General features: G+C 39.5%; 3 protein-coding genes across 3 annotated transcripts; all 3 read left to right on the forward strand.

Moving 5' to 3' along the window:
- Positions 1-13,404: 13,404 nt before the first annotated feature.
- Positions 13,405-24,954, forward strand: hint3 (histidine triad nucleotide binding protein 3). The gene is made up of 6 exons (XM_030783136.1): positions 13,405-13,466; positions 22,486-22,711; positions 22,855-22,972; positions 23,193-23,262; positions 23,385-23,511; positions 24,303-24,954. Exons 1-6 carry the CDS (start codon positions 13,405-13,407, stop codon positions 24,339-24,341), a joined length of 642 nt encoding a protein of 213 aa, XP_030638996.1. The 3' UTR covers positions 24,342-24,954.
- Positions 24,955-26,974: 2,020 nt separating this feature from the next.
- trmt11 (tRNA methyltransferase 11) lies at positions 26,975-38,528 on the forward strand. Its single transcript, XM_030782599.1, has 13 exons — positions 26,975-27,052; positions 27,303-27,368; positions 27,478-27,551; positions 27,694-27,775; positions 27,882-27,974; positions 28,411-28,545; positions 28,760-28,916; positions 30,138-30,218; positions 30,390-30,554; positions 31,195-31,267; positions 31,586-31,720; positions 36,328-36,448; positions 38,385-38,528. Exons 1-13 carry the CDS (start codon positions 26,975-26,977, stop codon positions 38,526-38,528), a joined length of 1,404 nt encoding a protein of 467 aa, XP_030638459.1.
- Positions 38,529-60,895: 22,367 nt separating this feature from the next.
- On the forward strand, positions 60,896-67,777 carry cenpw (centromere protein W). The gene is made up of 3 exons (XM_030783339.1): positions 60,896-61,036; positions 65,942-66,055; positions 67,751-67,777. The coding sequence occupies exons 1-3, from the start codon at positions 60,950-60,952 to the stop codon at positions 67,775-67,777; spliced, it is 228 nt and encodes a 75-aa protein (XP_030639199.1). The 5' UTR covers positions 60,896-60,949.
- Positions 67,778-72,089: the final 4,312 nt, after the last annotated feature.

Below are 72,089 nucleotides of genomic sequence, written 5' to 3' on the forward strand. Positions count from 1 at the left end.
AAATCTGCTGCCATACTCTCCCGCTCCAGAGGATTACTTCCTGCTCTATATACAAAACTGCTCAAAAAAAAAAAAATCCTCAGCTCTTTTTTTTTTTTTTTTTTTTGGTGATGTAGCCCAGACAGCAGGGTATCTATGTCAGAAGGGGGGGGGGATGGGGTAGAGCCTGAAATGAACCCTCCAGATGGTTGTTAGGAACAAAACTAATTTACTCCAATCACAGCATTGTCTGAGGACACCCCATACACTGTTGCTCTCACTGATATCTCCACTGCAGCCTCCTAGCGCACAGAACAATTTGAGTCTGATTTGTCAGCACGAGGTCTCAGCTGTGTCTCTTTTCTGTGTCTCTACAAAGTCTCAGCACGATCAACACTACTCTCAACAACACTGTTTTAAATTATATCCTCACCAGGCTTGTACGATAGAACGCATCCTACATTTTCCGCTAGAAAGTTATAACTGTAGCCACAGGAAAAATGTTGTTCCTTGCACGTTGTAGAAGAGGTTTTTGGTTTGGTTTGTTTTTTAGGCCCACACTCTGAATCTAACTTTTGGCATTAGCCATTAATAAATGTCAAGCATTTCAGATTTATGAATGACTTTCATCTGACTAAAGCTGGACCCCCATTATGCATTATAGGAAAATGTCACCTTGGTTTGAGATGGTTCTTCAAAATGAACAAGTGGTTCCTCTGTAAAGGTGTGAGAAAAATGAATCATCAGAAAGGCACAGAGGACAGACTTTACTCATTTCTGTGCACTGACACTGACATACAATAAAAGACAAGGATGCAGACAGAGGATTTGCCTCAAGAAAACCCATTCCTGCATGAGGTACACATCAGTGACAAGAAATGGGTGTCTATAGAAAGTTGTATTCTGAATTGCTCTTTGACAAATGCTTAAATATATTAAAATATAATTCAGACCACATCACAAAAAATTTTCCGATCCATGTAAGGTTTACAAACTACAGTTGAAAATGGATTGAAATCACTCTAAGACATAATTGGCACCTCTACTTTATTTATCATTTTAATTCTAAAACAAGTAGCAACACTCGTTATCCGAGAGATGACAGAAATCTTACTCTAGTGATGTAGAGCACCAGCCTGACAATGCAGTGCCTTTGTCTGAAAATTTCATTCTTTTTCTTTCTTTTTATTTTTTTCTTTTCTTTTTTTTTTTTTTTTTGCGCATTGCGCAAGAATGCTGAATAGAGCCATTTTTTGAGGCAGAATTAATCATATGAAGGACTTAATAAAATTCTTGTTTGCTGAAATGCATCAAATTCGTGTTTATGGAATGGTTATTGGAATGCTCTCTAGGGCTTTTCATTATTGGTGCAGAAGACTTAAAATATTACATGTAGACTCAATGAGGAACTGAGCCTTGTATATCAGACCATGCACTGTTTGCTAGCTGGATCATACATTCATCGATTTACTGTGATATTTTTTAATATTTGGATTCTCCACAGTGCATTCCTAGATGATATTTCAAAAGAAAGCAGCCTGCCACTCAGGATAAATCCTACAGAGGGCTTTGTGTCATTTGTTTTATTTCTTAGTGTAATTGCATGGCCTTGAGCTCTTCAATAGTCTCTCTATTTGTTTATTTAAGCTGACACCTCAGCTTCCGCAATCGTTTATGTTTATCTTATTTAAATCGCTATTAAACTGCCCACGACGGTTTAGTGACAACAAAGACTGGTGCACACTTTCTCTAAAACACAAATACACACACATACTAACACAAACACACACTGAACATACACACTTACACATGCTCACATGTACGCACATATGTGCACCCACACACACACGCCGCATGCACACGCGTACGTGCACGTGCACACACACACACACACATTCTCTCTCGATCTCTCTGTCTTTCTCTCTCTTTTTCTTTCTCTTCACAAACACACATCTGTGTTAACCTCAAGAGACCCCACCCCCCTTCAACACCCATTAAATGTCAGTAGTCACCCGATTTAAAGATAATTCTTGTTAACATCCCAGTGACAGTAAAACTGAGGCAGTACTGTGCCAGAAGGCTGGGTGAATTCTCACATAAAAATGCAAATGCAGCAATTTATCCCTGCAATCCCAGGCTCTGATCTTCACCTGCAGAGATGCAGAACCACCAAGTTTCCATACTGATTAGAATTGGTCTCATTTTACTGTCTGTATCTAATCCTTATTTCTTAATAGCTAAAAATTGTGCTTTCCCCCATGCTACTCCAGATAGCTTAGAGGGAAAAAGTTCAGTTGGAATATACAGGGTGGCTTTAGCCTAAGGCTCCCCTCAGAATAACCATATTCTACCTACAGCCATGGGCTACCTCCTCTCTCATAGCTCTTCATTAAAGAACAGCAGGGCCCATGGCTGAATCACATAACAGCGCCCAATGCCAAGAGGTGCCCCTAAGACAATTGATTTGTGCTGTAATATAACATTGTGGCTCCTCTAACTGGGAGAAAGGGTGATAGCTTTGTGAAAAAAACAAACAACCAAAAAAAAAACCCCATGAAAAGTGCCTTTAAGTGCACTTGGTGTTAAAACATCAATTAGACTAATAAACATATTACTCCTATGTTTACTTCCCAGTTTCTCAAATGTATGCCATGAGCAAAAATGTTAGCTATTTAAGTGGACAGTCATGATAGGCGAATGAAGATATCCCTAAATGAAGATTCAAGTCCAGTCCTTTTGTGATGCTTCAGCGTATTATCTTGCTGGAAGGGACATTTTGTCTTTCATTTGTGTGGGGTAGACTTTCAACCATATTGTCTAACACAAACAATAAAGCTTTCTTTTTCAAATGCGTTGAGCGATGAAACAGCCTACCCAGACAAGAGAGTCAGGTAACCTGAAGGGTTTTTCCCCTTGTAAACTTGACAACTAAGGGAAATTCCTTCGGCAAAACAGTCCATTCTAATTTATCTGTTTAATGAATTTCCCAACCACGTTTACCTCCAGACAGATCTGGCTCGCTAAGGCTTATTATGATGACGTACTCCTTCTTCTTTTCTTTTTTAACTAAAATTTCTTTTATTCATCAGAACAGCAAAACCAATTTAACATTGGTCTTTGTGGCATTCCCTTGATATAAGCAGTAATCTTATTTTATAAATATCTATCGACTCAACATCTAGTGTATACCTGTCATTTCAAAAGTCAACATTTATAACTGCAGTTATTTTTAGCTTAAGATGAAGAATTCGTTTTACATGTTTATAGATCGATTCAAAACTAAGATCAAAACTAGCCAAAACTTAAGAATCAGTAATGAAGTCATTACAGAGGCAAATGAGGAGGAAGTAGTGGGGAACAGGATTATTTGGCTATAAAGTGCCAATACTAGCCTGTGTGCAAACATACATGCTGTTTCACACAATTTCTTATGTGGAGTAAATCCCCTTTCAAGCCTATATAAAGCTTAAAAATTCTGGCAGGAAATATCAACAGTGAGTCACTCTTTTATGCTGACACCTCTTAAAACCAATGACCTTGCCATTTTATAATGTTAAGAACTGTAATAAAGAGTAGAACAGGCAGTGAATCTAAATAAATAAATAAATCAGGACGCAAACAAGACTCAACAAGTTCATGGGAGGCATGTGATGGCTTTGAGAGCTTTGTTGTACATTTAGTCAGATGGCACATTCTCACCTTCCCCACATCCAGTAAGACTGGTAAATATTTGTCGCGATTCAACTTGCCCTGAAGCTACACCGTGTTATTCACCAATACCAAAACATGACACGCTTTCTTTTCACCCTTTTGATTTGAACTGATATTAGATTCGCTACAATGTTTTGGATTGTTTTCAGAATCATCGTACCATATCCAGTGGAGTTGAAAAAAGCCAAGACTCTAACATTTTGAGGGGCCTTATCCCAATAATCAGCTTTTTCTGTGTGTGTGTGTGTGTGTGTGTGTGTGTGTGTGTGCGTGTGTGTGTGCATTTGCGTGTTTATAAGTGCATTACAGTGAGCTCTTCATTGAGTGCGTTTCAAAGACTTTATTCACTACATATACCCTTTGTATTATGGGTCTCATAACTGTCTTCAGAATATTTTTACTTGTTTTCAGGACATGTAACTTTGAGGAACTTTGCTTTCTGAGTTTCCCTAAAGGCCAGTTATACCTTAAATGTAGTCCTGGTACCATAACACTGTGGTGATTAGATATAAAAAGGTAATTTTGGACCACAGCTGTAATGTCTGGTTGGTTGTGCATTAAACCTAATGATGATTGTATTTGCAGTATGGTTGGTTAAGCTCATAGTGGGTTGCTTATGCTGAGGTATGGCTGGTTATACAGCAGATTTCAGGTGAGCAGAGTGTTTGCTGTCAGGTCCAAGCAGCTGCACCCAGCTGAGCCACTGCACCAAGTGACGGCTGCTTTAATGAGCGCTGATACATGATGAATGTGACCATATGGTCAAACAGCATGTCCAAGCCAGGAGCACACTTATCTTTTAGCATTTGCCCAGGTAAGGGAATGATAAACCTCCAGCAGCAGGCAGATGATATGACCTTCAGCAAGGCTGTGAAGGTTCATAGTCACAGTCTCAGTTTAACTAGGTGTAGTTTAGAGAGGTTTTAATGTTTAGGAAGATCTCTCAGTAAACTTTGTTCAGCATATTAAAGGGTCATTGTTTTAACCAACATGTAAAACAGATAATGGGACTATCTTGTGTTTGTTAGATATTAGACAGCACATCTTAAAACAAACAATTGCAGGCTTAACTACACTGCGGATCAATATTACCATATTCTCAAAATCTCACAGGTCGTATATGCTCCTGAAATTCGAAAATCCTAAAACTGTATGGAGTCATTCACAATAATTCAAAGTTAAGTTCATTAGTACCAGGTTCATTTTGCTTCCTGGAACCTTTCTGCCTCTACACAGGATGTTAACAGCCTGGAACGGATGCATTTTCATTTAGAGACCAATTTGCTCACTCAGGCATGGGTGAGCGTACCAGCATACTGATAGTGGCACTACAGCCAAGGGTTTACCTTTTTCATTTGTTTTGTGATTGATTAGCAAATTACTGACCTGATGAAATTGCCCACCCAACTGTACACATTAAATGGCCCTGTGCACCAACAGATGGATAGTATAGACATCACCAGCAGTAATTGGTGAGCACGGTACTCTTTACCCAGCCAAGGTAAAACTTTTTGTCTTCAGCAACAAGCCTAGATATCAACTCTGTCCACTGAAGGCTGATACTTTTGTCTCCTCTTCTAATTGTTCCGCGTCTCTACTGTACAACAATTAGGGTGAGCTGAGCGGCTAAACGTCAGACTTGTTAAAGAGACATAATGATGGTTTTCTGGAGAATCTACTCCACTGGTTATTGTTTGGATTTAATTTATGAGCCAGTGAATATGTTGTGCATCATATTTTGTTTCTTCAAAAACTCCATGCGTCAGTGCTCAGAAATATAGATGAAATAGCATTCGGATCGGATGGCAGCTATCCCTTAATCATCCCTCTCTGCTTTTCTCAGATGTCTGATCATGTTATGTCAGACAGCGCCTCATCTCTGTGAAACTATCTGTGTGCATCTGTTTGTGCGTGTGTGGGTGTGTGTGTGTGTGTGTACGTGTGCGCGTGTGTGTGTGTGTGTGTACGTGTGCATGTGTGTGTGCATGCATGTGTGTGTGCGTGCATGAGTGTGTGTGTGAGAGAGAGAGAGAAAGAGAGAGAGAGACAGAGAGAGAGAGAGAGAGAGAGAGAGAGAGAGAGAGAGAAAGTCATTCAGCTGCATCAGAGCAGCTTAGGCCATATGCTATCGCTGCTCATGTTTCTCTGCGTGCCTGTTCTAGCCCTTCTCTAAATCAGAGGGAAACACACACTCTAGGGATGCCAGTGGAGCCGCATTGTCCTCTCATAACAGATGTTATCTCACTCACTAATTGGCTCAGCAAAAATAAAGGAAGTGGCTAGAATGCCCCTTCCCATAGCAAAAACTGCACAAGTCTGCACTCCAAGACTCCCAGGCACAGTGGAAATCCTGGTGAGATCCTCTTCCACAGTTCACAGTTCACTGAGTCTTCACCGTAACCATGTCATCCACATCCCCTGCCATCTCTGCAATCCAGCAGGCCTTCCGCTCCGCAGTGCTGTCTGCCTTGGCAGGCTGGAGCAGAGTAATGGTTTAAACGAGTACAGACACTGACAGACCTTTAAGACCCCGGAGACAGTAGAACTTTACACCGAGAGAGAGAGAAAGAGAGAGAGAGAGAGAGAGAGAGAGAGATCGAGAAAGAGAGAGAGAGAAAATTTGAGTTGCTCTTTTTTTTTTAATTACCTCTGGGATGGAGTGGACAGCCATGATTAACATGTGACTGAGTATGGATTCCCAATGGTCATAACACTTCTTGTTATTGTAACAATTACATCCTGGCCAGACAGGGCTGCTATGGTCATTGGTAGAATTTATAAAACACAGAAAAAAAAAATGAAAAAGAAAAGTCTCCACTAAAACAATGTCACATTTATTTCAAAAGCAAACACTGGAACAGACAATTCCAGCACTACTAGAGTATCTCTTAACTTCCCCCTCTTGTTTTGCATTTTAAAGATAATTAATAAAACAGAAGTCCCAGGAAAGAGAGGATATTGGGTTCACTCGTTCTGGTCTAACATGGACTTTAAATTCAGACTTGTGGAGGCCCCTTGTTGTGTATTAAATATGACTACAGCGATTCCTTTACAGTGAATAGTACGAGATGGTTAATGTGTATGCTTTTGGTCTGGCAATGGTATGTAAAGGTGTACTTACCGTGACTATAGGGCCAACCTTGGCAACACAGTTATTTTTCCTTGTGATAAGCTAGGAAGAGTTCTTTTACATGTTACTCATCAAGCCTTCAGAGGAGTATAGATTTTGTGCGGGTGCGTGCATGTGCATGTGCATGCGCACACGTGTGTGTGTGTGTGTGTGTGTTTGTTTTCTGTGTTTGAGTATGTATGTTTGAAACTGCTGAAAAATAATGGAAGCCATTTCCACTATTTGTGTGCATCCGTTTGTGTGTGTGTGTGTGTGGGTGTGAGCAGACTTTCCACCACATAATTGTGTGGCAGTCTGGCTTTCTTTGTGTTGAACAGCCTAAAGAAGCACCCCCAAGGACATACCAAAATTTAGTGAGTAACCTGTTCAGAAATAAATAAATTTCAAGTTAGTTAAACACTTACTGAACTTGCTTTACGACACAAAGTACAGCTCGCTCCCTTGTGCTTCAGGTAGGACTTTCTGTTCTCGGTTTTATAATCTACTGCTCTAGTGTAATCAGTTGAAAGACTGTCCCCATCTTAAGCCCAAAATACTGCTTTAACTTTACACCAAAACAAACTCTCTCCTCTTGTTTCTTGATTTTGATGGTCATGTTATTACCACATATTTAAGGTGGTGGTTTCATGAGTTGACATGAGAGAGCGGAGTCAGAAGCCAATGATCATTCCTTTCTTCACTCTTAAAACGGGTGGCAACGAAGTCACAAAGCATGGCAGCTGTGTCTGACTGTTAACATTAAATGTGAAAATGGATCATAGAGTAGTAAGACCATCTATAAACACAGCTGCTTGAAACTGCTCTGATTTGTGACTACAATAAAAAATGGAGCTGCATGAGTGAGCCAAAGGGAGAGAGAGGGAAAAAAAAAAAAAAACCTGGCCAATGAGGGTGCCTTCTCCCACTCAGTTCAACTTTGATAAATTACAACACATACATGGATCTGTATATACAAATGCTTTAAGCCAGAGACAAAATAAGCAGTAGTACTCTTTGATGCAGTGAGAGACAGAGACAGAGAGAGAGAGAGAGAGAGAGAGAGAGAGAGAGAGAGAGAGTGAGAGATTAGGGAATGACATCTGCTATGGACGTGCTAAGTTCAGCTTCTCTCTCTCTGGTACAACTAAACTGTCTTGGGCGTTTGGAATCATTAAAATCTTTGTAAATCATATATTAGTGTCTGTAGTAACAGTCAGACAAACTATCATCTTCAATCTATTATACATTAACTCATAATAATAAACAAAACAGTGCTATACTTGATACAAATATTGCACACTTCTACAGATATACACAGGCTTACACATTGCTGATGATGGTTACCAGTTGGTGAGTACAGTGGAAAACAGGACCAGTACTTGTATATATCACTACTGTACATACTGCAGTTATTTTCGACTCCAATCCTGCAGACCCAAATGAGAGCACGTTTTTGCTCTAGCCCAAATGCTACAGTACCTAATTCAGCTTAAATACTGATTACAGTGCTATGCATTCATTAAAATGTATGGTCTAGGGAGTCCCCTGGACTGGAGCTGAGAAACAGTGGCATATTATCCATGGCCAACTGCATGCTGAGTTTGTAACACTTAGAAAATACTGCCTCCCGGAGGCAGAATTCAGAAGTGCTGAATTATCTTTTGACATCACTTTTTGTCATCTGAAATAACTTACTTAAATAGCTAACTAACACTTACTCAAGTTTGGGCTGAGCTTGTGGACAGAACAAGAGATAGACTAACAGTATCTGAGAACCTCTGAAACAAATGGATCCAGGGGTTCTGGATGAGGACTGAGGCTAAGAACAGTGGGAGGCATGGATTGCTGTCTGTCTCAGACAATCAATGACACGTATTTGTCCAAAAAGATGAAGAAAAACAAGACAGAGTTGTCAGATTAGATTGGAATGGAGCTAAGGCTATACAAATCATATTCACACAAATCTAGTGACAGACATAAGGAAAAACAACCGTTTAAGTATGACTTTGACCTGAGCTATAGATTGTACATGCAATGTGGTGATTGGAATGGTTGACTTTCTAAGGTTTCTAAAGGACTTTAAAGTCCAAGGAATCATTCACGGGCAGACCAGTGTGGTCCTCTCAGTAAAATTCTTGAGCTTGTGGATTGTTGATAAAGATAGGAAACAAACAAACAAACAAACAAACAAAACACTGGTCCCAAGAAATGATAAAAATGGCAATGCATGCCACAAGCATTAACTCAACTGCAGTGTAAAAATGACAAGACATTTTTCTCCTGTCCTTACAGGAGGTCATTCCTCCTTCATCATCTCTCAGTCTCTCTTTACAGTAACATAACAAGTATACCTAAGTATTTATCAGGAACCTGATGCTCTGTTGAAAAAAAAAAAAAACGAAAGAAAGAAAAAAAAAAAGTAAAGGTAGAGTTAAGTAGGAGAGAAAATGACTGCAGAAACTTCTTAGATGCCTTACATACCCTCCCCTACAGACATAAACATTTTTTGATTTTTTTTATATTTCCTTTTAGATCCCTTAGTTTTACTCAACATACCTGATTTACAAGACATTTGCCTCATGAATTATTCTACAACTTTCCTCAGGACAAAAACATCAAAATTCATAAGAACCATTTTCCTGTTTTTCATTAAACTTGCCCGAGGTTCTCAAGTCCCATTTACTAATTAATGCCCAGTACATAAACCCTAACCATAACAATAAGTGCTAGCACTACATTAGGAGGCAGAATTGTATGCAAAGGAGAGAACTATTGGCAGAACAGTTTTGGCTGTTCTACACTGTGCCTGCTGATTGTTGATAGGCATGTAAATTATTTTTTATTCACCGCTTAAATACCAAAAGGATGTACATAGGAAATAAATTGACGTTGTGAGTTGTTATTGTTTTTGTAATTTGTAGTAATGACTCTCAGGATTGTTCTGAGAGACAGTGGTGCAAATGAGCTCTTAATTTAGAGACTAAACATGAATGTGCATATTAATGACAATATTTGCATATATTATGTCACATTATGTAGGCCCAAACTAATTGGGAAGCCAAAGGAACACAATTGAGCAGAGAGTATTACAATACTGACACTCATCCTTTTTGTCTCTCTTGATTAGTCACCTATGGCCCTTCGTGCTACTGGTCTGTCCTCAGCCCATTTTTAAATTAAAATTCTGTTTAGTTTATGTGCTTTGTATCATGTAAAGGGCCACAGATCCTCAAAACACCTTAGGTGTAAACTACATCCAGCCAGAAGATCTTGTCTTGAGGAAAAAAGTACTATTTTTTACATCACTCTACAATCCTTTGAGCGTTCCTTGAGCTCTACTGGCAGTTCTCAGCTGATGTCATGTCGTTTCTTATGGCATTTCATAATCTTTATTTTTATCATTAATGAACTTTCCAAAGTGTTGGTTTAGGCAATACATGCAGTACATGCACACAATATGTGTCTCATTTTCAGAGCAGGGCTTAAAAAAAAAACAAAAAAAAAACATTCCCAGCTGAGATCAGTTTATGTGATTTAACAGTCAATAGCACACTGCAGTGTTTTCAAATGCCAGTTCTAAGAGAATGGCAACATCTTATACAAGTCGCTCACAAACAACCTGCAGAACAATGCCTCTTTCTTTACATGCACAGCTCATAGACACAGAACAGTCTTCCACCTGTTTCTTCCAGCCTCATGCTCTAATAGAGAAAGAAGGGTTTAGGTAATTAATGATGTGATGGAGAAACACTAATGAGGACCAACTGCCTGACGCCATAAATATGACAGGTTACACATGGCTTTAATTAAACGCTGAAAAATTTGCATAGCTAAGTAGCAGATACTGTACATGCATACTGGGGGAACATTTTAGCGTATTTCTTGAGGAAAAGCATGAAAAAGACATCTTGAAAACTCTAATTAAAAATCTTGAAAGTGGCGGCTGGTGAGCTGGAAACAGAGGAGGAAGAAGCCTCCCCTTTAAATCTATCATTAGTTTCAACCTGCACGTTAATCCGCCTTGATTAACAGTTAAACTAACGATTCACAAAATTAATTGACACCAATCGCGTAAACAATCGAGTAACTGATTACCAATATCATTTCGTGATGGTATTATTTCTCTTTACTGAACTGTGTTACAATTGTTATACCCACATGTTCTTGAACTTTGTGGATACTTGTACTTTTCGCGCTCTACCGGAATGCAGGGAGTATTAATGTCAAATGCGCTCGTCTGAGTTGCAAGAATTCTGCAGTTTAAATGCTCGTGAAACACCGTGGATTGTCTGAAGCTTGTGTGCTAGAAAGCTACGGCGTGAAATTGTTTAACAAGGATGGCAATTATCTGAATACATATAGGAAAACTAACCCCGTAATATGTTTTACATAGTGGCTTTGTCGTGTTACGAATAGAGTACATGCATTGAGTAAATAGTGTACATGATTATCGATTGATCGTTAGTTTCATTGCTCTATTTAGGCGACTGGTGTAAATCATCCTGCGAATGTTAGTTTCATTGCTAATTAATGGTAAAAGGTTGAAATCAATGAGATTTAAAGGGGAAGTTTGTTCCTCTCTTCCAGCTCACGAGGCGCCACTGGTATATATGTATGTATGCAGACATACGATATATGATATGTGTGTGTGTATAAGGATGTCAAATGAAAATAAAACAAAATACAGAATATATCGTATGTAGGCTATACGTGATGTGTGTGTATACATATAGCCTAGGTCTATATATAGGCTATATGTAGACATACATATGTATGTGTTTTTATGAGGATGTCAGATGGAAAGAAAAAACACTGAGACACATATTTTAATGGAGAAAAATATATTTTATTTAAATATATTTCGACTCTATCTCCTCCCCTCGGCTGCGGTCTGGAGTATGTCCTCGAACACTTGTTCGACAAGCACAGCTACCAGTTCCTTGACTGAGTCGGCGACGTTGTCCGGCAACCCGGGCAAGCGCCGATCAATCTGACAGCCCGGAGTAATGTTCCTTGAGGGGGATTGAACGTTCTCTTCCGGTGGGGTTGATACCTCCATCACTGAAGACTCAAGCCCTGGAAGATCACAAGAGGAGGGACTCGAGACCATGATTTCCTCAGGGCAAGGTGATACCTTAGCCCTGCAGAACCACTTTCTAGCCTTCCTTGCCAATATGGTAAGGAGGCCCCCGGCCCTCTTTTTCTCCTTCTTCACACTGACCACTTGACCCATAGTAGCACTCCGTCCAAAGAATGAACAGCAATGCGTGACAAGCGAGGAGCCGCTCCTTTTATAGGCGCGACAGCAGTGACGTCATTGAGCACTTGCATGACGTCATCCCGCCTGTGTGTGACGTCATGCGCATTGAACCAAGGGTTGTCGGGGATAGGCTTACGGGAACCCTGTTCTAATTGCCTGCCATGGACGCGTGATAAACAAGCTGATAGCCCGCCTCTGATGAGAGCGATGCCATCGGTAAAAGCAGCAAATGGGAAATCCAGTGAAACTCAGTCTTTAACAAGCGGGCGCGTTTTCGAACAACTAGCATACTAGTCCACTGCTTTAAAACCGTCTAAACCGTTTAAAACCGCACTCATCTTTGGAACACAACGGTAGCATAAACGCAGTTACATACAGAGTTTACAATGATCTGAACGCTAAACTGAGTGTCTGAAGTGTGTCTAACATAATTAAGATCTTTGTATGTATTTGTATCTGTAAGTGAGTGAGAGAGAGACTTTAATACAAATGTGTGTGTGCAGAATGAGGACGAGACTGTGTGTGTTCATGTGGCGGACCTAAAATAGTGTGGCCACATTTATGGGGTGAGGAAAACGTTTTTGTTTCAGGTAGCATTGAGGCGGAACTTTTGTGTTCGTGTTAGTTGCTTCGGGGTATCGGTGAGAGAGTGTCCGTTTCCATGGTTTCCTCCGAAGCAATCTGGGACGACTTGGACACACCGTGTCCACATTGCTCTTGTTTATTCCTGCTTAATACAGGTTGGTAAACTGTAAATAAATCATAAAGATCTACTTCATAAGGTCAGACTTTATTAACGGGACTGTCTGCTAAAAGTTACGAGTGTTGTAACGAATCTGATATGTATATAAGTTCGAAACCAAGTAAGTCCATCCTGTCGAAGATTCCTGAGGCGACGCCGTTTTGGGTTACTAGGAAACTTACAAGTTCAGTTAACGGTGATAGTGTTTCTAAAGGCTCCTGCACACTGTTAATGTTAAGATATTTATTGTTTCACATATTTATTGTTTCAGCTATTTATTGTTTCACATATTTAATGTTAGATATTCATTGCTCACCGATATGCTTATAATTAACGCATGACGCACTTTGTGAAAGTTAACGGTTGAGGGAAGTAAATTGAATAAAAGTTGTTAGTTACACTTAAGTCTGTTTTGCTAAATATATCGTTCAAACATGTAATAGAAAAATGTTCTAGTTAAAACATTTCAGTGGCCTGTACAGAAGCTTAACGTAAAGTTTGGTATATATAAAGAGACACTGTAAACTTCTTTAGAATTACACTAGATGTGAATATTAGTGTGTCAACCGGTTGCATACCAACCCAAGCAAACACGTGGAGAACATGCAAAGTCCACACAGAAAGGATCTGGGACTGCGGGGGTTCGAACCCAGGGCCTTCTTGCCGTGAGGCAACAGTGTTAACCAACCAACCAAAGCCCATGTACATGTACAATAGTTTTTGTGTGACCTGTAAAGCTGTAAGTGCGGCAGATGTTCCATCCGCATAATCACAGAGCATCAGAAACTTAATGCAACTCTTTAACTGCATCAGGCATAAATTAAATCCAATAAAAAGCCACCTTTCGGATATAATAAAATAGGACAGAATGTAACTTATTTTATACCCCCAGTAGGCCAGAAGCATTTGCTCAAGGAAATTCATAAAATAATTACATACAAAATTGAAAAATATGTAGATCGGCCCATCCCTGAGACCTCTCAAAGGAGGAAACTGAATGTGCAATTCACAATAATTGATCCCACAAATGCTCCAAGTGCATTTAAGAAGGCAAATTCAAAATGTATCGAGGGGTAACAAAGCAAACAGTGTATTGTAATTTCCATAGATTTAGTGTGCATGTTCAGACAAAAGTATTTTATGAGTTTAATTAAATTGGACTCAGTGTGGTTAATGCGTTTTCATTACTGTAGTGGATAATTATTCCAGCAGTAACGCTTTTCCAAAGCAAAGCACCACAGTCCAATTTTTCCACAAAGTACCACAATCATGCTAAATTAAGAGATAATCAGCTTCCTGCATTTGCAGGTCAAAAATCTGTCAGAGCCAAAAACGTCCACAACAGATCACGAAAAATGAATCCATGCTATAAATGACAGCAACTGACAGCAGGATTTATTAAGTGCACCGGCTGTGTTGTGGTGGCTGGGAGAGGGACTGTGATATGCCTCATCCAATATTCAAAACGTTAACTTAGGTAACTTAATAGCCTGCTTCACAAAAGCCGACATAGCAAGTTCCAAAGTTACATAGTAAAATCCTCAAGTAAATATGTTGGGGAAACTAATTGACAAGCCAAGAGAACAGAGTTGATGATACAATATTACAGTGTTGACACTCTCTGCTTCTCTTGATTAATCAGTTGATGGTCTTTCGTGTTACTGGTCTGTACGTAGATGAAATATACAACCAGCATGGACTGCAAGCCATATGTTTTGCACAATGCTAAATTAAAATTGTATTTAGCTCATATGCTTTGTATCATTCTAAGGGACCACAGGTTCTTAAACATCACGGGCGTAAACTATGTCTAGTCAGAACATCTTGCCTTGAAGAAAAAAAGCACTATTTCTACATCACTATACAGTCTTCCTTAAGCTCCACTGTCAGTCTTCAGCTGACATCATGTTATTTCTCACAGTATTATCACATCTACACAGTGGCAACCAGTGGTGGAAAATCTGACTGTAGAGGTCTCTAATTACCTGCATGGTAAGTCAGGAAGTACAAAGTGCTGACAGCTGATTAGCAGTGCACTGACTGTGGAGTTAATTGTATGTCTAAAATATCGAGCAAAATGATACTATAGCACGCAAAATGTTTACAAATTGAAACATTTAACATCAAATCCAAAGCACCAATGTCCAAGGGGAAAATGAATAAATAAATAAATAAAGTTAAACTGATTTAGCCTTAATTCTCCTCTTTACTACTGTGTTTTTGCCTCTGATATCCTTGCACTGGTCCCAGATAATAAGTAATCTCTAGCACAGCCTCCCAGGTTTATTGTAGTGTAAGGCATCATTTTTTATATTAAGCACCACAATGTTACAGTTTGAAAATACTTTGCCATGACATTGCCAGCTGAAAAAGTCAGCACTTTTGGAAATGACAGCAGGAACTGTACATTGTACTGTTTCTGCACCCAGAGACTATTTGTAAAGTATTCACAAATGGTAGAGTGAATACTTACTATGTGATCTAGAATCCAGAAAGAGGCAGGAGTACAACACTATGTAATAGAGTTGTGTGCTTTAATTAACACCCATCATATCCAACAACTGATACGTCTTTATACAATATCTACAACTTTACAAATTGGCAACCCTGAATCTGTATGGCACTGTTCAGTTGAGCTTGCTTAGCCAGCTTTTCTTAGTTTACTCTGGGGAACTTGTTATTCTGAACGCCTTGTGCCGAGGAGTAGCTGAAGGAGAGGAGAGGGGCTCTGTAACTCCACTGCTTGGGAATGGAAAGGTAGAGAATCTTCTATACCCTGCTGGAAACAGGTGAGACTATATGCATCTGGCATATATGCACTGAATTAGCCTTTCACTCTTAGATTCATCCCTATTCAATGTGGTGGTGGAATGAAGCATCTGCAATGAGCTACAGTTAACTATATTAATTAAAAGAGAGAATTTGTGTGTCTGTGTGTGTCTGTGTGTGTGTGTGCAAGAGAGAGATGGAGAGAGAGGGGCTGGGTAGAGGGGGGAACTTACTATTCCACAATTGGCATTTCAAAACTGATATTTGTTTCAAGGTCTGTTTAATTTCATTTGGTAATTACAACCGCTTTATCAGTAATTCATTAGGGACTGTAAATCTGAGATGGGGTCAAACTTTGAGTGATTAAACTGAAAAGGCCAGAGAGATAACAAATAAAAGAATCCTAGAGGACAAGAAAAGAACACCAGAGGAAGAACAAAAATTTGAGGAAGAAAAAATTTGCTTGGGGCTCTCACTTCCCCCCTCTGATGGCCATATAGTGTTCAGTTTTCACTGTTTTAACCTGTGCCCTGTTTCCTTTGGTGCAGTCAGTTAATACTTCAAGCACTGGTTCCACCTATTTCTGTTCGGTTAAGCCTAGTTTCACCTATTTTCTGTTCACCAAAGCCTAGTTTCCTGATGCTATGAATACTCCAATCTTTTCAGTTTTTCTTGGCCAAGTCTTTGCTAAGCACAATACTTGTTACTCTGAGTCTTGTTTAAGTCTTATTTTTCAGTTCTGACCTGTATCCTGGTCTACCTCCATAAGAAAGCTCCTGGTTTTGTGCAGAATCATCCAGTCTCTCTAACCATTTCTAACATTTTCACAGCTCCTGGGACTGCTCTGGGGCTGAACAACAGTTTGTAATTACCGCATCAATCATCCCCTGAATCTTATTTTTATTAATAAATTAAAAACATTTTAGGGTTTTTGCTTCTTTCCAGATTTATATTACTAAGCTAATATTATAATGGTTTTGATAGTTGTTGTGTATAATACATGTTCTCTCTTTGAAATTAATCTTCGTATATTTGAATTTGAATCACTGCAGCAAATGGCACCTGAAAGTTACAGCATAAAAACTGTACAAAAAATCACTGCTCAGCTAATATTTTACTGCAAAAGTACCACATAACTGCTACAGAACTACCACAGGAATACTGTAAAACTTCTGTAGACATACCACAAATGGATATATGGATGATATTATGAACCTTGAAGTATGTTGATGTTTCACACAACCCAGTCGCCAGCACTTCTTTGTGCATTTTTCTTCACATTGAATAAGTCTATATGCATATTTCTTTCAGAAATAAACTTGAATACCTCTTCAGTTTTCAGTTGTGAATTGGTTCCCTTTAAGAGGTCCAGAAGCAGAATATAAGTGATCAGATATTACACCATCCTTAATGTATGTGTCTTTGAATTACCACAGTACATAGCATGTGCTCTGAAGACTAAGATAATTACACCTACCTGACTTAGCATTCTGACATTGAGGTGAAGAATTATTTAGTCTAAGGCTAAGGCTACTGAAACTTCAGTACAAATTTCATCTTCTAAAATCTCAGGTCACAAAAAATATTTTGTTATTTTTAGTGGCTTTGCTTGACCTAGCCAAGAACCTTGACCCTTTGTACCACTCCAACAGTTGTACATCCTATTTGCATATCCACCTTTTTGTCAGTACATCTGCCAGGATTGGGGAATCTGGCCATCCTGCTGGCCATCCTGTGTATTGTCGAGTTGTGCTTTTGTTTGTTTTGGTTTTGCCATGTGCTTCTGTTTGTCCCTGTGTACTCCTGTCCCCGCCCCCCACCTGATCCCTATTATTACCTGGTTTGTCTCCTCCAATAGTCTGTCTGCTGTTTATTGTTCTGTGCATTTAAGTCCTGTGTTTGTACCTGTTCTTTGTCAGGTTGTGACCTTTTGTTCTCTCTGCCAGTCTGTGTGGTTTGTCTTCCGTGATCTGTAATTTTGACTGTGTTTACCTGGACCTGTTTTTGCTTTACGTTTTGGATTTGGTTGCCCTGTGGATCTCTGGCTCTGACCTTGTTTGTATCCTGTTTTGACCATTCTTTTGCCTTTGGATTTGTTTGCCCTCTGGATTTCTGGATTTGACCTTGGACTGGACACTGTTTGAGATTGGATTCTGATTTTTGTTTTGAATAAATCTTATTTTACTCAGTGCATCTGCGATTGGGTCTTGGTCTGTCAAATCCTCACACTTTTTGCAGATATGTTGTTATATTGTCCTGTCAGCTTCTACTGGTTTTGATCTCTCATTGTTGCGTGTACATTACTATATCACAAACGCACTGTCACATCAATCAACTGCAACAAGACAAAACCACAACTCTATAAACATCTTCCACCAACAGTCACAGCATTCCAGATTAGCAACAAGCATTCACAACAATCTAACTTTACATCCAAGGGAAGCCCCAAAGACATTCACTAATCATCTATGAAATTTGAGGGGTTCCATACAAAATATCTCTACCCACACCCCATCCCTACATGAGAACATACTATACCTCTAGTTGCTAGAAAGTGATGTCACAAAGAGGAAAACTCAGCGAGAGTGGGAACAAAATGCAAAGCTTACCAAAATGGGTCTGAACTGTACCACACTGTCCATCAAGGAGGACTCAATGATATGGTTCCTGAGCCAGTTTTACCAAGATATTGAGATCAAGAACTTTTAAAGTTGTTAAATAACCATGTATTGAGACACCAATGATGTACACCAGTTATCAAACAAACAAACAAACAAAAAAACATAAATATTTAACTTCTATACATGTCACTTGTACGCATTGTACTCGGACTGCAATGTATGCCACTTATGACCACTTTGACTTGAACAACCGTCCCATTAACCATGTTATGTTATTTTCAAGTAGTGATGTATGTATGGTCACTCAAATGTGCTGACAAACAAACATAACTGCTCTGATCTGCACATCACAACATGTGTCCCTGAGGAACATAGACATGCAGGACAGACAGACAGGGCTGTACAGACTTCAGTACATTCTACACCTTTCTGTCATAAATAATGTATCCCAACTGCTACCCATACTGCATTGCTGGTAAAGACAGGATGTGCCATTTTCACCACCTTTGTCCCTTCTTAATCTGTTCTTCAACTCTTGCATAACTTTTCATCAGAAGAGGTGCTTGCCCAGCCATCCACCTTAACCTCCCCCACGTCTTTAACAGCACAGAAGGAGATGTGGACAGAAGATCAGTGACAGAATGATGATCAGAACATCAGCGACTAACAAAGACAATGTAAACACAATATAGCAAAAGTTAACATGGTACTGCTACTGTACATGCAACATACTACGGTGGTACTTTATGAGGCACCATGGTCTAATGTCAGTATATTCTGCCATTATTGTGGTATTTACAATTGTACAATGGATTATTTACAGTACTCTACAAAATACAGTTACCTAATGATGGTACATTTTTCCACTACCACAGTATTTGTCATGGGCTATGGTGTTTTCCTGGATTAAGACCAAGTATCTCAGTAATTTATGTACAACTGTATTATGATTGATGGACTGGCGACCTGTCCAGGGTGTTTCTCCGCCTTTCGCCCTATGTGCGCTGGGATAGGCTCCAGCACCCCCGCGACCCTAATCAGGACAAGCGGTTTAGATAATGAATGAATGAATGAATGAATGAATGTATTATGATTGTGCATATAGCCGCTCACAGTACCACTCAGTCATACTATGTTCCTAAAGACAATCACCCATTTAAACAACTGTGGTGTTATGTTAGTTAAAAAAAAAAAAAAGCTTTCAGTTTGCCAGCTGAAAACCTACTTTTAACATTCTGTTTAAATCAGAGGGAAGCATGTGCAATCTGTAGGTATAACATCAAACCATAGCTGAAGTTTGTGTAAGGTACAATCCTTCAAACATTGCTTAAATTCCTGAATATTTTCGCACATTTTCAGACAATCACCCCAAACAAGTTTATTTCAGCAAATATCAGCTGAACATTAAAAATACATTTCGGCTATAAACTGAATATTCACTATTATCATTTTTATGGATCATTTACTGACTTTGCATAAGTGAGTCATTTCACCCCTAAGGCCTTTGTGTAAACTCTGTAGATCTTTTAAGTGTACACAATTATACTACAGTTTTCTTCTGCCTCTTATTTATTTATTTTAATTCTAACTCCCTAGTTGTATGTCTTTTCTGAGGCAGACTAAGGTACCTTTCAGCCGTCAAAACGAACTCAGAGCATTTAGTCAGCTTTTTTGCACATATGTGAACACTCCAAACAAACTCAGAGCCTTTTGAAATGAACCGAACTAAGACCACCCCAAGAGGTGGTCTCAGCTTGGTTTGCTTCGATTCTGTGTTGCGGTTCGCTTAACCTGTGCATTGTGAACACAAAGCGCTCCAAGTTCACTTTGCCTTTTGCCATTGTATTTTAGCCCTCTAGGCTGGCTGTGGACAGATCATATGCTATTGCACTGGGACACTCGGAAAAAAAACAAATAGACAGAACCCTGGCCATTGGTAATATAAAGGAGTATTAGGGTGACATTGAAGAAGAAAAAAAATCTGAGATTTTGAGAATAAAGTTGTAATATTACGAGAATAAAGTCATAAGAAGAAAGTCGTACTTTAACGAGAGAAAAGTCATGATGTTACTGAAACAAAATCGTAATTTAACAAGAAAAAAGTCATATTACAAGACTAAAGTCTAAATTTTAGGTTACATGTTATTTTAGAGGGGAAATATCAGAAGAGCAGCCTGCCACCTGCATTAAAATGAGGAACATGGAGCATCTTGTGAAGTTACACTTTAATATAGGTGTAATGTTTCAATAATCCCTGATAGTGCTTATTAATTCAACCTTTTTATTATTCTCCATATCTTCTTTTTCAACATGGCACATACTCCCCCTGCCTCCTGTTCCCCTCCATGCTTCTCATCTTGTCTTTTCCCCTAATGTCCGTTTCTGTATTTACAGTGTAACAAGGGTAAATCAATAGGTTTCACAAATAATGAAATACCTAATCTTTTGGCACATCAGCACCACATTATCATAACTATCAGGACCTCTCGCCTGTTTTGTTGGTTGCTGGTAATATATTTTCTTAAAAATGTTTTTTTCTCTTGAAATCTTACAGAAATGTATTCTCGTAATAATATGATTTTTTTTCTCGCAGAATTATGACTTTATTCTCATAATACAATTTTTTCTCGTTAAATTACGACTTTATGCTTGTAATACGTGACTGCACACATGATTTAGGGGCACATTCACAAAATTTCCATTTTTGTTTTATCACAAGATACTAAAGCACAGGATCAGAGCTACAAAATGAGGTATCACTTGCCAAGATTAACCAAACACTTTGGCTTTAATCCTCAGCAGAAAATTATGATTTTGCAAATGGCCGTTCTGAGAAATCAGTCTTTTTTTGCATACGTTCTCAGCACAAAGTCTATTTTTAGAAAAGGAATTGACGCTTTAAATGGTTAGATTTGGATAGTGTTTTACTCTATCAGTAAGTTAACTTTGAATGTGCGGTGTTGAAATAAAAATCCATTAAATGTATATAAAATATTGTAAAAAGTCCAAGATAAAGCACTGAATTTAGTGGTAAATTGTGATTTTTTTTTTATTCTTCTCATTCTCTGCATATCTTTGTATGTCCCTTCATCATTCTGTGACTTCAACACATTAACAGATGTTCTCCCTATTGTTTTATATCAAAGGGTATTTATTTGCATTTGAATAGTTGGAGGACTACCTGGGAGGACTACATGGAGTTGGGCAGTTGTTTCATCCACAATTATTGTTTAGGTTCAGCATTGCATTACTACACCACAAAAAAAGAAAAGCAATCAAAAGTGCCACCACAGAAGCACATTCCTTCCTGTTTCAGTCAAAAATCCAGGATTACTTAAATTAGGTTTTTAACAAAAGTGCTTTGTATTGCAAGTTGACATCACAGCAAACGTGAGAGGGTGATCTTGAACTGCATGAGTGTATCAAAACATGGATGCATACAATTTGCGAGTGCTTGGTTCAATAATGCAGCATAACAGGAAATTGATGATGTTTTCTCCCCTATCAGTTCTCAGGGGACGAACTTTTTTATATATATATTTACAAATCACTTTCAGTTTCAAAAAGAAGGCACATGATAGATAAACACTTCAGGAATTTGAATCCACCACTATCTCATTTTTGACGAATTACTTATTCCCTGTGGTTTTTGTGGTCTCCTGGAAAGTTGACACGGCCACGATGTGGAGAGTTTACCCTCATCGGGTCACATATTACGACTTTATTCTCAAAATCTCAGAATTTTTATTTTCTTCAATGTGACCCTATATTCCAGCGTACTGGTAACGACAGCAAGACTGGTGGATGAGGAGTAGTTTGGTCCGAGGAAGAAACTACTGCACTTTTCCAGATATGGAACGGAAAACACAATTAACCAAATACAACAGGAATGTGAATAAGACAAATGCAGCAGCAGCCATCTTGTTCCAGGTGAAAGCTACCCATAATCTAGGAGATCTGAGAACTGCAGAGGAACTACAGAGTGAAGAGAAAGAGGACTGAGGCCCCATCAGAACTGAAGTGGACCAGAAAGGGAACCGAGTCCTCTTTCAAATTAACTCACAATGTCAGCGCAAAAGAACTGAGTCCCTTCTCTGTTGGTCCACTTTTTGGTCCACTTTAAGCATTGAAACATGAATAATGTTATAAAATTGCATAATTCTCATAAACATAATTATCATGGAATAAACAACATTACTAGTTTGTGTAAAGCTCGTGTCGAAGTTAACCTACTTGACAGAAAATTGGGTTAACTCCGGCACATACCTTGCCGTTTTTGCGCTAATCACTCCAGACCAGCAGGTGGCAGAATTGATGTAATCGGGAAACCGGCGACTATAAAGATCACACAAGAGATTGTACTGTCATATTTTATTGTGGTGAAAATGGCGACTAGTGGGGATGATCCTCAGACTGCCGAAGCCACGGGCGATAAGCATATTCAAAATGATGGATATAATAAAAAATGTATATTTTGTAAAATTGTGAACAAAGAACTGGATACCGAACTTCTGCATTCCGTAAGTATACCATCAGTGTTTAAGGGACATTATTAGGCTCAAAGGCGTTTCACTTAAAACCGCTGTCATAGTTAGCAACCGATTGATTGGTCTTTCTCCAGATAGCAAGACATGTTGTACAGAATGTGTTTGTTTGTTTTTAGGACGAGGAAATATCCTGCTTCAGAGATATAAAACCTGGAGCCCCTCATCATTACCTGGTTGTACCAACACAGCATGTTGGGAATTGTAAATCACTCGGAAAACAACACATTCCTTTAGGTGAGTCCCTTAGTAATATTTGTTGGTTAATATTGATCTCAGCATTACGTGAACATGAAATATTAAAAGAAGTATGAGAAGTGGATAACCTCCTGCTTGACATAGTGATCCTAGGTTTCACATAACTTTCTCTCTGGTGGTCTTTTTTTTTTCTTCAAGTTCCAGCTATTAATATAAGTTATTTGTTGTTGTTTACTTATGAATACTTGTTTGTGATCAGTTGAGAAGATGGTGGAAATCGGCAAGGCGGTACTTCAGAAGAACAACTTCACAGATCTCAGTGATGTTAGGTATGGTGCTTTTGTGTTCTGATTCAAATAATACATCTAGGTAGTAAAACTGATGTTGTTTTGAAAATGAAAACGTGGGTCAAGCGTTGTTGAGAGGTCACATGAATGATTATATGTCATAGGTTTGGGTTCCACTGGCCTCCCTTTTGCTCAGTCACTCACCTACATCTCCACGTCCTGGCTCCTGTCAGTCAGATGGGCTTCATGTCTCGAATGTTCTACCGGCTGGACTCTTACTGGTTTATAACGGTAGGAAGACTGATCCAAGATGCGGTTTAAATCATGTCCTGTCAGCCAACACCCAACCCCTCCTCCACTCTTTCATATGTTTACTTAATTGTATCATTTGAATCTTTTTGTAATATTGTGCCTTCTCTACACTCTATTAATTTCACAGTCCTTTTGTTACTTTTGTTTCCTCTTTCTGATTTCCCTCTTAATCAGAACATACATTTGCTTAACAGTGTATGCAAGGTTCACTTTAAATAATGTCTTAACTTTTCTGTCGTTAAAACACTGCTCTTCATTATTTAGATCTTGAGAGCATAGTATTGGTGTTGTGTAACATTACTGTGTATAACGTTGTTTGTAAACACCGTGTGGAAATACTTCAATGCCCGTTGACACCAGATTGACAGATCCAGAACTTGCTTGTCCTGATTAGAAGCTGCTAAGGATGAGCGAGTACCCTGTTTTTTGTTGTAGGGACAATGGATTTAACTGAGCAGAACATGTTACTGTGGCAGTGAATGGGAACCTTTATTGTCTGTGACTATTCTAGCGGAGCTCCCTGGTTGCCTGAGGCATCAGTGGTACTTTTTAATTGACAAAGTTTCTATCCATCAGGATGAATGAGGGAATACAGTCTTACACAGCTCATTCACTTTCTTAACACAACAGTAGAAGCATTGTTAAAGAAGTAAAGGTCACAGTCCAGAACAGCACTGTCAGATCCAGTAGATCTAAGCCAGTTGGAGACTGTTTGTAGTGTCTTTGGAAATGAACATTTGATAACCTTTCTTTTGTTTGGTCTCTTACAGGCAGAACAGCTGATCCAAAGGTTGAGCTCTATGGCTTAAATGAGCTGAGAAACATTCAGGATATCGAAAGCCACATGAATCAAAACTGGTATCATTTTTTAATTCTGCATGTGAGGGCATTTGACCAGAAACGAAGGTGAATTTAAGTGCCTTATGGTTCCAATATTTACTTAGGCTAGGTGTGAGGAAATAAGGTTATCAGTTTAAGCCAGTCAAGCTAATGAAAACTGAAACATGTTAATGCCACTTGCATGTCACTGGTATCTGTCTAATTCTTAGTGAAAGACTTGGTCATTGTGTCATGTTTCCTGGCTAATTTGTTAAGAGTTCTAATAAGAACTAAGGCTGCTACAGTGGTGATCACAATAAGTATATGTGTAGTCCTGCTTTGACTTAATGTCATTGTTCACTGATCACATATGTACTCTAATACTGCATTTTCAAATGATGGGACGTTGAGGAAAACAGTGATAACAGTGAAAAGAAGTTTCTGCATGAACTAGAGATGAGTGACGTTAATCCTGTATGTGGATTGTGTAGTACTGTAAATTTTTTTAAAAAAGCGAATGTTTATTCATACATGTGTACCTCAAATGATAAGAGTATTAGCACTGCAGAGCATGAAACACTGATTCCTTAAGTTATTATGACATGTAAAATACCAATTACATTTTAATATATGTATATAAGGTAATATATTAAATAAATGGGAACTCTGTTCAAATTTTAACATTGTTTTATGTTCTTGTAACCTAAACTTGCATGTTTCACAAATCTTTTTCATTGAAGAGAGTGACATTAGTGCAACGTACTTGCGAATTGTAGCTAGAAAATACAGAGAAAAATTTCCGAGTCAGCAGTATGCACGAGTAGCACGTTTCATCAACATTTGGAACGGAGACAACGTAGCTCTCTAAGATGAACTACACACATTTAAAAAAATGCTCGTTTCTTAGTAAATAAAACATTCAGGTGCGGATGACGGCTAAGCTTGCAACGCGTTCGTACATTCAGTGTCGATGGTCTACAAAATACTGTGTTTTGTTACAACTAGAAAGCCCAACATTTTGCCCTGACTTAAAAGTGAAGCGACAAGCAGTACGCAAAACAACATTGTAGGTAAATTCATTAAGTATTCGTTAATACGCCACTTTTTCCTTTGCTCGCTGTCTACTGAAGCAGGGTAATGACCACATGGTTATCCCGGCCCTGCCACAGCATTTCCCCGTCAAAGTGCACGAGCCCTTGTTTCCGAGCGCGTAGCAACACCCCGACCACTTTGTTAGAGATGGTAACGTAATGCTCAAATAGAGTTCCAAACTCGACAGCTGGCCTCCCGTCCTTTCCACATTCTCCGATTTCTCTTATCACCTGGCACAACTGCTGAACCTCCCCACTGATGTGAGAGTGCGCATCTTTTCCTCTTTGCTCTGTTTTCGAACCTTCCTTGGGTCTGCCATAGCCTTCTTGTCCCCGCTGTAGCTGTGGTAAATGCGTCCTCTTCTCGTTACTAAAAGGATTGTGCCTCTGATACTCACAGTGATCAACGGACCATTTCTGCCAGTTCTCTTTCAAACCTTTAACCGATACCACACAAACTTCAGCGCAGTCATCGCATTGGTTAGGTGTACCGTTTGTTTCCATAGTGGACTGTTTCTGGGTTCACAAAAAAGACGGGTGCATTCACAAAGTTCTTCACTTACACACATATTTCTGTGGGCAGAAAAAAACGAATGAGTTACCACTGTTCACACCGGGTTCCGACGATTCAGCTTAAGTGCAGAACTACAATTTGTCTATAAATCAGTTAAAGACAGTTGAGTCGAAGTCGACTCGATGTGAGTGAACATTAACCAAATTTATGAGGTGAAAGCAAAAGTCATAGATCTCAATTCTCAACTCTTTGCAATAGCCTACTTATAGAACCTACAAAACACAGGTGATTAAAATATAAATATAAAAAGATTTTCATTGCGACACACGTCTCCCAAATGGTCAAAAGCACTGGTCGGTACGTGAAGTTATGACTAAAATTCATGGCATTTTATATAACTATAAATGGTTGTGTTGCCCTGTGATACTGACTATGTGGTTTCTTTATTTTCCAACACCAAGACCATTCTGGAAAAAAAACAACAACGATTAAACATTGCAACTTACCCGCATTGTTTAGATCTCACATGAGGCTGATGAACACTTGATACATTGTAACTTCATTGTATGAAACTGAAGCTAACAAATTGCAGGTACAGCAGAGGACAGTTTACTGGCCTCTGGGAACATAATGAGTGACATGTACATCAGCCAATGAAAACGCGAGGATGATGCACAAACACGTGATGTTGATCCTATAACGGGCAAGATTTCACCACAGTGTAGTCCTTTAAAGCAGCTTAGAGGATAAAATTTGGCTGTCATAACTTGCTGTATTGGCTGTTTTCAAACGATTTGTACATTACTTACATGAAGGATGATATTTTAAATTGTATTTTATTTTTGCATCCAAAACTGAGTTGACATTTAGTAAAACGCGCACATATATAGATGAATGAACACATGTTTATCTAAGAACAGTGATCTAATCCATTTAAGGACACATTGTGAGCATCATATGGGAACTGAAACGAAAGCACATTCGTTCCTATCGGAACTATTTACTGTAACAGTCAAACATGGCGCTACACTGTGGCAGATCATGCCGGCAGTATCTGCTACATTTAGCACACGATCATGTTGACTTCAGATTACCGGTATGGACGGAAAGGCCCTCATTTATTTAGACTTGCAGTTCTTAAAAAGCTTTTGTTATGAGACATGATAAAGGACGGGAGTTAAGGCTTCCAGTGATGTTTGTTTGTTTGCAGAAAAGCTTGTGGTACCAGTGATTGTTTCTTGTTTACACATTCTGGATCAAATGTACAAATTACTACAAGCGTAGAAGATATAAAAGTTATGGATGTAGGACTGTAACGTGAATATTGTCTGAAAAATGTATTCCAGGAGATCAAAGCGTTGCTGTCTCTTAGGGGCCGACAGTTTGATCCGTCCGAAAACTTCCAAGAAAGGGTACGCTCTTACTGAAGTTGAATTATGTCTTTTTCAGTTTGCTTGGTATCATACTATACTCTTACATTTTCCGTTTAACTGAATGAATGAATTAATTTAAATTTTGTAGTCTCCATTTTGGCGACTAAATGGCTTATCGGAGGATGACGCGCGGAGCATCATGAAACGAACAGTGTGCGGAAAGTAGGTGTGGGGCTTGTACTGTGAGGGTAAAACAAACAAAAACAAAACAAGTGTCATTTGGTTCGACAGTCGATAATCATTTACTCAGAAAGTGTTGTTTGGCGTGTGCAATGGTTGTTAAAATAGTCTGGGTACATTCAAGGTCTGTCTTTGAACTTTGGGGTCATGGAGCAACACAAACTGAGCTGAAGACATCCCTGTTAGAGTACCCGGCAGAGAACATGGTTTGTGATGGCACAATATAAAGACTTTCTCACTCTTGTCCATTATGCATACGTTTTTTCAGCTGATTTTTCTGACGTTGTCTGTTTGCTTGTCTTTCTTTGACAGGCTCCCTACCTAAAACAAGAATCAACATACAAGATTAATGTCTACACATTCAACAAGACATTGTTGTTCAAAGATCGAATTGAAAAGATAGATGTAAGATGTCTTTGGAAATGTCTTCATCTAGTTTGTTATTAACACTTCTCCACCCACCATTTGAGCATACTGTAACAGTCATAACCCACCTTATATAAATGGTCATAGTCCTGCTTAACATCTCGATAGCAGAGTTCATTCCTGGATAGACACCAGGTCCACAGAATTACAGTTGCCTATCCCTGTCTTAGTTTATAAACATATAAACAGTATGATTGTCAAGTTATTCTCAGTAATACTCAGGCAATAATAATAATAACAGTTATAAATTATGGGGTAGCTCTGATATACTTAAGTTAGTTATACTAAATGTTAGTATAGAACATTTACTTTGCTCAAACAAAAAAAAAAAACTTAATAGCTCAGCAAAGTTACAGTATATTGCACAGTTACATATCTGTCAGGTTTCGCAAGTTATCCATTTGTGTATTCAAAGGCTTTGGACTTCCTACCATTTGAAGGGAAGGTTAATCTGAAGGATCCAGATCATGTTTTCTGTTTACTGGAAGACTATGGCTCTGACCCCAATGACATCCCAGAGAAACCCTTGTATATGTATTTTGGTAGATGGGTGAGTTCTAATTACGTTGAAAGCAAACTGATCAATTTCTCTGTCAACTTATAGTTTGTATAACTTAAAAATGCAAAATTAAGAATAACGTAAAAAAAGAAATTATATAAAAATTAATCTCTATGTCATGTAATAAGTACAAAGATTGGAACTGAATCATAAGAGTGACTGAAATTGTTTTATGTCTTGTGGGATGAAAATCAATTGCTCTCAGATTGCAGATGGCCAGAGGGAACTGATTCGCTCTTACAGTGTGAAGAAGAGACACTTCATCGGGAACACTAGCATGGATGCTGGCTTATCTTTCATAATGGCCAACCATGGCCGAGTGAAAGCCCATGACCTGGTATATGATCCTTTTGTAGGAACAGGTGAGCAAAACACTACACCCTAGACATGAGTGTGACTGTAGAACAGTAGCTGCCAAACTCCTGTCAGGACTTCAAACCAATAGGAATTTGTCTTGTTTGATTAGTGACCCATTGAAATAATATAAAAGTTTTAGCGGACACAGGCCATGGTACATATTTCTGTAATCGATATATGTGTTTTTTGTATTGATGTATGTATTTTTATATTACACTTTAACATAATCTCTTACTAACAGAGTTAGATAATAACCATTAATATACATTTATTGAGTTTTCTTTAAACTGCGAGAAGATGGCATCTTTGGTGTGGGAATGAAGCAGTTGCTGTTGTTTCTCATTCTGACTGAAAGCAGCTCTGACAGGCATATGTTGGAAGCACTGGAGAATATCTTGACGTTTACTGATTTTCATTCTTTCTTAACAAAAACCTAGAGTTGATCCTCTTGCCCTGACATTCTTTTGTCTAATGTGTCAGTGAAACAGCGAGCTGATCTCAGTTTTATCTGACCACCATTAGATTCTCATTTCCTTCACCTCTGATCTAAAAAAAAAAAATTCTATTCCAAAATCATCAATCAAGTTGAGCAGGAATGTCTGTGTGGTATTTGATTGCATGCTCTTCTCTCAGTTGGAGCTTTGAATGGGTATTTTTTTCTTAGCATGCCATGATGGTTGTCCTGCTGCCAAGCCCCCTTTCACACATGTCGGCTGGCATTACAAGTCATAGTGGGGAATAAGGTGTGAGATCTGCTCACCAGATGTGATGATTTATCACCCACTTCACTCAGGGATTTGTGCACGTGTCTTCACCTCTCTTTCCCCTGGCTTTCTCTCTCCCCTCTCTCTCTCTCTCTCTCTCTCTCTCTCTCTCTCTCTCTCTCTCTCTCTCCCTCTGTCTCTCTCTCTCTCTCTTTCTCTCTCTCTCTCTCTCTCTCTTTCTCTCTCTCTCTCTCTCTCTCTCTCTGAATATGAGTTCCAGTTTCAGCAGTGTTTACAACTAAGCGGAAAAAGTCTGAAATCAAAGTTGGCAGAAACACTGAAGCCATCTCAAAGGTTTACCTAGAAAAAACCCCCCAAAAAACTGTGGACATTACTTATTTCTTTGTATTCCCCAGCAGGTATATTATCTACCCAAGAGCTGTTCTTTCACAGATCATGTGTTTGACTCGATACCCAGGTCACCTCTCTCACCTATATTTGTGTTTTTCCTATGTTTTGCAGGGAGCCTCCTGGTGGCGTGCTCTCACTTTGGGGCTTATGTGTGTGGGACAGATATTGATTACAACACCATACATGGAATAGGTAGTTAAAAAACATTGTAGTATAAACGTATAGAGCTAAGGTATATGTTAACGGTATTCACAAAGCAATATTTTTGTATTTTTTTTGTGTGTGTGTGTATGAATTTGCATTTATATCGGTGTGGACAGATAGTTTGGTAGAGTTATTAGAATAACTTTGGTTGAATTTCAGGTAAGGCCAGCAGAAAGAACCAGAAGTGGAGGGGTCCAGATGAGAACATTCGAGCCAACCTGCGGCAGTATGGTAAAGAACACCTCTATGTGGACGTCCTCGTGTCAGACGCATCCAAACCTGTTTGGAGGAAAGAGGCACTATTTGATGCCATCATCACAGACCGTATGTTCATTTTATTTGTTTTTGTCCTGATTTGAGCATCAGTAGTTTCCTCTGTGTAGTGGGCTGTGTGTGTGTCTGTGTCTGTGTGTGTGTGTATTGTGTGTGTAAATACTGCCAGTATCTGTTTTTATTTGAATGGGACTGGAGGATGTGGTACCACACATATCTGTTGCAATGCTACACAATGACAAGTATTGGGGAAGACTGTGATGTCATTACATTTTTCAAAATTTATAAATACACTTAGCAGTTCTTCAAGGTCTTCAAAGTCAGTATATCAACAAAGGTTGTAAATTACACTGAAATGAGACACATAACAGTTTATTTGTTCAAGCTTGTTCCACTATTGTTCACGCTATTTATGTTACTTAGATGTGATTTATAAATTTGTTTGCGGGCTGTTTTGGAAAAAGCCAAGATATACACCTGCCATTTCTCACAGAGCAGTTTTTCAATGCATGGTTTTTTGGGAAGTAAGAAAATATATGTCATGTAATGCTCTGAGGAGTGGTCTTGCCAGATAGTGAAATAAAATAATCATCTTGGCATCTGTGGTTGTTAAGGTCAGTTCTCATTGCTCATGTCAAATATAGGCAATATTTTCTGCTATCATAAGTCTGTCTGCTTTTTTCTTCCCCAGCTCCATATGGTATTCGTGAGTCAACAAGGAGAACAGGTTCTCATAAGGACATTACCAAACCCCCTGATGACTTGTGAGTCTGTTGCCTTTCCTGTTTACTTCCTGTTACAGTGCTTTTATAGTACTTTCATTTTAAGATTTGTTCTGTAAACTATTGCCCAGTTTAATTGCCACTATACTAGCATTCTGTATTCAGTATTCCAGAGGAACCTATGGTATATTCAGTAGTAAAAGAAGACAGGTTAGTGTCTCCTTTTCACTGGACCTGCAATTTTTAAATCAAGGGCATGATTCAGTTGTTCAGAGGTTTCTCAAGCCAAATGTGACTGTCTCTATTAAAACTCTGTTGTTGTTGCTGTTGTTCTTGTTGTTAATATGTTTGTCATTTCAGCTCTGGAGAGAGTCATGTTCCAGTTTCCATGGCATACCATCTGAGTGACATCTTCACTGATCTTTTAAAATTTGCTGCTCAGCACTTGGTCCTTGGTGGGCGACTAGTATACTGGCTTCCAGTCTACAGACCAGAGTAAGTAAAATTATAGGACAGGATAGAGTCAAGGCTGTTAATTTACAAGGCCATGTTTGATATAATTGATGACTGTGTCCTAAATACCCACACTGGTCTTTAATGGCCTTGTCTCTCTACAAGTCACTTTGTATTACTGATTACATGACATGTGCCCACACCTGTTTTTGAAACTGACGTGAGTGCTTAATTAGGGGTTGATGGTAAAAACCAGCTGGTTTGATTGACGTAAAGATGAAAATTTAAGGGCATGTCAGAAATTGTACACCAGGGGGCGGCCTAGGCTTCAGTTTAGCCATTCAGCTTTGAAGTCCATTGCTAAGCCGCTTGAGCTAGACACTATGCCCTCGACTTTGCGGTGGTCTGGCCTGCTGGGGCTTGCTCCGCTGCCTGAGGAGAGCAGAGTGAGGAACAGGTGTCCCCAGGTGGTGGGATATTCCCTTGTGCTATCGCTGACCACAGACAGACCCTCTCCACAGACAGCGCTGACCGCAGATTACAGGCTTGGAGAGAAACCATGACGAAGAAAGTTTCTGTGATCTAAATTACAGCTCCTTTTCTCTTCAACGATTACCTCATGTCTGTGACGCACACCTTAGCACCGGTAACAGAATTTCCACCTTCGTCAGGAAAAATCAGGATCACAGGCTAGGCATATTCTGCTGACTAAGCGTCAGAAAGGATCTTTAGCTGACCTCTTCTCTACCACTGAAAAATAAGTGTACGTGAAGTATTTGTTGATTCAGATGATAGCAGGAGACTCAAACAGTCTTAAGCTCTGAGAGCATCTCACCCATGCTGCAGCCACACTTGACCCCATCTCATCTGTCTGACACATTCAGGGCACTGTGCCAGCACAAACTCACAGTGTGTGACAAACTGACATACAGACTAAACAGAGCTGGCCTCTGCAGTCTGCTCAGGATTTGGGGATAAGGTTGGTATCTGCTTACCACTGACCTGAATGTGTGGGGTGCTCTGATGACAGACAAAAATGGGCTTTGTCCAGACCTATGGGAATGGAACTGGAACAATTAAGAGTGTAGTTCTCACTGGTAGCCATGAGTCCAATCTTTACTTTGACCACCTTCCTCAGACTGTTATTGTGCTTCAAAGACACGGGGACATGTAGTCCACCCTCAATGTCTTCTTCTAACCTACATGTCTTTGCAATCATTCGCTGTAATTTTCACCGTGTGTCCAATAGGGGGTGCTAAAACTTGGTGCTAATTAAGGATGTGTTGAGTTGCTGTCTGACAATGAATCTGGATTGAGTGTTCGTGTAGCAACACTCTTGTTTATAAACATTGGTGTCAAAGGAGGGGACGACTGCCACAGGAATCCAGAGCTGTGGTGCCGCTCAGCCTTTAACAGTCGACAGTGGAAAACGGCGCCTGGGTCACCCTACAGTGCATCACGGGCCTGGAGAATGAGGTCATCGCCTACTCTCAGCTAATTAAAAATGCTTCCGCTGTTGTCAAGAGCAATGCCTCACCCGTGCCTTCGTTCCATTTTAACAAACTTTGCGGCTTCACGAGCTCATTAACATTTAGTCTGCATGCTTTTTCAAATTGTGTGGTGTATGTCGTCATTTAGAGTGTTTTAGATGTTCCAACCGCTGCGGTTTCGTTTCCTCTGCCTTTGGGGTGGCAATGACTGAAATTATTACGGGCAAAAATGTCATTACTTGAAGCTTTTTAACGAAGCTGAACATGCAGCTCTGTAACTGGTGGTAAATTGGGTTTGAACCCCCAGGTTGACGGCTGGGGTCATTTTAGCTGTATGCCACTAGGGAATACAGGAAATCCGCTGCATATACTTTGAGCTTGGATTACACATTATTTTACCTTCACGCTGAGAGCATTTTATGCCTGCAGGGTGAACGGGACTGATGTGTGGTTTAATTTCTTGGTTTGGTTCACTTCAGGCCTTGTGAAATAAGATTCTGTACCCAGACAGCCGCCCCCCCCCACCCCCCTCAAAAAAACCCCACCTGATTTTGCCTAAAAACCAGGCATTCCTAGCTGCATCTCATCGAAATTGACTGCATTAGTCTACCAAATGGGAAGTGATCTCTCGTCATTCAAAATGAACCAATCAAGTATAATGTTGTTTTCAAAAGAAATAACCACACTCATTCTGAAAAATGGGCAAGGGAATCAAGTGTCTTTTGCAAATTTAGGTTTGATAATAGCCCATGAAGAGAATGAACCAAGAGAGTGCCCATATCATTAGCACCTACATTCTCCAAAATCCCACACTGGCACTGAGGCTTCAGCTGTGTATTAGATAAAGCAGAAAATCACTCATCATAATGAGTTTTAAAGTGACTGGTGGTAGGACCACCAAAGTAGCTGGAAACACATTAGCAGTAACAGTAACTGCAGTTGCACCATAATTGAATTCTTTGCTGAAACGACAGACAAAATACATCTGTAAACAAAGAGTAAACAAATACAGTAGTTACAGTAAATTGTAATGATTGTTCTTTTAAACACATTTAAAATGTAGCAGTGTGAAATATAATCAGAACAGAAAAAAATCACAAATAAACACTGGTTTATGTAGTAAACAAACCAGGTGTAAAATGAGCCCCAGAAAAGAAACTTTTTAAGATCAACTTGTGTGTCCCTTGGCATAGGTTCTGTAGCTTTCCGGAATGTTTTTAGAGGGATGCAACCATAAGTCTATTCAAGTATTTCTACCACAAGTAACACTCTTTTAAGTGTTCAGTTGGTTGAAGAGCTTGGGGCAGAGATTGCCTCGACACAACAGAGCATACACTGAGCTCTCTTAGCCTTCAGGCTTGTACATTATCATCCTGGAACTAAGCTCTTCCATCAGGATGGAAATGCATCCCCATAGGCTTAAAGCGATCACTTAGAAAGACTTACTGTCACTGACTTTTACCTTTGCCTTTAAAGGGTTGGGCAGACCTCAGCTCTCATAGGGAAATGTGCCTACACCACTAGACCAAAACTTTTTGCCATGGAAAACAAGCACTGGATTCTGTAGGTTTTTTTGTGGCCACACATGTAGTCTTCTGTTTGGTCAGGGAGAGGGATGTCTCATCTTACCTTATGACCCCCCCCCCCACACTTCCTGTTTTCTCCAGTGTTTTGCTTTGTTAAGTCCTCGATGGACTGTCCTTGATGAGACGGTCTGTTCACACCCTAGATTTACCTTCAGCTGACTTGATTGTCTGTTTTGACTTGTATCCTGAACCAATGTTTGAACATCACAGTCAAGGAGTGTGTGGTGTTGACTAACGTTGGCCCTAGTTCATGATGTCTTTCCCTTAGACTTCCATACCAACATCACCTTAGCCACTGTTCTTTATGAATCATCAGTAAGTTAAGCTGTCTTCATCTCTCAGGCTTCTGCAAAACATGCCCCAGCAGTCACTCCTCTGCCAAAATCTCAAGAAACTCTTCCCCCATGACTGGTGACCCTGCTTGTGTTGGATTTTCATACGTAACATGAAACGTGTTAGGATATTAATTGCTTAGTTAGTCGCGGAACCGTACCTGTTTAGAGGCACCTGCTTTTAATTTACTTTATCCATCAGTTATCCAAATGTCTCCTTTGGTCTAATTTAGATGGTTACCTTGAAGTCGTACATGTCCATTGAGAGTTGAGCCAGTTTGATCGGAAGTGAGACTTAGCAAATTGTTCTTTCCATAGCTTTGAAAAGTTTATTAGTGACAGACACTGCACCGCATCCGTGGATAGTAAACAAAATAATAATCTTGCCCACATCTGTATGGTGGTTGAGCAGTGTGGCTTTGACATAAGCAAGTAAATCACAGCGACTAAATCACAAAGTTTGGCTTAATTTGCGGCCAGTGTGGGACTGTTAGAGTTGTCGTTTCTTTTTTATATATTTATTGACTGAAATCTTTTGATGAACTCCTCCAAAAAGGACTTGGTTCTTTCTGAGTCAGCACTGTCAGGATGTGAAAGAGGCTGTGAACTGAATGTGTTCCACCAGGGCTTCAGAAAGCACTTTAATGCCAATGTCCAGGAACATAGCATGTTACTGGTCGGTTTTATTTAAAGGAAAAAATGTTTTCCAGATTTCTGTGGATAACGTTCTGAGGAGATTACGCATTTCGGAGTTCACCTGTGACTGTAAGAGGAAATGAAAAGTGAATGGAGACGTAATGGAAAAGTGGGCAACATGAATTCTAAGATCATTTCATCAGAGGAGGAAGTTTAATTTGTTTGTTTGGTTCAATTTGTTTGTTTTTAGCTAATTAAAATGGTAAACTCTCAGTAAACCGTTTTCCTCTGAGTCAAATGACTTCATTTATCATTAGTCTCCATAGGAACCATTTGTGGGTTTTCTTTCTTTTTTTTTTTTCTCTCAAGACAAATAAGTTCTGGGTTAACTTCAGATAGAGTAATTAATGCTTCTTTTTTTCCATTTTTGTTTGTTTTGCTTTGTTCTCCAGGACAGGGGATTTGGGCTCATTTAGGTTATTCATTTATAAATACAGAAATCTTAAGACACCATGTTGCCTTTGGAACTGGATGGTGATCAGTTCTCTGACTGAGCCATGAGTACTGTTTCTGCTGTCAGTGGTTAACTCTATGTTGGCCTGCAGGTACTGTGAGGAGATGGTGCCGATGCACCCATGTCTCACTTTGATCAGCAACTGCGAGCAGACCTTGTCCAGCCACACCTCACGACGACTCATCACCATGGAGAAGACCAAAGAGCCAGAGGTAAGTTTGTCTGTGAATGTGTGTATGTGCTTGTGCCTCTGCGTACATGATGTGAAGAGGGGCTGAATTTCTTTGCATATTGAACCCATAGTTTCAAGTGAGATTGGCTATGGTATGCACAAGAGATTAGGCTAGTTTATGCATACTGTAACTGATGGCGTGTGCCCATGAATATGTTTATATTGTGTGTGTCCGTGTGTGTGTGTCTGTGTCCATGTGTGTGTGTGAGAGAGAGAGAGAGAAAGAGAAAGATTGCACACAGTACTGGAATGGAGAATGCTGATAGTGCTTCAGGCTTGTAGAAAACCCCACCATCTGGCTGTGGTTGACTCACTTTTTTATACTACACTTTAATGACTTAATCACACATTGTATGGAAAATAATCCATCTTTGGATTTGACAACCCCTTCACTTCAAAACCCCAAATTGTTCCCATAAAGGCTTTTTGTGAATCACTCATTCCCTTACACACGCACACACACACACACAGACACACAGACACACAGGCTTTCTGTATTATCTGTACTGACTGACATGTGTCTCCAGCTCTTGGAACTCCAAATCTGGAACAAGTATGCCATGTAAAAACGTCATATCTATAGTTAACATCTTTTCTCACATTCCTCTGTAAAGTCTCTCTCAGAAGGAGACCCCAGATGAGGTAGTAAAAATCAAATTAAAGCAGGAATTTCAGTCTGGCTTGTGCAAAACTGACCCATCTCCAAACGTTATCCATGCTCAGATGTGATTTTGGCCTCGTTTCTGTAGAGATAAATTGAAATGAATAAATAAGTAATGTGGCAGCTACTGTTTTTATAGAAGTCTCAGACTACTTCCTTCAAAATGTTATCATTTTTTAATAATGTTGCAACTGGAAACTTGCTCTACTTGTTTAAGTTTAAGGCAATTTTAGAGGTTTAATATTTGCTGTGGTTTTATTGGATTTAACACAGTTATGGTTAATAGTCAAATAGTTCATCATTTTGAGTTTTAATATATGTTAGGATAAAAATGAAAACTGCGACCTACATTATGATCCCGGAGCACTCAGAAGAATTTCTCTCGCGTAGCATGGATAGTCACACTACTGCTTGGAACTATGTGTATGATGACAGATCCACTTTACCTGTACTGACAAAGTCCAGTAAAAATGTTTAGAGTAGAGCAGAATCATCGCAGGCTCAGTGCTGTCAAACAACACTCAGATCTGCAGAGTGTACTCAAAGCCCCATTTCTGTCCTCCTCGGCTTTCGGTCGTAGAATTTTGGCAGGGATGTTCCCACACCCCTCGTGTCCTCATCTCCCCTACAGACATACACTCTGGAGAATTTACTTCCCGATCTCCTCCAGCACTTACCTCTTATATTCTCATGCCCTAGGCAGCACATGTATAACAATTAAGTAGTGTGTTGGTTCAAACTTTGGCTTATATTATGTGGTTTGGGTTTGAATCATCCTGGCAGTACTGTACGTTGTCTCCAGATTGCCAGGCAGAAGGAAGCAGGAAGGATAAGTGGTTCAAGGGAAAAGGTGACATTGAGTTCTCGCAGTCTCATGGCTTAGTCACTTCCAGCTCTGCGGTTCCTCAGCGCCTCATTAACGTGGAATGGTGCGCTTCCGTCCACCTCAGCTGCACTTGTCCAACCCTGCTGAAGGACCTGACTTTGCCTCGGCCAGGAAAAAACTAAGGAACTTAACACTTACCTCAGTTGCTCGAAACTGGCGATCAACTCATTTTTGAGTTATGCCGCTGTCTCATTTGAGAAGTGTATAGTCTTGTTTACCTTAGATGCTGTGGCTGCTGGTTTGAATGAAGAACTGCATTTTGTCAGCGACGTGGGACGACTCAGGGCAACTGATACTATAAGAATAGTCAGTGCTAAGAGTTCATGCGTTTAAAGTTTAAATGTTTGATGTTGTGTTTTATGGTTGCAGGAGACAGATGCACTAGCACACCTGGCAGACCCACGTTTCAGGCCATACCAAGGCCACAACTCCTTCAGAGAGAAATACTTCAGCGGCCTTACAAAGAAGAGTTCAAGAGAACACAGCAAAACCTCTTCAGACGGAGGAGAGTGACTCATCAGAAGAATTTGAATATGCTTTCCTGTTGTCAGTGTCCTTTGTATGTGTGTTAATTTAAGGCTCACTGTTTTGATACTTTAACTTTTCGAAATAAACAACTTCTTTTATTTAATTTGTTTTATTTCAAGGTGTGAAAAGACAGAAGAACTTTTGACAGTCTCAACTTTTATTCAGTTGAGCAGTTTGAAGTTAAGCAGTTATATACATTTTCTGTATTAAAATGGTTCGACATGGAGGACTACTGTAAATCGTGTGCCTGATACATTTTCATGTACCCGAGACTGTTCAGAAACAGGCGCTGCTGTGTTAATGTCAATGAATAATATAAATGATCCGCTGTTGATATAGTGTGGTGACAAGTTGTCACCTCTGCAGCAGCAAAATGCCCTTTTTTTTTGAGTGAACAAAAAAGCATTCAAAATTTTGAAAATCATTTATGAGTTGTAAATGGGCCAACTTTTACAGTGAATATTTGAAGAAATCAGTCACTGAATATTTAATGTTTAATGTGTAAAATGTCAGAATTGAAGAGGATATTAAAACAATTTGTCTGTTTTCTAAAGTTTATTGCACTATAGAGGAGACATAGTTTTGGAGCATATTTAAAATATGATACAATCTTTAAAATGAGCTTGTTTTATCCTTTATTTTAATCCATAGCCATTACCACTATGATTATAAAACTTTTCCAAATTGCATGGCCTTAAATAGGGAGAAAACATGTACATGTATAAAGCCCATCCACTGCATATTAAAAAAGCAAGAATTTAATATAGCGAAAACACTAGTGACCCACTGTCTCAAAGCCAGCTCTTTCCCATGTCTGATTTTGCCTGTTGCTATGTGACCTAAGCAAGTTTGTTGTCTTCTAAAACTAAAGTATTGTAGCCACACAAATGAGAAAATAATGTGTTAGCTAGCCAACTGAAAAATCTGTTCAGCTGACCATCTCTTTCTCACTCACAGGAAATCCTCTTACTCACAGTCTCTTCTGGCTGACAAGTCCAACTGACTTCTGTTTTCTTATCCTAGCTTCCTAGTGACAATGTGCCTAAGACAGCATGGTTTTCATTTACCGAGCTTAGCGCTTTGTGATCTAGCCAGTCTTCAAACACGAGGTCTTGTAACCAGTTTGTGAAAAGCAGATTCAGGGGACACAAATGGTTGGTTTCCTTTGAATTAAAACCTCTGAACAGCAGACATTTTCAATCAAAATACATTTCAGTCCAGGACTAGGCCTAAATCTGCCCAAAGAGGCAGCATACCTAACGTAATGTAATCTCTTTATCTTTTGCTTGAACTGAGATACTAGCAGAATGCTTTGGAAAGTTCATGTTTGAATTCCATCTTGGATCTTAGAAGGGCTGGATTTCCTCTGCAAGCAAGTGTGTAAAAAGGTTCAAACTGACTTTCATCAAAATCAGCTCATTTGAAAACATTCACACATGTCCGCCCTAGCAAATGTTTTCAAATGAGCTATGCAATTGAAATGGAGTGCTCAGGAGCAGCCAGTCTAACTAATAAACAGCAAAAACAACAAAGGCTCAACCTCCTTCACTTCCAGAGAGACTTTTTCGAGAGAAACGAGTGAATGCCTCTTTATTTGATGCAGATGGTGACTAAAAATATGGCCTCGATCCATCTATCCAAGCCAAGCCTCCATAACAATAACCATAAAAGCCTCCCACCTTTTTCCTCAGAAGCTCCTCAGTATGACTGCAGCTTTTGTGCTAATCGACCGCAGTTTACATGTGAACGTGTCGTTTTTCATTCTCAGACTCTCCATCTTCAGTTTTCAAATGCGTGGTTATCAATGGGCTTAATGGCCATAATGTTCATAATGTGTATGGGACTGTATTCCCTGTGTCTTTGGTGGAGACACCCCCTTCCCCCTGTCGCCTCAACTTGAGTAAACAAACAACTTAAGCAAATGAATTGAGTTCCACAAACCTGTTATTTTTACTACTTTCTTTGTGTAATTTTGTCACCATGAAGCAACTGAGCATTTTCTCACAAATTTCCAGTGTGGCTTTAATTAGAGAGTAGTTTCCTCCAGTATTGTCCAGGCAAAAGTAAATACAAAAACCATTGTTTTCCCTGATGATAAGAAATTCTAAGCCTTTGCTTTCAATGAGCTTTACCAAGAAGGCATCAAGAGTGAAATTGTGTCAGCTACGAACAATGCAATACAAGAGAGTTCATTTAAGATGGTTCTGTGAAAGACATGTCAAATGAAAATGACTGACTGACTTAAAGAGGTGAAGATCAGGTGTATGTGGCACTTAATTATCTGATACTTTTGAATTATTCATCAATTCTAGACACATTTAACATCCCTGAGATTATGTTGTGATGAGAAGTAATAAGATACATTCCTTGTGTGTGGACAGAATGTCTGTGTCACATAGAGGATTAGACTCTTCTCTTTGGGACCAAACGGGAAGAGGCTTGTCCTTGTTACGGAACGCTGGCTTCTGATTGCTTATGTGTGTGTTTGTGTTTGTGTGTGTGTGTGTCTGTCTGTGTGTGTGTGAAAATGCACTCAACGCTGAATCAGACAAGACCCCTGCTTAATGATTAGCAGAGTCGGTCAGGAGGCAGGAGGAACACGCTCATACCGTCCTGTCTGGTGAACACTCCAGAGATTCGGGGAGTTCAGCGCTAAGGAAAAGTAATTAATCCAGATTCTGTAGCTCTGACCAGATAATCTCCAACATCTGTTGACTGTGATTTAAACCATGTGAGGATATTACGAAACAAATGCAAATTCATCCTAATAACGCATAGTGACAGAGAGAAATGGAGTGTGCATGTGTCTGTGTGTGTGTGTGTTCTGTGGTTATGTGCTTCAGCCTATGTAGTAGCAGGTGTGATGCACCTGTTCTGTGCTTCAGTAGAGGAGTGCACACCTGCAACATTTCCCATACACCCACGACCTCAGATCACTTAAACTTCCTCAACCCCCTCAGTTTATGATGCGGACAGTAAGACGAGAGCATGTGTTTCAGTGAAAGAAAGAATGAGTTGTGCAAACATTCGTTTTGAAACAAGAAATCGCTCAAAATTCAATCTCTGAAACTGATCCCATGGGGCATCATTTAATATTCTTTCTTCATCAGTAATGTGTTTTCAGTCTCTGTAAGAATCATTTATATAAAGTCTCTTGATTTTAAGGGACTTTTTTTCAGAGTTGAACTTAGTGGGTCAGAGTGTTTTCCTCTGTTGTGCCCTTGTGCTAGTCAGTGTGAATATCCTCTTGCTCTCTTTGTCTCTCTGTTATCAGCATTCTCTTCCTCCCCACTGCACACTCCACAACATTTGAGGCCCTTTCTCACTTAAGAGGGGAAAGACTCCCTCTCTTCAAATAGGATACTACTAGATGACAGCCTAGAGTGCTGAAGATATCCAAAATGAGCCCCGAGCTTTATTTATTTCTCTTTGAGAAAGCGCAGATGAGTGTAGAACACATGACACGGGTTTTAAAGATAGGAGACTGGAAGTGGACAGTGTCAGTGACCTGGAAACAGACAGTGTCACTGGCCGATCTGTCCCACAACTCGAAACCCCAGTCCCTTATCACAGGCCTCTTCTGGGTGGCCTTATATGACTTTAAATAATATTGTTACACAAGCTGTACGTTGACTGTCCCATTAGACAATTGTGTCCTCATGTTTCAATGTATCATGCAGTAGACCATATCATTAGCTGCTGTAAATTTCAAGTCTTAATGGTTTGCAGCACACCGGACGTCAGCAACATCAAAATGTAAGTCAGGCATACTGAACATTAAGCATAAGAAGTGCCACTCGCAACAGCTGGAATCAGAAGCCTCGTGAGTTTTTGAGTGAACAGTGGAAAAAGTGGCTGAAACTGTGGCCGATCGTTGCAATTAGCTCTCTCTGCATAGCTTTATTAATGAAATGAACCTCAGTGTTTGGTTCATCACACCCCTTTTTAATGACTCTGAGATGCCAACTGGGCAAATGAGGTGACTGTGACACAATCCCAAATACATTTCCTGTTAGACACAGCAAAATAATCATATTGCTTACAACAGAAACCAAGGATTGTCCTATGTAGGTTTTTGGATGTTTTCCGTATGTTGGGGAATTTGTGACACAGTGAGAAAAATGTCTTTGAGGTCCAGTCAATTTTCATGGCCCATTTTTCATGGAGTCAGTGTGAACTGACAAACATAATTTTCTTAAATGTGATTGCCTGTTCTTCTTTGAATTCATTTCATTTTGATCAGATTCATATCAGCATTTTTTGTAAAGCGTCAGACGTGTCACTGTGTCGTACGACAAAGCCGATATCGGTCGCGTCGTGAATGCACTCTCGCCTCCCGTAATGTTTTTCAGTTACTGCTTCAAACGTACACATCAGCAAATCCTCAAGAAAATGTCATCTTTCAGGATGAAATAATTTACCTCTCTGGGTTCTAAAGTGTTTACTGAGGGGGTCGCTGGGTTTGAGTTTCAGCGACGCGCCTGATTGCACACGGGGAGGGTCTGATTGGGGTGTAGGGGTGCGTGGGCGTACGGGGGCATAGCCGCCAAACCAGGCTCTCACGGCTCTCTTCCTCACTGGAATGTGCTGTCTATGAGGGTGCGCGTTAGCGGAGGCCAGGAAATATGCATGGCGCTGAAATCTTGTTTTTCTCTACCCCCGGTCCCTCAAAGGCCATCACCCCTATCAAGGTAGATGGATCCGTGCAGGTAAATGTGGCCCGTGGAGGCATTGTCTGGATGACGCAGAATCACACCTGTCTGAGGCACACAGGTGAGGGGGGCTAAACAAGCCTGCTGTGTTCCCACTCGCTTTGCATCCAGAGCCTACAGCCCAGTCTAGCCGAACTACATCAGAGCCAAGCCAAGAAGAGGGCTTGTCCTCAGTGAACCCGTCTAAAAGGTTTGTCTTGGAGAAACTGTCCTCAATGTTGAGCAGATAAGACATTAGATATTTCTAAAAACCAGAAGGATAGTGCAAGAAGAAGCCCTGAACAAACCTGATGGAGGTGTAAATATATCTTTCTATCTTTCTACTGAATCAACAGGAAAATGAATTCATTGCCAGGCAACGCATCAATTGTCTGGTAATAACTAAAATGTGCAAGATATAAAAAGAATACAACATTTTTGGTTACCTTTCTTGATTCAGCTGTAATAGAAACTGCCCCTAACACTTGTTGACTTATAGGCTTCTTAGTCCATGGAGTTGTGAAGTTGAAGTTTTGGTGAACTCACAGGAAAAAAAAAATCAGAATTCCTTTCTTTACCTTCTGAAAGAGAAGGAATAATTGCATGAATTCTGGAGTAAGGTAAAAAAATGATTATGTGAAGATTTACTTTTAAAAAAAAAAAGAATTCTTTCTAGTACTGGGATCAATGGCATAAAGGGTTTGTCTTAAGTAAAAAGTAATAAAAGGAGTGTTTTTAACATTTTTTAACATAATTTGGTTATCTGTTAAAGACACTGTCCATTTCAAGCATGCAAAAATACTTAATTCAGAAAACGTAATGAGTATATGTTGCTACGCTGGCTGTCTTCATTTCCAGAGCCATTGAAACTTTATGGTTTGCTTTTAATTATTAGAAATGGCAAGGCTAAAAACAAACTGACGATGGTGCTGTTATTCAGTGAAAGATACAGCTTGAGTTTTATCAAAACAAACACTTCACTGTGTAAACATAACAAAAACATAACAAAACCACAGTCATATTATATCAATGATGGGATTACAGTATATTTAATTTTAGTTAAGACCATATTAATCTTATGTTCATGCGAAAAAATCAAAGTTAATAGAGGCTGCTGTATATTTATATATAGTTACATTTTTATGTATTAATTACCCAGCTTGATAGAATTAAACAGCTTAAAATTCAGCCCATATTCAACTTCAACTAGCTCGTCACAGATCTACGTCTGACACAGGTGTGGTTACAGCATCCCAGTATGCCACAGCTGTTTAGGAGCAATGCTGCTTTTTGTCCTAAGGCTCCGATCTGTTCCAGCTGTCTATGAATTAGTGACGATCTGACCTCAGAGCCAGGATAAACACACAATGAGCACAAAAGAAGAGGAGGCTACGTTTAGCCACCTACTTCTAAACTCTGAGAGGCATAATATGCTTTTGCCACGAAAGAAGCTGCTATGGTCCATTCTTTAAACTCCCCTCTTGGTCAGCTCTAAGTCTATGGGTTAACAAAAGCAACAAGTTTTCTGTCTAGTTTCAGTGAAACTAGTCTTGTAGAGATGTATGTTCTTCTTTTTTTTCATTTACATATACAAACGATATAAGCCATGTTACCAAGATAAATAAGTAAAAATAATTTGATAAATAGTTTTATAGGGATACCAGACCACCATGGGGGTTATCTTAATGGCCATTCGAACTTGTCAGTCTCAGCTAACTAAAAGGTGAATGCAGTCACGGCTTTGCTTGAGGTACGTGATCTACGAAATCAAGTCTGGTTGAACAACTGTCATTCTGAATAATCTAAATGTATTTTTCGGGGTACAAAAGAATGTCAGCAAATTGTGTGCCAGTGTTTCTGTAATTGACCAAACAGTGGACTCAGTTTAAACTGTGAAAATAAGTTATGTTGTAAAGTTTGAAATGTTTAGATGGTCTTTGCAGCACTGCCATAACAGGGTATGTGAACTCCATGAGGGGAAACACTTGTGGTCATCGCTGTAATACCCATGTCTTAGAGCATCTGGAAGAGGTTTAGGAAAATACTAAATAATAAATTAATGATATTCCTGGAAGCTGAAAATATGCCGCATGCATATGTTTTCATATTACACTTTTTCCTGTATCATACACACACTTACAAAAGTATGGAATCAATGTATGAAAAAAGTGAGGAGTAAAAAAGGTTCAAAACAAGAACATCTCAGGTCAAAACCCAGTTCACGACCAATTAATATTTTCTAAAATGTATCTGTCTCAAACTTCTGAGAGACTCATGTGGTCAAGACAATCTAAAAATGCACTGTCCATTGTCTTCATTCTGTTGTTGTTGTTGTTTTTGTTTTTGTATTTTTGTTTTTTTTTTTTACTTTTTTTTTACTTTTTTACTTTTATAAACGAATGTTTACAACTTTGCCATGCACAGTGCAAATTACCCGACTGCAGTTCCTGAGTCTGCTCTCACGAAAGGTACAAACCAAAGGTTCAAAGCTGTTCACTGCTGCCAGGAAATTTGGCAGGAAGAAATAAATTACATGGAAACATTTCAATACAAAAGAAAGTCAAGTATGAAGTACCTCTGGATAGAGAAGGATTCATGTTATTTGGATAAGGGCATGACTGCTGTCCCCATGCTCATGTAATGGTGCGTCCTGCTGATGCTTTGTGCTCAACAGCTCGTTCAAAAGCATTGCTTTCTTGGGGTCTTGGCATATGTGTTTCCACCTCTATTCAGTTTGAAAAATATTGAAGCTAACAGCTTTATTCGATGTTGGCTTCCTGTACTGGCCCTCATTTCCTCACCCCTATGGTGAGCTTCAAATCAACTTTCCATTTTCTAAACAATTATTTTTGGGTTTTACATCTTTGGTATACCACTATTCCCTGTATCCTCTGATCAGCCACGTGTAAGGAAAACATTATTTTATGTTTCTCCTGTGATGAAAAGTGGCATTGGTTGGACATCAAGTGTTCCATTGGCTGACGCGACTGTTATCTTAGAACTTGTTACAAATGAAAACGGCAAATGATTTGGCAAGTGGTACATGAAAATTGTAAACTATGGCAGCAATTCTCTCCAATGTAAGCAGTAGTCTTGGTTTGTACAATCCAGATAGAAAAAAAAAGAAGAAATAGAAGGCTTTCATCAGTTCCTATGGCCAAGAATCAGGATTTACAAACCAGATGATGTTCTTTGAAACATATTTTCACAAACTCCTCTGATGATGATTTAGAAGCACAATCCACCAAACATCAATGAGTAGCAAGATGGCTTAAACTCTTGTTAGATTGCGGCTTTGGTTGAGTTTGAAAGGGCCTTCACCTGATTTAGTGAGTGTTGCTCTGCCTTTATGACACACTTAGCACCTCATCACCCTCTCCCAGATGGAGCTGTGAAGGTGATGCTGGAAGCTACACAAGCCACACGTGGTGTGCTGCCTTTGGCACGTTTGACCGCATGATCATTATCAAGGCTGTTCATTTATACTGATCTTCAAATCAAGGGAAAAAAGTGATGATCCTTTCTCACTCTCCCACTCGAATCCAATTTCCTTTACCATACCAGTGCAGCCCTTCACCGGTGAAACATGAGCCGTGAGCTTTTTAACATCTGGTAAAAAGGACTGTCCATTTCATGTGTCTTTATTCTCTTCCATGGGCTTGGTAAACATGTACATAATGTATTAATAATGTATTTTGCAATGTACGCAGAGTGTTTTAAGAAAATGTTATTCTTATCAGGGCATCTGGCGTAAGTGTGTATTGAATGTCATAGAAATAGAACCCGATTTGTTTTACAAATGAGCAGTCATTATCTCTTCTCTCACTTGGCAGTCTCCCACAGAACATTACAATCTCAAACAAACACATTAAAGCACAAAATTTGTGTGAGAGCACACATGTTGCTAAAGATTGTACTGATAAGTGTCTGCTCTTGTTTGATTTAGTGAAGATTTAGCTTGGGGAGTACATTTGAAAGTAAGTGGGTTTGTTCTTATCCCACCCCTACAAGGTAAGTGAGTAGAAGTGAAATATGGTGTGTGCTTCCAAAAGTCATTTATCACTAACTTATTTCCAAATAGGAACAGTTTAGGTAATGAAGAACTTTAAAAAAAGAAGAAGAAATAAAATAACTGTGCAATAAAAAGCAGGCATGGCAAGCTCTATGACCATACCAAGAAGCTGTTTCATACCTTGCCAGCTTTCTCCTGAACTAGGAGGAGGAGGGGGAAGTGGAGGAAAGTGTTATAAGGAATACATTAAGCCTTGGATACAGAAGGACGGCAATCTGCTCCTTTCCTTTGCACTCCTGGACTCAAGGGAATACACCTTTCAAAATGTCATATATTCTGTATCAGTCCAAGCTTATAAGAAATTCCTTTGATAAAAAATTTTTCTAAGCAGGCTTATAAATCCTCATTCTTATCCTCTGAGATTCATAGATCTGTCTGCTGTTGAATACTGGGAAAATAGTTCCCTGAGGGAAGAATAGGGAATTGGAAAAAGAGGGGTTCCCTTGAAAAAGATAAGATGAGATGAAGATGAAGAATAAGGAGGCTCACGGGGAAAGAGAACATTGTTACATTAAAGGAGGAGAAAGAAGAAGAAACGGTAGAATTAGACTGACAATGCCTCTTACACGACTCTACCCCATTACTGCCCAAAAGGACCGCTAAGCCACTCTAACTGACAACTCCTTAGAACAAACATGAAAACCAAACTTATTACTGAAATATATGTTGAGTTTCACAGAAGGTGAAGGGTCAAAGGGTTGAAAATTACTGCTGATAAAGGTATGAAAGAGCTCTCCTGGCATACAAATGGAGTTAATGAGTTGAGAGCTAAAACTCAGTAATCTGATGATGAGGGGTCATAACTGGAAGCTCCCGTGATCTGTTGAATTCACTCAGTTATACAGTGATTCAGTTCTTCATTTTCCCTCTCAACTCTCTGTCTAATACGTTTTCTCTGTATATGCATGGACAGACATAAGGCCAGTCTTTGCCTTTAACTTCACAGTGTTGGCTGGGCACTGCCCTTTGGCAAAAAAAAAAAAGAGCACTTATATGGAATTGGGGGAATGCTTACTTTCTCACCGGACAAAATAAGTAAATAAATAAATAAAAATACAGGATTGCAGCAAGCTGTGTTTGGGGAGAAATATGTTGAACCTTGATTCCAGTAATTTCTTCATTCCCTCTTTACCCATTTGAAATATCATTCATGTACAACAGGTCATTAAGGAGTAATGAGTACATGCTGGTGATGATACATCTTAACATTTTCATTCTTTAGGTTTACCAAAGTGCACCAGTTTGTTTGGTTTGTACTTTGTTTTTGTTTGGAGAACACTGCTTCAGTCCTCATGAACTTGTTCCTACCATCACTCTCTAATCAAAGACTGCAGTGAGACCTGTAATGAAGAGAGATGTTTACGCAGCAGGACATCAGGAGGACAGAATGCATGCTCCTTTAGGGATGTATTTGTAAACTGTTAAACTCTGTTTTTGACATTATGGTTAGATTTACTTGATTTTCTCGGTTAGCTTGTTTTGTTTAATCTTCATTGAACCTTTTTTTTTTCCCAGGCAGCAAGGTTAATAATGTGGATAGGTTCTTTTTAAATACGTTATCCAACAATAGTCAACCTCTGATTGTGTTATTCTTACTATCTGAACTTAAACAAAGCGCTAAGCTCTTTTCTAGAGTCAGTTAGATCTTAGCATCGCACATCTGAGAAATCCGTGGGGTTTTTTTTTGTCCTTGAAGATGAATGTGCTCTTGCTTGAATCATCACCTTGCCTACTGAGGTCTTCTCAGATTTCATAGGCAGTTTGCCCTGGCATGCCAGAGCAGGTGTTCCTTTGCAGGAACCAGGATCCTCATGCTCAGTCTATCAGTTTCACTGCTTATACAACTTTGAATATAATATACATGAAATAAAATATTTCAGGGAATATTCATGTCTCACGTCTTTTAATGTTATCGAGGACTCCAGGAAAAAATCTTTAATAATGCGTAACTTTACACCTGCATATATACTCACAGTGATATTTTTCCCAACGTTTTCTCAGGGATCACATCAAGCTACAACAACATACACCGCTTTTCTTCCCTCAGGTCCTCTCATATTAATTCAATATACACTGCTTTGCTTCTATTACGTCTGTGATAGTGTCCTTTTAACCCATAAGCAAGCTGTATTATTTGACATATTTTACTAATCCATCTCTGTCATATGAAGGAAACATGTACTGATCATCTTTAGTAAAACTAAGATATAATTCAAATGTTTAATTATGAAATGATGTGAGTCTCTGGATATGCATATTTACAAGTTAATTACACACCAATTACAATATAATTAGTGACATTTTATTAAGCTGCAGCTCCACATTGGCTTTTTTTCTTAACTCTGTGGTGGTCCCAGTTTGACTTCCATTATGAAACGTATTACAAAGATAGTGTCTGATAGTTTCCCACTTTTAAGTGACAACTTGCTTTAAATTTACAGTTTTTTGACATCTCTTTCCAATTAAATCGCTCCATTTGATTAGTTTTTTTTTTCTCTTCTTTGTTTCACATAATTATTTTGAGAAGCAAAAGAGAGACATTTATAGTGGTAACAAATTATAAAGTAGCTCCATATGGAAACATTTCTCAGCCAGATGTTTATCGTTCAGTGGACTCATGATGAAGCGGACTGATCAATGGTTTTTAACTCCTGGATCACCCCTGCATGCCAACAGCTCCACTCTGGATTTGACAGCTCTGCTTTATTCCCATCCAGCAGAACATAGTCTCTGTGATTAGTGGGTAGAAATTTTCTCATTGCATTTGTTTCTTTTCTGCCTACACAGCATTGGCATGTTATGCATTTAATATTTTGGAATGCTCAGCCTATAGAAGACTGACTCCATCACGGTATTTATTTATTTATTTATTTTTGGTTGTAACTGAATTTTATTTTTTGTTGTAACGAAACTCTAATGTCAGACGAAGATAATTAAAAGAATATGTGCAAGGAAATAGGCCAATTGCACATTTATGTGCCTGGATACCTTCAGAGGCAGGCGGGCATACGATCACACTGCTGTCGCATGAATGCAAATCATTGAAATCAATTCCATTCATGCCAGATGTAAATGTCCATACGTGTCTTTACACATGACAATCAATCAGTAACGGGGATAGCTACTCTTGAGATACACTGCATTGTTTTGTTTGACAGAAGACAGTTTACAGCTTCATCTTTTTCAGGTGAACTGCTGGACCTCAGTTAGTGGATACTGAGCTTGTGGTCTGCAGGTTGTGGAGGTTACAAGTGACAGGCTTTTTAAGCCTTTCCTTTGATGTCCTCGTCCCTGTGGGAGTTGAAAGGTAACATGAGAAGATGAGGAGCACAATGCTGCTCTCACCTGCGCCCTTTGAAGATCCAAGAGAGCTAAGCATACCCAGGACATCTCCATCAGTAAAGCTGCAGACAGATAGAAAAAAAAAAAAGAAAAGAAAAGAAATATACACACACACTAACGCTTCTTTTCTTTTTGTTTTGAGTGGCCTAGTCAAACTACTAGAGAAGGCTTTGTTGCAATGTTCTCCTCGGTGCTCCTGTTACAACATCTCTTGTTCAGCGTGGACGGATGTCAGGGCACTCGCGGCTTGATCGGTCTCGATCAGTCAACCTCAGTGTTCCAATGAACCCTATACTTCACCTCCAATCCAGACCACTCTTTCTAGGCCATCTTCTGATGCCAAATCATGTTCACTTGCAACAGCAAGTTTGGACTTGTTTCAGCTGTCATTAGTTATTTTTTTTTACTTGACCAGGCATATTGCCATCCGGCAATACCGGAGATGAAGTGAGTCATACTCAATTCATAGCAGTCCAGTGGCACTGACTGATGTTTTTAAAATCAAGTAGCCTGGTAACTGCATTTTAATATTTGACGGGTCAAGTCAAAGATGAAGTAATTTAACTCGCACATTACCTCACACCACTGCAACATGGTTTACAGCATTAAAAATGAAATCTTCTGCTATCTTCGAAACATAAAATTTTGACACATGGAGCCATTAAACACACTGAGAGATGTTTATATGGAGTCATACTACAAACTCAGTCTACTACAGTCATACTACATACTAAATACATGGATGCCTCAGAACTAAAAACATCATTATGAAGAGTTCTCCTCTATATAGATAAATCTGGAAGAGATTTATCCCGTAAGGTGTTGACAAGGGACTTTCTTAATAAACTTTAAGTACTATGAGTAGATGTCCATACAAAAAGAGAGGAGACATGTGGGTCAGACAGGAGGTGAATCTTGCGCAGTGTCCCGACAGCTCTGACCACAGGAGGGAGTCGGAGGGTCAGGATGTCTGTCCTCTCTTTGGAAAACGAATAACATGTTCTCACGCTTGTAAAGACCATTACTTTTAACCTGCAGAGATGAGACGTTGGTGGAACCTCACTGAACTCATATTTGCATATGTCTTTAGGCTTTTCTTTGCCAGATCAGAAGACGCAGGTTTGCCAGACCCCTGATTCAGACAGGTGGAATAGATACCTGCCCCGGTCAGAACAAGGTCATTGTGCAGGGGAAAGATGACTGACTCCCCATGAGGTAATACCTAACCACACACACACAGATGCACACACACACACACACACAGATGCACACACACGCACACACACACTTAGGCTGGCAGGGGCAGGCTATTGTCAATGTAGAAATGTGGTGATAGGTCCTGTCCCCTGCATTAGGGTCACAGAGGACCTTGGCTGAAACAGAATAGGCACCACACCTGCCAGAGATCCCAAACCATGAAATATTCACCGGTGTACACGTTTATCAAGAGTTCTCAAAGCCCTCTCCAAATTGGTAAGCAGATCACACGATGTCATGACGGATTTCATTTTTTTTATGTATCACCTCTTCAATCGCACATATGCTGTATTTTACATCAGCTCTTCACTCACTCGTATGTTGAATTTTACTCTGACTTGTAAGTGCATACTTTGAACCCCGTGATCCTCACAGATGCATGCACCACAGCCCTGTGTGTGACCCACTCTTTATTATCTACACCCCCGGCAGTGTTCACCTCTAAGTGACTCTGAACACTGGCAGTATGACAGCCCCAGTCTGTCTCCACTGGACCAGCCTGAACCAACACTGTCCTAATCCCCAGGATCACCCTCACCCCACCGCCGACCCCCTCCTCACTGTTTTCCCTGTTGTACACAGATCAGGGGGGACAGAGCTCCAGGAATCTCTCTCGCCTTTTGAATCGCAGCACAGAGCCACGGTACAGCCACCGCTTCATCTTTATAATCACAGTCCATGTATTAGCAGGAACAGCCCTTGTATTAGTTTCTAAAAAATTACCGATGACTCTGTACACATGTATGCGCACTTGTTTATTTCTGCATTATGTGCTTGTGTGTCTAGTATATTACAAAAGAGATGTGATCTCTTGACAAGCCCCTGGTTCTGGCAGCTGAGGACTTCCACGTCGTCCCTGTGCTTAGAACCTCTCTCTCAAATGCAAAAAATGTGATGGAGTCCTGCATACAATGCCACGTGAAACTGAGCCACAATGCAAGATTGGCGTTAAGATTCCCTCTGAGAACCACAAAGTCATTCTGGGAAATGTTTTTGTGATCTATGCCCATGTCCTATCATCCTAGATTAAGCCTCAGTCAACTATGTTTCACATCTAAAAAGGCTCCTAATTCCAGTCCACTGAACAAAAAGGCGTATTAAGGTTTCATTTAAGCTGCAATGTTTTTTTTTTTCCCCCTGTGTTCGGTCTTCATCAGTTCCTCTTCTTGAATATCCGAACACCAACTCCAAACTGAGGGAGAAACAATGAATTCTAAACCTTAAGTTAATACGCAGGTGCAGATCCACTTAGTGCTAACAGGTGCTATTAATCAGACAACAGTTGAAACGGACAGGAGCCCACAACAGTGGAGTTCAAAAAAACCTCAGCTTTTGTAATGCTGACTCTCGGTAGCAGCCTGACGGTGATGAACTACGCACATCTGCTTACTTTCACCGCACAGTCACCAGACACAGAATGAAATAGTGATAGGGAGTATTTAGTAGCCATGTTGATTTAAGCTCGTAGGTGATGGCTCTGCTTTCTCTCTGCTCAGAGGAACCCTTGTCCTGACGTAGGGGTTGTGAAGATCACACAAACCAGTGGGGGGCAACGAAGACAAATGCGCTGCCATCTGGGTTGATTTTGACAGAGAATTCGGCGTTGACAAGTCGATGCGCGGCGATGGAAACACGTCGTGTGTGGAATGAACCTCACAAAAGCGACCGTAATATAAAGTTGGGTATACAAGCATGAGAAGCATCTCAACCCTGCAGTCTCATACGTTCATGAGCTGCGGGTCGGTGAACCCGAAAACGTAAAACAAACTGTTAAGCAAACAGAGGCCTCCACACATCACTGCAAATACATTCTTGACAGGAACAGCTAATGGTTCAGGGAGTGAGGCCTCCTCTTTGACACATGATGCAGTTCATGAAAAGACAGATTAACCTGTGGTCATTGACTCAAATCTTAAACAGATATGTAGAGAATTGTTCAGTCCTTGGTTGTTGTCTCTGCATGGCCATCCATACAATATAACACAATACCTTGAACTGCGGCACAGTAAAATACATAATGATCCTCCACAATGCCATGAAGCACCAAGGAAAACAATACATTATTTTTCAGTGTCCATGGAAATTAGCCTTCTGAAGCCAATGTGTGTTAGTGTGGTATTGTGATTGTACAGGCTGAGCTGAATGTGTTTGCCTTTATTGGTATTAGTGTGTGCTCCCCTCCTACACTCCCCGTGCCCTTCTCGCCCTCGTGCCCTGCAGTTAATTGGATTCAGACAGCGATTGTTGATGGGAGGGAAGAGTGTGGCTGCATTGTTATCAGAGGGCCCCAGAGCAGCATCAGCCCTGATAACACAAGCCCTCCACTCCTCCAGCTCTGCCCCCTCCCGACAGGGCCGCTCTTACACAAGACACTGGAGCATGGCACAGCCAACCAACTAGCTTCACACGCCAGTGCACACTGAAATACACTTTCTCTTTCTATCTTCTAGCGCACGTACACACACACACACACACACACGCACACGCACGCACACACACATAAGGGCACTAATTTACTAACTCAACACTCTCTAACATCATATTACTGCTGGTAAAATGTCATAGGCAGAACACTATTTAGACTCGAGAAAGAAAACTTTGGTTTGTGTATTTTGAATTTACTGTTCATTAAACTGCAGTGCATGCCCTCACAGTCTCAAGAAAAATGTACCATTTTCACCCACCATTTAAACAAACACGCAAACAAAACAAATGAAGAACAGCAACAACAACAACAACAACAACAAAACAAAAACAAAAAAACAAACAAACAAAAAAAAAACAGAGCCTTGCAACACAACAGGATCAAGGGGCAGCATCAAAAAACATTCCGTCAGGGACTATTCTGTATATTTTGTGTTTTTAGAAGCAATGATAAAAGTGTTCAGTGATAAAATACTGCTGAGTCTGTTAACAGTGAGAGCTGATGATGTTCTGATAAGACAATAAGCCTCTGAAATATCCACTTTGTCTCTGACATCCAGAAATGTTACTAGACAACAAGTCATTAAAAGTGAAGTATCACTGTTGGATGAAGCTCTGTGAGAAAAGAGAATTCCTCTGTCTAAGTGCTGCACTGAAGAGACCTCGGTCTTTTTAAAACAATGTGTATTGTAAGACTGACCAAAAAAAGACTCATCACTAATGCACTGTTGTTTGCATTCTTGTCCTTAACAACCTCTTCTTTACTAACAAATGACCCACAACTGAACAGCTGCTTGTTATTATTAAACCAGGATCCTACTGATTTGAGTATTGCTCCCTTTCATCTGTCTGTGATTTTCCTTCTTTAATATGGAGCATTCTGGAGTCATGTATCTCACTAGAGACAATTACAACCAGTTCTACAGTGAAGCCCTGGACCACAGTTAACCACTCAACATAAACAATGTGTGGGAATGCAAAAAAAAAAAATCTACCCCTCTTTACAGTTCTTGCATTCTCTTGGGTCCACTTTCTGATCTCCACAGCAATCCATTTCAAAGACCAGCAAGAACAGATCTCAATAACTTCTTCACCTCTGCAATCGAGAAAAAAAAAGAGCATTGGTTAAATAAGCAATGGTCTGATGGATTGAGTTTGCAATTAAGCCAGTAAATTCAGAGCACAATAATTCAAAAAGCAAAAAAGGATGGGTTAACAATGCACCACGCAGAGATACAGAGATGTATGTGATATGGTGGGTTGTTATGAATGAATAGAGATGAATGAATGAATGGTGATGATGAATCACAAATGGAAGGAGATTAACTGATACATAATTTAAAGAGAAGTTCTGTTTAGTCTTTCAGTACCCTTCTGAGGCTCAGACGCCACCTCAGATTTTCACTGAGCGTATTGAGAACAATGTGTCCTGATACATTCATGATAAACAGACATTGCCTGAATTGAAAATGCATAAGTACACTTGTTGCAGGCTTTAAATCGAGCAAAAGTAGACGGCAGCGAAGAAAGAATGTTCTTGAGAGATGTTCGAAACCTCCCCCTGCCCCTTCTGCCCTCCTGCTCTGATGAAACTCTCCGATTTGATAAGAGCTGCAGCCACAGACAAGAAGAGAAATAACTCCATGTGGAAGACACGGTACCAGCCGGACCCTCCTCCCACAATGCACTGTGATTCTGCACCAGTATTCTGTTTTTTTTTTTTTTCATCACATTTAAAAATAGCAAAGTCATTGTGGGGAAGGTGTACAATCTCCAGTGCCAACAGTTCTCAAAGTTAAAGGAGGATGGTACCCATCAGGATTACCCTGCTGGGTCAAAGATTGGTCAGATTGCTAATCTCAAATGTTTTAACAGTTTTCTTTGGACCATTTTAAACCTTTACTTGAACCAGCAGTTGAAGGTTCAGTACGGAAATAGATCTTTTTTCACTCATCTCCTAACTGGCCAGACAGGAGATCTTAAATAAGACCAAGCATGCATTTGAAGTCTGGTTTTCTTCTTGGACTTGTATTTTGTGTGGATCGATGACTGATTTATTGCAATGCAGCTGAGAATTTTGGGAAAACTGTATCTATCTTTGCATTTGATATGTCTCCAGGAACACACTCACACACACGGACATAAACACAAATGAATAGAAAAGTAAGAGTATGATATACAAGTTCTGACAGATTTTTCATGCTTGTAACTTGTTACTGATTTTAATCAGCAGAACACATTGTCCAGTGTCACTCTATGAGATGTTAGCTATTTTTGGATTAAATCTGTATTTTGTTTTGTTGCTCTCAGTTTCTTTTACAAAACAGTTCATCTCTTTATTCATTGCTGTTTACATGTTTTTTTGTATATGGCATGTCAAAACAAATTTTCTAGTCTATAAATATGTGCTATATGACATGTTCACTTTATCAAACAAATAAACAAATAGCCATAGACAATTCATTATGGACACGATTATCTTGAATGGATGTAGATACTTATAAAAGTATAAATATATTTAAAAAATCACTCTCAGAAGAAAGTTTGCATTGTATACTATGCTCAGGAGAAAGTTATTTGAAGTTAATCATTTATTGTATTCAGTATTGTATTCCAGTATTTAAATTTACTTGACATTTGTGCATTAATTTAATTTCTGATGGACTATCATTTGGAATGAAAAGGAACACCAGCACATACTAAAATTTCCATCATACCGGTTCTATAACTGGAAAACTACCATACCTACACATCTGGAAAACATATTTACCAAGGTGGCATGATATTCAACAGAAACGGGAAAAACCCCATTACCACATTTTTTTGTGTGAGAGTGCGCTGTGTTGATGCTGATATGCACCTGTTTCAGGTTTGAAATCAGTGTTGGAGGTCTAAGAAACCACATTAGCCTCAGGAGCTGACAGATGTCTCTTTTACAGGACACACTCTGAGATGAGAGCCCCAAGACCACCTCAGTTTATTTCACTGAGCCTGATTCAACATACTGTATCACACCTTTAACCAATCACCATGTCCAAAAGTGTTAAGCGCCTCTTATGCAGAACCTACAGTGAAATGCTCTCACAAGCTGCCCAGACGCATATTTGGTACTTTATTGATATTTAAGGTGAAACCCAGTTTACAACTCACTGTTATTTATCCTAACTGAAATCTATGTACAAAACTTGAGACATTTTTTTTCCACATCCGTGTAGACTGTTGCAGCATAAAATATTTTCCAACAAACGAATCTGGGCACAATGGTACATGCGTGATTTTCATAAAATGCTTATAATTGTTCCCTTTGAGCCGAAAGCTTCTAGTGTTACAACTGAATAGCTTACGTTATTAAAAGCTCTCTCATTATCAAAGGCTTGTATCAAAAGCTATCAAGGCCTCTTTCCAGATTTGTGATGCTTTTATCCCTCCATGTCATAAATTATTCCTCTATAAAATCATCTTAGCAGGGCTTTAAAAAGTGTAATCTGACAACCAGGGGTAAATATTCCACATATTTCTCCCATAAGTCACAAGGGTGTGCGATCCAGTACGAAAGGGTTCCTAAGACATAAGGTTCTGAGACTCTCTTTAGAAAAGCATATTGCCTTGATTGACCTGCGTAGCATTATATGATTGACCCCATTTGTGTGTCACCGAATCTTATCTCTCTCCATTCACCTCTTAAAGCCGGCATCAAAATCTCGAAATTGGATCAAATACAAGAAGCGGACACTCAGTGTTACTAACTGACTGTTAAGTATGAGAATGTGCAGAGCACAGGTCTTGAGAGCAAATCCTCTGGCAGTGTCTCCTGGAATCCCATCCCCCCCCCCCCCCCCCCCCCCCCCCCCCCCCCCCCCAGTTTGAAGCAGATAAATTAAATGCAGATTGGAACACAGTGTTTGGACAAGGTAACTCACCAGGGCAAAATCCTTTGCAGCGCTGTCTCAATGCTTCTGTTATTATTGCTTGATTTATCAAAATGATGGTTTCCACAAGAATATTATAAATCCAGGACCTTTTAAAAGGGTTTGAGTGATTACGGTACACATCCAAAACTTAAGTATTTCACCGATGACAGTCTGCTTATGTATGGTGCTTTATCTAGCAGAGTGAGGCACATGTTGACTCCATAAGCTTGCCTACAGTATATAACCAGGATCTTATGGTAAAAACCGGATTTCCAACAGCATACAGGGTTAAAAATACGATGTGGCAAAAGTTTCAGTTCACGCACTATTTTAATAACAACCATGAAAGAAATTTTCCATTATAAAATTTGACACGTTTGAGTGGCAAAATAATGTCTGATAAAATATTTTCCTTAATTTTATGAATCAAATAAACTGAAATAAAAATAAAGGGAATCAAATGTTAGGAAATGTGGGAATTAAAAACAGAACGTGAAGATGAGGGCGATAAAGCTTTATTGCTCTGACTGGTTGTTGCAGCACTTCCCAGTTAATGATGTATGAAGGAGCTTTGATCGTGTTTGTGAGCTGAGAGCTGGAATTATACTAAAACAGAAAGTGGAAAAATGTGTTGCTGAAGACTTACTAATTGTAAAAGAGAATTTATTGCTTATTTCATCAAACAATTTTGAATTTACCCCCCCCCCCCCCCCCATCTTTCTTTTCTATATATTCCCTCAGAGGCAGAACTATATGAGGTCATTTACGTTATTTATGAATAATTGGAAAAAAGACAACCCTATTGCACCAGCATAACTGAAAACCTCTATTAAAATAACCTGCCACCCCTGAAATGTTTTCATGTGCTTTCTTTAAATGTTATTCGCAGATTACTGATCCGTGATCCAGCTCCCATGCCTTAAATAAAAAGTTAACTTTTATTCACCATTTAATGTTACTTTTCACAACCGGTGTATTAACAATGAATTAATAAGTATGTCTCTCTGTAGTAATTCATTTGGCATCTGAATTGAACTAAGTGCAAAGGTTTTTGTTTTTTTTTGATTGTTTAAGCCTAAAGTCAAAATACATAACGCCACATGTGGTTCTTAAATCACCCCCACTATGGTGAATGTCTCAATTTCTCCAAGTATTTAAAATATCCATGCAGGTGAAAAACAATGAGAACCAAATGTTTCCAATTTGTGATCAGAAACATATGCATTTGGTTTGTTCTTTCTGTATTATTACTATTACATAGTTGATATCATAATTGGGTTAGTTATTTTGATGAATATATGTGTCATTTAAATGAGAAGGGGAGAAAATTAGGAGTGCTCGATTGCACTGTACACCCACAAGGCGATTTTACTATACTATTATTTTATATCAAATCTTAAAAATATCTCAAGCTTGAATTAGCCCATTAATCACTGAGGCGACTGAGAGACATGTTGGGAAACATGTTGGTATGTTAATTATACTTTCACCTGTGTTGCACAAGCCATTGCAATTGTCATAAATAAGGAGAGAGAGAGAGAGAGAGAGAGAGAGAGAGAGAGAGAGAGAGAGAGAGAGAACATTGCTGAACATTTTTTTATTAGTAAATATGATGTAAAAAAAACCCCTAAGGGCATTTGGGTTTTTTCTTTCTTTTTTTCTTTAACTACGCTAAATGTCAAAGCCCAGAGCAATTGATAGAAACCGTAAAAGATTTGCCATTAAAATGGACTACAAGTTCTGGCAAAGTTTCAAGTACACATATTTATCAATTTACGCTTAATTCCTTAAATGTTTTGCAGATGTTTTACATACTTTATGTTCAAGAAACAGTATTACCTTTAAGAGTTTTTCCTGACTAGAATCAAAGATGTAATGCATGAGTTCATTTTCAGATGGAAGATCTGTTTGATCAAAATGATCTTTTATTCAGGCACTACATTTCATTGCATCAGAATAAACTGTTTTGGATTTAAGCTCACTCTTTACTTGAAATTCTTTATTACTTACAAACTTGATGAAACTGAATCACTGAAACTATTCTATGAGTAAAAATTGAAAAAACACATTAATTCTGTGTGACACAGAAAGAAAGAAAGAAAGAAAGAATGAATGAATGAATGAATGAATGAATGAATGAAAAAGAAAGAAAGAAAGAAAGAAAGAAGGAAAAAATCTACACTAATGTCCTTTCAGTCCAGAGGTAAATCATGTAAATAAGTCATCCTCAATAGAATGAGATCTTGCTATGAGAACACTGTAAATGCTGCAAGAACACAGAAAGTGCTCACCTTCTTGCCAAATGGTAAGCTATTTTTCCACTTTGAAACGCTACAAAAATGTTTGTAAACCGTATAAAACATACTGTGTAAATAAAAAAAAACCGCAAATATGGCTGAAATAGGCTGCGGCTAATAATAAAAGGACCTAATTCAAAAATCTAAAAAAACAAACAAAACAAAAAAAAATTCGACTTGATATGTTTTCTGGTAAAGACATTGTCAGATTTAATTGAAACGTACCCTACGTGCCTTAACCAGTGCAAAGAGCATTTTCAGATATTGAGGATGAAACCACATGACAAATTACGTCATAAGAATGAGCCGGTAGTGAAATGGGCGGCATATTCAAGAAGTCAGTTTGCGAGTTGGTTTGATCCGTTGTGTTTTGTTTTGGATTTGCCAGTTTCCGCGGTCAATTTTCAGAAAAATGTCGAAAATGGCACCACGAACCTTCCTCAAGTCTCGAATGAAAAAGAAACCGAACATGCGAATTGGTAAAAATGCAGATTTGATGGTAGGTTTCGTAGGGATCAGCAAGTGAGTGGGTAGCCCTTGGTTAAATACCGTAGCCTGGGCTATCGTCAACATTTTGGCCTTTTAATTTTCTCCTTTGTCTTGTAATACTTGTACAATATGATTTTACGTTACAGCTTTTTTTCATTTAGCATTTCGAGTTAAACACTTGGTGGCACTCAGGAACACCATTAGTCATGTAGGTGCGTTTTCGATAGGTCGCACGCTGTTTTGTTTTGGGTATCACTGTTCTTACAAACTTTACTGTATTTTTCCAATTTGAAGGAAGAGCTGTACGTTCTTGTCTCTTGTCTCAAGTGTTCTGCGATAACAAATAGCCGCAGAAAGTTCATGAAACTTTTAGTGACATTTCAGTGAGTAAAGAGAGTGCAACTGCTCTGCTTTATCCAAAATAGTATGAGGCAAATTATGTTTAATCTAGGTAAATACTTTACGTTTTGTTTCTTTTAGACTGCTGGATTAGTTTTGTTCCCACTGGATTACTTTGGTTCGTGACATTGGTTCCTGTGTTGCTAAAGGTCGTTCTGTAGATATTCAGTAGTTAAATGTTTTATTAACGGGTATACGTGATGAATGTGGTATCCCACAAATGACCAAAAAAAATCAAATAAACAAATCTGAACCTTGTATGTGGCTTTAATGAATAAGCTTATTTATTTTATAAGCCTTTTTGGAAAATATATTCTATATACATTCATTATCTGGGGCTTTAGTTTGCCTCCATGTCGGTGGCTCAAGTGAAGAAATTCCTTCTTTAAGTGAGTTAAACTACTGCATATTATTGCCTATCCCATTAACAGTTTCTCACCTACCACTATATAACAATGTTCTAGTTTGTTCCATATATGTAGGTTATTTTGAACACCCATCCGTTTATTGGTATCGTAACTTAATGGGTGGAGAAGTGAGCGAAACCCACAGGCTAACCATCAAAATGTGTGTATCACTAACTTTTAAATAGGACCTTCAGGATGTGGCCTTGGAGCTGATTTAACAGCACACCCGTTGCTTTGGGATAGCTTGTATACTTAGCAAATGTTCGCCACTCAGATACCACAGATGATGAAAATGAAGGGGCTGTTTCATGTGTCACATATAAAGTGGTGACTGCAAAAGTCACACGCAGGCGTGGTGTGTATGTGGTTTGTGCAGCTTCTCTGATTGTAGCCTTATTCTGACCATTTTAAGTCTTATGGGAATGTACAGTAGTCAGCTGGTATACCAAAATAGACCGGTGAGGACTGCAATGATGAAAAGACAGATTCAGTTTATAAACAAAGTGGAATATATAAAATGGAGGATGTCTTGAATGGTTGGTCTTTTGGTCACCGTTTGTGCGTTACACAAGTGTTTATCTGCTTGATCCTAGGATGGACATAAGCAATGTTTTTCGAGTTTTCTTTTTAGACTGAGTTAGGGATAGTTTAAATGTCGGTGAACTGCAGCATCGCCAGTGTTTCTCTTTTCAGATTCATTCCATATGATGGAATGTATGCTTTAGAAAGATAGCTGGTGTTAATAAAATTACAAATGAGGGTGTGTGGTGCACACCTGTGTTAGGTTCTGTGTGTGTAGTTGAATAGAGTAGTGATTGTAGGCTAGATGGCCGATCATGTAGTTATGGGTCCTAATTAAGAGGCCATTGCAGCTGGGCTTGCTTTATTGTGACTGGAGGTGGAGACCCTCTTTAGATGTGTGAAAAAAAAAAAGTTCTGTCTGCAAAGTGTGCTGCTTTACAGGGGTCTAATCCAGTCATTAAACAAAAAAAAAGGCTCAAGGAAAGAGTCATCGTCATTCTAGAACTTCCTGAATGTGTGCAGGTTTGATCCAGTTTCCTGGCGTTCTTTTCTTTTGTGAATTCTAAAACAATGCACCTTAGCCGTCCCGCACGTAATTTCGTGATGTGATTAAAAGCCTGATCTGACCAACGTGAAAGCAGACAGAACCTCCTGATTTTTTTTTGTACCAATGGTTGTGTGGGGTTTTCACATGTGGTTTTGGGATATGATTTTGAATATGATTTTTGTTTGGGATTTACTCAAACTGAGCAACAAACCGAAATAAGATTCAAAATGTCATTTCCAAAGCAGAAACAGTGTTGAAATAATAATTCAACAAAGTTAAAAAAAAAATATATATATATATATATATATATAGGCCCAAGTTACCCGTGTCCTCTCTCTTCTGCTGTCTTGTGGGACTGTACCTGCGTCACTCGTCTGCATTGTCTGTGAACTGGCTGAGCATCGACTGCTCAGTCTCCCCGCAGCTTTTGTAGTCTGCAGCCGTACAGCACTCCATGAACTCATCCCAGCCGCGTTCTTTCATTTCTACTGTTTATAAGCGCTGCCGTAGGGGTGGCGCAGTGGCTTAAGAAGGTCCTTTGTTCTCCTGCTGAGTTAAGATGGCCTCTGCAGCATTTTGATGGTTGATTGAACATGAAAATAATCAGCTTCATCCTGTGAGGAAGCTGTGAAAGTGTCTGTTTTCTTTTTCCAGACTTTCCCTCTCAGCTGTGGACCCTTCTCTCTCTCTCTCTCTCTCTCTCTCTCTCTCTCTCTCTCTCTCTCTCTCTCTCTAACTGCTCAGAAATTCTGAGAGAAAAAGACAAGTGGATCCTGTCATGTTGGTTCTGTTTGGTGAGATTAACTCAAGCGCACGTGGAGTTTCTCTCACCAGGTTAATGGGTGTTTACTGAAGTTACGCGGCTTGTTTACAAGTTCCTAATTGGACAACTGCTTGCAGGCACCCATTTGAACCGTTAGCATTATATAGACCCGCGGCTACTTTCAAATATGTTTGTTTTTTGTGCGTGAAAGAAATATTTCAGAATTGGAAGTGCTGCCATAGCTGGAGTTGAAAGTGATCTGCCTCCTCTCTTTCTCTGATGACAGTGGATGAGGTTTGAACAGGGCACCTCGGTTTCTGCTCACACCCCTGTCCTGTAATGGACATATTTTACTGAATACTGATACTGAAGATGAAAGCCCTGTTTGGAGCTCTTTGCAGGTTAATTGTTTCTCTTTTTTGATGCCTTTGTTTTTTTTGTTTGTTTGTTTGTTTGTTTTTTTTACTTATACCATTACATATTTTTCCACTTTTGCTCATATTTTTTTGCACATCCTTTGATGATTTAAAGTTACATACAAAATTAATGAAGTAATGTGAGCTCTGTCTTACTCTTTGAAGTCTGTCCATTGGTTGCGAGGAAAGTTGGGTAAATGAATGGAAGTTCTTGTAAAATGGTCACGTTGGCTAAAAAGCTGGATGAATGACTGGCAGACTGTGGTGAAAGGGGGATGGGGGCTCTCTTTTATTCACTACCGTTGCTCCGCGACCTCCCCCCACCGTTTCCGTGGAGTCTCCATGTGCTATCCATGTCTTAGAAAGGCCACAGAGAGGGACCTTTGCTTTAATCAGTTCAGTTGGGTCGTTATGTTTTGGCAAAGTTTCTGGCGCGATGGAAGTCCGTGCTTCTCAGCTTTCATTCCTTCAGAGATACTCTCTGGACCAGCTGTTGGAGAACTATTCAGACGCCCCAGAGATGACCTACAATTATGAAAATGAGGTATTAATAGGTTTAAATTGCATCCAAATGGCCATCATGTAGATGCACAAGGAATACAGATTGTTTTTTCCACTGAAATCATTAGCAGTGTTTGGGGAAACTTGTTGGATGTGGTTCAGAGGTTCTCTGGACACTTTTCATGTATGTGGGCAAGGGGGGGGGGAGCAGGAGGAGGAGTGTGCAGTGCTGGCTGCTGAGGCTGTGTTGATGCTGTGTTGATGCACTATGTAGACATCTGGGTGACTGAAATTCTCTGTGAGGGCCGTGTGGCGCAGTGTTGGAGAGAGCATGTTTGCATCCAGAGGGGACCATAAGCTACATGGTAACGTCATTAAAATACATTTTCGGGTCATGATTGTGAGCAGGGGTTGCTTTGTTTAAAAAAAAAAAAAAAAAAATTGCAAGAGGCAGAAGCTGGTCTCTGAATATCTGAGGCAGATTAATATGCATACCCATGTTTCTTCTTTGTACTCCTGGAAACATTTAAATCAAACCAAAGAGAAACATACATTTTTCATATCTGTGATGTGCAGAGGCAGTGTTCTACCTGTACAAAGGAACGGGCCAGCACTTCAGACTGACTGCAAAAAAGAAGAAGAAGAAGAACTGAGGAGATAAGATAGAAAATGAGTTCTTTTGTATGCTTGGTCTTTTTTTATTGAAAATGTGAGGGGCTTAAATTTTCCCTTGATATATACAGTGACAGAGGTCAAGAGGTCAGCTATGCCCCTCATCAGTATGCTGAAAACTCAGTGAGCAGGCACACCAGGCTGAGAGCAATCTGAGGTAAAGTCACACTGTTGTTTCAAATACGTAAAACCAAACCCCAGGAGTGATCTGAGACCCCCAGTGGAGACTCCTCCTTCAGCATCTCGTGACAAACTCGAGTAAGACAGATGAACTACTGAAAACTAGACAATTTCCTGGTCTAATCCCAAATGGATGTGAGGAATAGCAGGGTACATGGGAGGTCTGCATTTTGGGGGGAGGGTTTGGAGGACTTACTGTCCCTCATAGACTCCCTGCTCCTGCTGGACCTGCTCCACAGTTCCTTGAATTTAATTGGACTTTGTACATCTCCTGTGATCCCTTCTTAATGGTGCAATACTTGACAGACGTCCATAAATACATACACCGGTTCACTCATCCAATACACTGGACAACCTTTTTTGCCAATCCACTCTGGTTCTACCTCATGCTCCAAGATTAAGCTGAGTTTAATAGCATAAAGATCATTTTTGTCCCAAATGATACATTTGGATAAAACTTCTTTTTGTGGATTTTTATAATAAACAGTTGTATGTCCATCTTGCACAGGTCCAGTTGAACCTGCTCCTTGTTCTTCACCGTCTGGCTGAAGAGTCAAGAGCCAAAGCCTTTGAAGAGAAAACAGCCACCGTCAAATCTCACCATATCAGAGCAGTCTCCAAGGTAACCCAAACTATGATAACTCCACATGACAAACCCATTATCCATTGTTACACATGCTTAAATTATGTTCTTGCTCATTTACTGTAGTTGACCTTTGATCCTGCATAGACCTCATTTATTGAGATTGCAGTGAGCAAGTAATGACTCTTGTTAACCTGTAGCAGTAGATTAATATCTCCTTACACTGATCAGTCCTTGTTTTGTTCTTTCCCATTTAAGATCCAAGAATGTGCTGGGCTAAGACTATGTTGTTCTCTCTGAAACACAGGGGTGGCCCTGATTGGATAGATCAGATTTTCTGGGCATATTAATTTAAACATGCTGCATTGTTAACAGATGTCAGCCGTGGCTGTTCCCATTGATCCTTTCATCAGTATGTGTTGCAGCAATCAATATGCTAATTAGTGAACTGCCAAGAACTGTGTGAAAGGAGAAAGAGGCCCTTTTCATTGTTCATTCGTGGTTTAAATTTTTCTGCTTTGCATATAGGGGCTCATTGAACTCGCCGAAAAGCCAGTCGGAAAAGTGTGACTTTGTGGAAACGGGTTGTTTTGGCTCATAGTGAGAAATTAGCCCTTCACTGTCACACTGATTACAACAGATTTTCCGGTAACCTCTGACGATCATCTTTAGAAAGAGGGAAAAAAGAAAGGCGGGAAAACCCCTGTAGGCTGTCCTCTGTTTATGTCTCACTAGATGAATGTTTGGATGGATGGGATCAGTCTTAACAGTGGATTCCCTCGAGGTACACTGTAAACATACACACCGTCATTATGTCCCTCCAAACACTTTTGCGCTTTTTTTTTTGTTGTTGTTGTTGTTGTTTTTTTTTTGTTTTTTTTTAACAGGAAGGTCAAACTGCTCCTTCAATGTTTATGTGAACTAAACGTATATGCACCGTTACGTGACTGCATATCTTGCACAGCATGTGAAAGACGCAGTTCCATAAGTAAAAAAGTAATAATTGCAGCTTTAATTGAGTGAGACACGAGTCAAATTCCTACACAAATTCTTCACAGATAGTGTAAATGTGTCGGGTCTATGCATCTGTACTTCAGAGAGCAGCAGCAAGCACAGTCCTACATAATCGTGACTTGACCACCTCTTTTGCTCCAGTCAAGAGAACTGATGGTTGTGCGGTTGATGGCTGACATGCGGCAGGATATGTTTCTCCAGCTCCAAAGATTTAAACAGCGATGTTCCCATAGTAAATGAGTCATGAGTAACACTAAGCAGAGATCCGGCCAATTTTAAGTCAACACGCTGAGTTTGTTTTTTTTGATGAAGGCAGCTTATTTGATTAAAAGGTAATTCAGTGCAGAGCTGAGGGTTTTTTCGTACAGATGCAGTTGTGCCTGGCCGTGTGAAGAATGGTCTGGTTGTTTCATTAAAGAGAAAGTCCGTGACGGCCTGTCACAACCAAACACATTAGAAATTACATGCCTTGCGCTTTTAGCCGTAGGCTGCTTCAGCATGAGTGCCTCTAAAAAGCAGGTGTGTAATATTTCAACAGTATAAGAAATAATAAACATTCAGAATAGAACTTGGTAAGGGAAGTGCAGAAAAGAGAGAATTAAGGAGATGAGGTGAATAAGTGGCGGAGGGAAGAGAGGAGCTTGCACATCTGGTAGGGCGCCAGAGATTTCAGTAAGATTGTCATTTCGGTTTTCTTGTTTTTTTCCAATTGTATTTCAGAAGCTGCTAAAGAGCATACGTGGATAATGTAGAAGATGCCGATCCACCCCCCCCGTCTCCAAGAACAAAGACAATTTCTTTTCCTTGACATCTCCACTGTGCATCTGGATGCAGGCACCAAGCATGTTGCACCAGCGTCAGGGAAACCTACCTACAATCTATAGATTGTACAAGATTATATGTTCTTATGTTAACTTTTTTTTTTCTGTAATGTACAGTACAATGTTGTTTCCATTGTTTTAAGCACATTGTGAAGTATTGCCTATCATTGTTGGTCAATACTCTGTAAAGGTCTGTATTACATAAACCGTTTGTATGTTCTATGTATTCAGTACAACATGAGCAGTATGAGTTCTGTTATGACATGCTGCTCTATGGCCTTTTTCTGGAAATGGATTGGAAAACTTTTTGTATATAAACTCTCTCTGTGATGGACACTATCAGCCTTGGATATCTCCAGCCACAAATGTTTCCCTGATGTATTTGGATTTTATTATTACTTAATATCTGTTAATAAACAATTTGTGCCACTTACCTTGGGTAATATGTTATACCCTGACACACGGTTGAGTAACCGTGGAGAGTTTCTCTCCCCTCTCTCCGTGAAAAACAAAATACTTGGCTGACGGCCACTGACAACAGTGGGGCCATTATCTGTGGCTGCTCACGAAAGCAGGTTTCAAATAGGAAAGTTCATTCAGACAATATTTCATTCTCTCTCTCATGTTGACCTAGTATCGAATGGCCCTGTTGTAATGAGATGGATATTTTTCATTTAAACTTAAATAATTACTTGTTAACCCAGCTATTTTTACACTTAATACTTTCCTGCAGGTACTGTTTCAAATTGCTCAAGAAACTGTTCCTTGCCATGCAATTATGTTTTCCAGGGGTAGGATCACTATCAAATATAGACACCTCGATGAGCCAATCATTAACGCTGTGGCTCCCTCCCTGTTTGGGTCCTTCAGAGTACTAAAAGAAAGTCTGACCTCACACCACAACAAAGTAAATGTTTGAATGTTGGGTCTGACTTTGCGTGTGATTGTGCGTGGGTATTCCCCATGTGGGCAGCCCATATCAGGCAGTAGTGATCACAAGACCTGGGAGTCACCCCACCCTAATCCTGCTGTCAGAATTAATTGGACTGGCAGGGATTGATCTGCGGTATTGCCTGTTCTTTGCTTACAAAAGGCTGTTGAGGGTTTGACTTTTGTAAAAAGTCCCCTTTGATAACATGTTCCAAAATGACAAGAATGTTCTCCAGACCTCTGACTTTACCTTTCTTATCTTCATCCTTCATTTGGGCCTCTAATACATTTGAAACAGTCCTGTGTCTGCGGCAGGTTATTAATCATGTCATTTCTTTGAACTGGGCATTTGACTATAGAGGTGTAAAGCCGTGACTCTAAAAGCAGTTCGAATGCATTGTGGTCATGAGGTGAAACTAAAGAAGGAAGATTTCTTGTCCTTGACCAGTAGAGGGCGACCATACAGATACCTCTCTGCATGCTCAGAGATCTTGTGCTTGAGATGGGTAATCTCATGAACCTATGAAAAGAAAAAAAAAATATCATTTTTTGAAAATGGCAAGCTATATAATTCAGAGTAATCTACGCACTTTGCTAGCAACATGTACTGTATGAGTGCCAGAAAAAAAAAAAAAAAAAAAAGCAGTATGTAGTCAGCCAAGAAGACATTTGGAAAGCAAGTCTGTGCAAAGTCATTCATGGAGGGCTGGTGTATATGTGGCTGTTTGGGTTAGTTTTTCAATCAGTTATTAATTAAATCCTGGAAAAGCAGCCAGCTGATTCTTCTATACTGAATGAATGAACTCCTGTGGTCCAACAAAAGCGTTTCTTCTTCAGCTGTATACTCAGTCTTGGAACGTGCGCACTTTTTTTATTAAATTAAGTGGAAACATTCATCAAGCTCATTGTAAAAGCAGTTGTATTCTTATTTTCATGTGATTTTGCATAGTAACACCTTTTTAAAATGCTGAGTTGTCAAAAATGTGTGAATGTGGCATTCATTCATTCATTTTCCAAGCCGCTTATCCTAATTAGGGTTGCAGGTGCTGGAGTTCCCAGCGCTCATTGGGCAAAAAGCAGGGGAAATATCCTGGACAGGTTGCCAGTCCATCACAGGGCAGACACAGACAAACACGTTCACACCTACAGGGAATTTAGTATCTCCAATTCACCTAACGTACATGTCTTTGGAAACCAGAGTTCCTGGTGGAAACCCCACACAGACATGGGAAGAACATGCAAACTCCACACAGAAGGGACCCTGGCCAGCCAGGAATTGAACCCAGGACCTACCTGCTGTGAGACAACAATGCTAACCGCTACACCACCATGTCACCCCTGAATGTGGCATTTTTTTTTTTTTTTTCTGGCCATTTTGACCATTTTCTGTACAAGTTCTGAGTGCTGGAGAACAGGGAAGAATGTTTTATGTTCTGTAAGAAATTGTTCAGAGACATATCCTGAGAACCAGGTTAGAGTTAATTTATGGTGGCCATTGTGCCATCCTAGTGCACTTCATCCATCAAAAACTGTTAGGAGGAAGGGGATTTGTGGCAAAATTTCCAGGATTAGGGATGAAAAGTTATCCAGGCAAGGCAAAGAGACTACTAGACTCATTTGTCAAAAAGGCATGCCTCCAGCATTTTCCCTTTTTCCCTTCAGGCAGCTTGAAATGGTCAAATTCATTAGAACAGTTTCATGTTTTTCTGACTCATAAACATGAATGAGCTAAAAGAACTGTTTTTGCCACTTCATTGGGATCGTTTTAGAAGGTGCTTCGCTAAATGGGAGTGGTAGGCCTCCTGCTTGTGCTTTGAAGGTGTACAGTGTCTACTCTTTGCCATATGGCTACCTCTGAATTGACCAAGTCATACAAAGTTTAATGTTAGGACATTGTAACCATAGAGACAGATGGTGTTCAGAGTGATTACTCTACATCTCCATCTCCATTGCTGTACCTTAATCTGTCTACACCATGGCTTGGAGAAAGCCCTCATGGAAATTCAAAAAAAAAAAGAAAAGAAAAAGAAAAAGTCCCACAAACCGCCTTATGTCATGTTCGCACAAAGGCACCAGGGTGTAACTTTGTCGATGGGGGTGCCAGGCAAAATTGAGGCAACTGGCTTTACCATGGCTTGCAAAACACTTAGCTCTGCCTTTTGAGTTGGAAACACACCTTTGTTAGCCAAACTTTTTATTTTATTTTATTTTATTTTTTTATTTTTTTTTTATACCACAGCTCATTTGAAAAACCTTTACCATTGTGTGATGCATGGGATTTTGCCTCCATTCCCAGGGTCCTGGTGTTCAAAGTTTTGGCCACTGTCGATGTTTATGTAGGTGTTATGGAGGTTGCTCTGCAGAGTTTGAGTTGTTTTTTTTTTTGTTTTTTTTCGGTTGTTTTGTGCTTTGTGGGTTTCCATATTTAATGTTCATTTTTCCATCCTCATTTTTTACTCTACATCAATTCAACTATTCCATCCAGAAGTTACTGAAATTACTAAACACACTGCCAGCTGGCAAATTATATGGGATGAGTATACAAATGCTTCAAGGTGTGCGCACTTTTCAACCAATGTCAACTAGACTCCCATTAAAGACTCACTTTCAAGATGCTTTCAATGTATATCAAGTTTGTAATACCTAATGTGCCACCTGAAACATGGCTCTTCAAAGACGAAAATATGGGACATTTTCTGTATAGAGATTTGTTTATACAGATAAATGGATGAAAGAGGCCTTTCATGCTTGATTTCATTACACCACAGGGGTCATTAATTTTAAATGGCTCTGCATTTGTTTGTTTGCGTTACAGATACCCTGATGCAGGGCACTCAACCTGTGTCATACTTGACACATGCTTATTTGCACAGCTGGATATTAACTGATGCCTTTCCAGGTGAAATATCTTAACACAGTGCCTTGCTTTACTATTTAATCCGTGGTGCCCTGGCAGCGGGTTAACTGCACACCTGCCCTCCTCTGCAGTGTGGTTACAGCCATACTTAGATGCTGACTTGAGTTTCTGAGGCTCTTTGTTTTGAATTCTTTTTCACACTTTCTCTGTTTCTCCCTCACTAATGCTTTCTGTGTCCAAAAGGCACGTGGCATGTCTATTTCTAATCTCATTTTCTGAGCTGATATAATAGAATAGCCAAATGAAAACACTGCGTCAAAATTGGACATGCTGGGTTTTTAGGGAGGAAACTCTGGAGGAGAATTCTGGAGGTTGCAGTATACCCTCTCAAATGAACAATTTCATCAGACCTTTCACTATAGCTTTACACGTTTCTTCCACACAGTATTGT

Source organism: Chanos chanos, chromosome 8 (assembly GCF_902362185.1).
Source record: "Chanos chanos chromosome 8, fChaCha1.1, whole genome shotgun sequence".
Lineage (NCBI taxonomy): Eukaryota > Metazoa > Chordata > Actinopteri > Gonorynchiformes > Chanidae > Chanos > Chanos chanos.

Coding starts and splice junctions, on each gene's coding strand:
- hint3 (XM_030783136.1), top strand. CDS start 13,405: ATGCAAAGTCCACACAGAAAGGATCTGGGACTGCGGGGGTTCGAACCC. Junction 22,973..23,192: donor AAAACAACACATTCCTTTAG/GTGAGTCCCTTA, acceptor GTTTGTGATCAG/TTGAGAAGATGGTGGAAATC. Junction 23,263..23,384: donor ACAGATCTCAGTGATGTTAG/GTATGGTGCTTT, acceptor TATATGTCATAG/GTTTGGGTTCCACTGGCCTC.
- trmt11 (XM_030782599.1), top strand. CDS start 26,975: ATGGCGCTACACTGTGGCAGATCATGCCGGCAGTATCTGCTACATTTA. Junction 27,776..27,881: donor AGTACCCGGCAGAGAACATG/GTTTGTGATGGC, acceptor TTTCTTTGACAG/GCTCCCTACCTAAAACAAGA. Junction 27,975..28,410: donor ATCGAATTGAAAAGATAGAT/GTAAGATGTCTT, acceptor GTGTATTCAAAG/GCTTTGGACTTCCTACCATT.
- cenpw (XM_030783339.1), top strand. CDS start 60,950: ATGTCGAAAATGGCACCACGAACCTTCCTCAAGTCTCGAATGAAAAAG. Junction 61,037..65,941: donor GTAAAAATGCAGATTTGATG/GTAGGTTTCGTA, acceptor CATCTTGCACAG/GTCCAGTTGAACCTGCTCCT. Junction 66,056..67,750: donor ATATCAGAGCAGTCTCCAAG/GTAACCCAAACT, acceptor ATTGTATTTCAG/AAGCTGCTAAAGAGCATACG.